Source organism: Mustela putorius, unplaced genomic scaffold (assembly GCF_011764305.1).
Source record: "Mustela putorius furo isolate JIRA1106 unplaced genomic scaffold, ASM1176430v1.1 tig00000759_pilon_pilon_pilon, whole genome shotgun sequence".
Lineage (NCBI taxonomy): Eukaryota > Metazoa > Chordata > Mammalia > Carnivora > Mustelidae > Mustela > Mustela putorius.
In genome coordinates, this window is record NW_025421467.1 from 12,110,621 (window position 1) to 12,182,709 (window position 72,089).

Sequence of the window (72,089 nt, forward strand, 5' to 3'; positions counted from 1 at the left end):
ATAGGGGTGCCCGGATAGCACAGTCGGTTAAACATCTGACTTGGTTTTGGCCCAGGTCATGATCTCAAGGTCTTGAAATGGGGCCCTGCCTTGGGCTCTGAGCTCATTGTAATCTGCTCAAGATTCTCTCTTCCTCTCCCTCTGCCCCTTCCACTTTGCTCTCTCCCTCTCCTTCTCTCTCAAATAAATAAATCTTTAAAAAAAAGAAAGAAATTTTATAAATTTTCTACAATCTCTTCCAGAAACCAGAAGTAGAGAAAATATTTCCTGACCTTTTCTATGAGGCCAGTATTACCTGACTACCAACACCAAACAAAGACATCATAAGAAAGGAGAACCCAAACCCAGTATCTCTCAAGACTATAGATGGAAAACTCCTCACCAAAATATTAGCAAATTGATTCCAGGAATGAATAAAAAGAATTATATACAATGGCTAAGTAGCAGAAATATGCAGGCTGGATCGACACTTGAAAATCAAGTAATGTGCTCCATCAAATCAATAGAGAAAGGAATAAAAATCATATGATTATACCAATAGATGACCCTGAACAGATTACTTAAGTGAAAGAAGCTAGTCACAAAAGACTGCATATTGTAAGATTCTATTTATATTAAATGTCTGAAAGAGGCAAATCTGCAGAGATAGAAAGTTTTTTAGGTCCAGGAGATAGGGCAGAATAAGAGGTGACCAATAGTATATATGAAGTTTATTTTAAATAAAATAAAATGTTCTAAACTGGACTTTGGTGATGGTTGTATGCAGAGCCTCATGAACATATTAAAAATGAATTTTAAACTTTACTTTTTAAATTTTAAGTAAATTCTACATCCAACGTGAAGTTATTTTAAGTAAATTCTCGAATGTAAAGTCTCACTATCCCAAGATCAAGAGTCACATGCTCTACTGACTGCACCAGGCAGGTGCCTGGGATTTTGTATTTTAAATAAAAGAACTGTGGAGTATATGAGTTGTATCTTAATCAGAATCTTAAAAAAGAATTACCAGAGGATACATTTTATTCATTTTTGGAAGAATCTGTTTTTTATTTTATTTTACATTCTATTTTTCCTGTTTTTCAGTTAATTACCACAAAATTGTTGACATGTTTTATTTTACTATTTTACAATCCTCTTCTGCTTACTTAAATTTAATGCTTAAGATTATTCAAACTATTTATTGAAGTATGCTCATCCATTATATTCTGTCATTTGTCCTTTAAAAAAAACTATACATTTTCCTGTGAATTGTTTCATCTATATATCATAATATTTCATCTAAATCTTTTCAGAATCTCTGAATAATTTTAACTGTGTGCTTTATTTTGCTTTGGTTCCATAATTGTTTAGAAAGCTATATTTTTAAAAGTTTTAGAGTGGATAATTTTTTTAAAATTATGGTCATTATCAATTTTCAACTGGATACTGAAAATGTTGTGATCTAGCCTGTGCATTTTTCCCATTGAACAAATTATCCTGTGTAGTCAAGTACATGAACAATTTTTATAAATAACCCATGTGAATCACATTATATAATTAAATCACATGAAACTTTTTTTTAAAAAGCACTCTGAGCCACTCTTTAGGAAAAACTCTTTGGAGGTTAATTCTGTTATGAAAAGAACTCCATAATAATAAAAGTGTAGATATGAGAATATAATCTGTGTTTAATTTACAACGAGGCTACCATAGCTTGATTTGGGAAGATAGGAAAATCTTCCTTTTCTGTAAATGACAGATTGTACCTTACTCCTAATATGCAGAAACTTCGGAGAGAAAGTGCCATCTATGCCCTAAGGTGTTTGCCCCAGGAGCAAAGCCATCAACTCAGATCTAAAACTTCAGGGTAGAGTGTCAGGTTCGTCAATCATTAGACTTCCAGATATCTAACAATAATTCCTCTCCCAGAGTCCAGCTGGACACTCTCTACAGCAGATTCAGATTCATCATGAGCATAAAATAGAGCAGATTTTAATGTAAGCACATAGAAAAATGGCTAACACTTGCAGTGTTATTTTTATACCAATTTTAATTAGAAAATCAAAATAAGCAGATTTTACCAAGCTCTGTGTCCCTCAAGGAGACCCTGTTTGTCATGTCTTTCAAAGTTTTAGGTGACAAAGTTTTGTATAATTAGTCAACCAAGAAAAGTGAATGATTTTTTACTGTTTCTATCTTAACTTTTATATATTTAGCATCTATTTTTTCAATTCATAGCATTCTTTGGTATAAAGTTGTAGGACAAGTTCTTATTCAATATTCAGTAAGAATATGCCTTACCAGAAAAAGAGAGTAACTTACATGTGAATATTGAATATAATGATTCTTATTATGAAAATTCATAAATTTTGTATGCGCATTTGTAGTGTATCACAATGTTGTCTCAACTAGATCAGGGTTAGCAGTGTTTACAGAAAGGAACATATCCAAACAATGAAGGCAGTGGATAGTTATTTCTTGTTTGACAAAAACAGAGTGACAGAGAAATATTAGCGTCTGCTTAATATTTTACTGACTGGATGAAACACTCAGATGTCAAAATAGGGAACACTGAAATCCACATGTCTATAGGAAATCTTTGCAAGAGTGAAGAACTAAGAAGACAAATTCAAATTATAAAAGTATATGATATCCCCAATCTAAGAGCTTAGAGGACTATTTACTCTAACGTTTTTCCTTATTCAATGTTGTGTGTAATATCTTGGCCCATGTCATTTTTCAGCCTATGTGTATCTTATAATAATGCAAGATAACTTAGAGTCAAGAGGGTAGCTCATTATTGAGTGAATAGAGCCAACTCTAAAACTTGAACTTAAAAACAGAATTTTTTAGAGATGTCCAGTGGCTAAAATCAAATATATGAGATAAATGAAATAAATTTCAGAAGGAACTGAATGGGCTAATTATCTTAGGAAAAAAATACGGCATGTCTCAATGGCAGAGGGCAGAAAGCATAAAGAGTGCAAGTAATAGGAAGTTAAAATTAATTTAAAAATCCAAAGAAACTTCTGGGCTAAGTCTTACTATTTGAAATTATTTAATATAATTGAAATTGTTTACAGCAAGAAGATTTCTGCAATATCTTAACACCTTAATTTTAAAGATGAGAACTCTGAAATTCAGTTACATTGAGTGGATAAAGAGCAGCATGTAAAGAGGAGTGACAGAGTCAGCTTTAGAAACATGGGGCCTCGCCTGGGTGGCTCAGTGGGTTAAGCCGCTGCCTTCGGCTCAGGTCATGATCTCAGGATCCTGGGATCGAGTCCCACATCGGGATCTCTGCTCAGCAGGGATCCTGTTTCCCTCTCTCTCTCTCTGCCTGCCTCTCTGTCTACTGTGAACTCTCTCTGTCAAATAAATAAATAAAATCTTTAAAAAAAAAAAAGAAACATGGGGCCTATTTCTAGGTATGGCAACCTTCAAACATCCACTCATCATGCTCTGTATTAAGGAAGTTTGTTATAGGTATTATATTAAAGTACTGTTTAGCTAAGGGAGTTTTCTTAGTTTTCTTAATGTAGAGACTTCCAAGGTATGCTGAGACTTTTCTCATCCAATAACTAGAAAATCTTCACATATACAAAAATATTTTGAAAATCTCTAGTATTTTGAATAAAAAATACTCTCAGATGTATTCTACTCGAATGAAAGGGGATTGAAATTATGAAAATATTTATGGTGAGCTTTCACATACACAATCCTATGTTATGTGCATCTAGTCATTCATTATAATAATGCGATAGAAAATGTGTAACCATATTGCTTTTCATGTCATATAAAAATGCCTTTCAGACTTGGGGTATCTCTCATAAACTAACCTTCAAGTACTTACCAGTTTTGTTTGTTTTGTTTTGTTTTAGAGAGAGGGATAAAGAAAGGGAGGGAAGAGGGGCAGAAGGAAAGGGAGAGAGAGAGAACCTCAAGAGGGTTTCATGGTCCAGGGCTTGATCTCATAGCCATGTGATCATGACCAGAGCTGAAATCAAGATGGACACTTAACCAACTATGCCACCAGGTGCCCTATCAGTTATTTACTTAGAGGAAAAAATTGAGGTATCTATGAATAGGCAGAAGAAAAAAAGGAAATAAATAAAAACAAGAAAGAAGAGATACAGGAAATTGAAAACTCCCAGGGATTCATTAAATTATAATAAAAGTGACACATGACCAGATACCTTTATCAAACGTCAGGAAATCAGAAAACAAAAAGAAAAATATACATAAGGCACACAAAACACAAGAGGCAAACACATATGAAATGTTATACACAAGTACAAAAATCATGCAAGACTTTAGGCTCCTATCTACGAATAATGAAACACAATGATTATTACTGATAAACATTTTAGGTTTTAATTTTTTAACACCAATGTATTTTTTTTAAGATTTTATTTATTTATTTGACAGACAGAGATCACAGGCAGGCAGAGAGGCAGGCAGAGAGAGAGGAGGAAGCAGGTTCCTTGCGGAGCAGAGAGCCTGATGCTGGGCTTGATCCCAGGGTCCTGGGATCATGACCTGAGCCGAAGGCAGAAGCTTTAACCCACTGAGCCACCCAGGTGCCCCTACTCCAATGTATTTTTATGTGCAAATACAACTTTGTTTAACTATACAGATAATCAAAATAAATATAATATACAGGAGTTTAAAAAAAAGTCTTATTTGCTCTTCTATAAAAACTTACTTGGAAAAACTTTAAGTTGATTATTGCTGTGAAAACTGGACTATTTTAAGAATTGAATGAAAATAAGTAAGTTGAGAAAAACACAGCATAGGGGATATACTCAATATTTTGATAATGTTGTACATTGACAGATGGTGACTACACTTACTCTGGTGAGCATTGAGTGACGTATATAAGTGTTGAATCACTATATTGTATACCTGAAACTAATATAACATTGCATGCTAACTGGAAATAAATAAAAACTTTAAGAAAAGAAACAATAGGTCAGGTGTATGAGTATTAATAATTCAACATACAATTACTAAACTCTTTTCCTTACGGTAATAAATCTGAACATAAAATACAATTTTCAGAAAATGTGATTTGCAAAATAAAAATAACATAAGAAAAGGCTAATTATGTGCATATTATGATAACTTATGATCATTACATAGACTACACTATTCAATTAAAATAAAGGTTTCTAAGAAAAACAATATAATATAAATGAGGTGAACAGGAAAATTGTTTCTTTATATGGTGATATATTTTACACAGTCATCATATAACAAGTATTAGAAGTATGAGTTATGGTATCTCTTCACAGTAGAGTTATAAGTCAAGGTTATTTTCTTTTTTGTATTTTTGTGTTTTCAAACTTCTTTAACATGTATTTTGTTTACAATAAAATATCCAGTAAATGTAACTGTAAAAAAAAAAAAAAGGAACAATGGAAGTTGGGCTGGAATTAGGCTCTCAAATAGCTTAAATAAAAGGTTGAGAACTGTGCATTTTATTTGACATTATGCAGAGAGTAATTCTATGTTTTGAAAAGGAGTATTACTTGATCAAAGATGTAATTTAAGAAGAAAAACCTGTGTGCAGCATAAGAAAGTATAGTTTTGAACCATGAAAAATATTTAAGACAATGTGAACAATCCAGGTAAAGTTTTTGAAAGCTTAGAGTATGGCAATAGCGATAGAAATAAGTTGAAATAGAAAGAGGGCAAAGAAGTAGAATCATCAGCACTTGGCACTTGATTATATAAAGGTTAGAAGGTGAGTGAGAGGTCAAACCTGACTTGACGGTTTTTATTCCAATGACAGAAAGGATGGCAATGTTATTAACAAAGATCAGGATTAGGAGAAAAGAAGACGTGAAGATGAAAGAAGAGATAAAATACTTAAAATGTAACAATATAATCTGTCTACGGTACTATTGAATAAAATGAAATCTGAAGCCTGTTAATACAGAGTAAATGAATTTTTTTAAAAATTGTTTTGACAGCTTTGGAGGAAAGTAGAAATAATTACTGAGGTCTGTGACAAGTTCTAGAAATATGAAATTCTAAGAGTATGTTTCATAACCAAGTGAACTATCTATCGTGTTTCCTATTGTGTCACATTTAAAAACAAAAATGAATTCCACTTTTATTTTTTTTTTCCTCTCCCCAGGAGCAGACATTAGAACCAACACTGTGACCTGTGTTTGTAGGAAGAGATGTCATAAAAATACTGCTTCCACTGGAGAGGAAACAGTTTAGGAATTCAGTGCCAGCTGGGTTATTACACACCTTAGTTATAAACTCACCATTTTAAAACTTAAAAAAAAAAAAAAAACAACCTTACCATTTGTATAAAATACCTCAGAATATAGATTATGAAATGATTACATTTTATGTATATTTGGGCACACAAAAGGCATCATCATTATCATCATCATCAAAAAGTTTTCAGTAAGTACACATATATGTTTCATTGTCCTGAGTATTTGGGGGAAAAAAAAAAAGTTGACCTGTACCTCTATGATTTATACCTTCATAGTCTAACACAAATAATATTGCAAGCCTTACTCTTTTCTTTTCTTTTTAAGCTTTTATTTATTTATTTGACAGAGAGAGAGAGAGATCACAAATAGGCAGAGAGAGAAGGGAAGCAGGCTCCCTGCTTAGCAGAGAGCCCAATGCTGGGCTCAATTCCAAGACCCTGGGATCATGATCTGAACCTAAGGCAGAGGCTTAATCCACTGAGCCACACAAGTGCCCCAGCAAGCCTTACTCTTTCCAAAAAAAAAAAAAAAATAATAACAATTCAAAAATCTGGGTATTTGGTGAGTGTTAAGTGTAAGTTTGGAATGAATCTGAAAAAACTGGAGAAACTGGAGAAAACTGGACAGGCTCAGTAGGGAAAAACTGGAGAAACTGGAGAAAAATGGACAGGCTCAGTAAAGAAAGAGGAATTGTTAAATTCTATAGTAAACCTGGGAGCAAATCTAAGAAGAGGAAGAATTTGAGACAATTACCTTATGTCATGTTTAGCAGCCCTGCTAGGAACTGACCTCCAGTTAGTGTTTAGAGTGAGAGTTAGTACACAACCTATCTCTTTTTACTAACTTAAAAGTCTATTCAGAAAGGAAAGGGCATTGAAATACTATATTTTAATATGTAGATGAACTGGAAAATTCAGAAAAATAATAAAAAATTTAATAAGAGTTTTATTTGTGATACATGATGAAATTATAGCAAATACCCAATAAAAAATATAGCGCTTTACTTTAATAAGCACTTACTTTAAAATAAAAAAAGGCTCAAATTTCCTCATAGGATTAGAGCACATTCACTTGTTGAGATGAGCACTGGGTATTATATGGAAGTGATGAATCACTAAATCACTAAGTTCTACTCTGAAACCAGTTTTATACATATGTTAATTAACTACAATGTAAATAAAAAACGATACAAAAAAAGAACACATCCACATATATATGTATATATATTATATTATATTATATTATATACATATTATATTATATATAATCAGTTGACTTTGTATTATAATACAAAGGCAATTGATGGTCATAAAAAATAACCTGAGTGTCTAAATGAATGTAAAAAATGAGTAATTCATGTTCCACTTAATCTTGTATTTTAGTGCATATACTTTGTCCTAAAGCTTTGAAAATATGATTTTAATATTGCATACATGAACACATTCTTTGAATTCTGAATTCCTTCAGCATTAGAGTTAGATGGCTGAATGGAGATTTCATCCTTATTAACTTTCTTCTCTTAATAAGACATTTAACATATATAAAATCTGGCCAAATAGTTAAACCTCCTTTTTTGCCAGTAAGAGAAGTGAAGTTAGATTTACACATCTAAAGTTTTAGTTATTTCCTCACTCATAAACTATGGTCAGTGAGAAGGATACCATAATGTTTTACTCTTATTATTCCAGTAACTAGTGCAAAGTTCATACTCATAAGGGTTTACATGGAATATATATATATATGCTATAAAATATTTCATTTATAGTTTTATATTTCTTGTCTTGAGAACATTTACTACACAAATCCACCTTATTTAATTTGCTCTCTTTTCTGGTTTTATAAAGGGGCACAATTTTAAGAAATGATCATTGCTTCATTGGTAGCTGTCTTCCAGCTTCCTTCCTTCATCCCTACTTTGTGAAGAACAACACTACCTATGTAAATGAATACACCCCATTACATTTATTTAAAAATTAATGTTTATGGCACAGTTCTACTCACAGTCCCACACACACATTTATGAACTAATCAATTTTCCAATGTTTATATATGTTGTAATTACATAATCATAGTTACTTTCTAAAATTTCTCTGAAACTAAAATTTTTCTTGGAAGTACTTGAAAAATTGAGGAAACAAAAGAAAAACAAGCTAACACCCAAAACCAAAGTGAAAGAAAAAACATGCAAGAAGAAAAACACACACATAAATTTTAGGATTGGTCGTTCCAGCTCTTTGAAAAATGCCAGTGGAATTTTGATCAGGATGGCATTGAAAGTATAGATGGCTCTAGGCAGAGCAGACATTTTAACAATGTTATACTTCCTATGCATGAGCAGGGAATGCTCTTCCATCTTTTTGTGTCTTCTTCAATTTCTTTCATGAGCGTTCTATAGTTTGTCGAGTACAGATATTTTACCTCTTTGCTTGGGTTTATTCCTATCTAATGGTTCTTGGTACTATAGTAAATGGAATCAATTCTCTAATTTCCCTTTCCATATTTTCATTGTTAGTGTATAAGAAAGCAACTGATTTTTGTACATTGATTTTGTATCCTGCCACATTACTGAATTGCTATATGAGTTCTAGTAGTTTGGGGTGGAGCCTTTTGTGTTTTCCATATAGAGTATCCTATCATCTGCGAAGAGACAGAATTTGACTTCTTCTTTGCCAATTTGAATACATTTTATTTCTTTTTGTTGTCTGATTGCTGTTGCTAGAACTTCCAGTACTATGTTGAACAATAGTGGTGAGAGTGGGCATCTTGTTGTGCTCCTGCTCTTAAGGGAAAGACTCTCAGCTTTTCCCCATTGAGAATGATATTGTCTGTAGGTTTTTCATACATAGTTTTTATGAAATGAGGAATGTTCCTTCTATCCCTACACTTGAAGAGCTTTAATCAGGAAAGGATGCTGTATCTTATCAACCGCTTTTTCTTCATCAGTTCAGAGGATCATGTGGTTTTTGCCTCTTCTCTTATTTATGTGTTCTATCACGTTGATTGATTTGTGAATGTTGAACTACCCTTGGACGCCAGGGATAAATTCCACCTGGTCGTGATGGATAATCCTTTTTATATACTGCTTGATCCTATTAGCTAGGGTCTTGTTGAGAATTTTGGCATCCATGTTCACCAGGGATATTGGTCTAAAATTCTCCTTTTTTTGTGGGGTATTTGCCTGGTTTGTATGGAGCCAGAAGAGACACCAAATTGCTAAGGAAATGTTAAAAAAGAAAAGCAAAACTGGGGGCATCACATTGTCCAATTTCAAGCTTTACTACAAAGCTGTGATCATCAACACAGCATGGCACTGGCACAAAAACAGACACATAGACCATGGGAACAGAGTAGAGAGCCCAGATATGGGCCTTCAACTCTATGGTCAACTAATCTTTGACAAAGCAGGAAAAGTATATACATTAGAAAAAAAAAAACAGTATCTTCAATAAATGGTGCTTGGAAAATTGGACAGCTATGTGTAGAATGAAACTCGACCATACTCTTACACCATACACTAAGATAAACTCAAGTTGGATAAAAGACCTCAACACAAGGCAGGAATCCTAGAGGAGAACATAGGCAGTAACCCCTTAGACATCAGTCACAGCAACTTCTTTCAAGATATGTCCCCAAAACAAAGAGAAAACAAAAGTGAAATGAACTTTTGGGACTTCATCAAGATCAAAAGCTTCTGGAAAGCAAAGGAAACAGTCAACAAAACCAAGAGGCAACTCATGGAATGGAAGAAGATATTCGCAAATGACACTATAGACAAAGGTCTGATATCCAAGATCTATAAATAACTCCTCAAACTGGACACACAGAGATAATCACATCAAAAAAATGGGCAAAAATCATGTACAGACACTTCTCCAAAGAAGACATACAAATGGCTAACAGACACATGAAAAATATTCATCATTGTTAGCCATCAGGGAGATTACAATCAAAACCACACTGAGATACCACCTTCCACCAGTTAGAATGGCCAAAATCAACAAGATAGTAAAAACAAGTGTTGGAGAGGATGTGGAGAAAGGTGAACCCTCTTATACTGCTGGTGGGAACGCAAGCTGGTGCAGCCACTTTGGAAAACATTGTGGAGATTCCTCAAGATTAAAAATAAAGCTACTCTATGACCCTGCAATTGCACTACTGGATTTTTACCCCAAAGATATAGATGCAGTGAAAAGCAGGGCCACCTGTACCCCAAAGTTCATAGCAGCAATGACCACAGTCTCCAAACTGTGGAAAGAACCAAGATCTCCTTCAACAGACAAATTGATAAAGAAGATATGGCCCATATACACTATGGAGTATTATGCCTCTATCAGAAAGGATGAATACCCAACTTTTGTATCAACATGGACAGGACTGGAAGAGATTATGCTGAGTGAAAAGAGTCAAGCAGAGAATCATTTATCTTATGCTTTCACTTACTTGTGGAGCATAAGGAATAACACGGAGGACACAGGGAGATGGAGAGGAGAAGGGACTTGGGGCAAATCAGAGGGGGAGGCAAACCATGTGAGACTGTGGACTTTGAGAAACAAACTGAGGGTTTTGGAAGGGATGGGGTAGGGGTTTGTGTGAGCCTGATGGCGGTTATTAAGGAGGGCACATATTGCATGGAGAACTGGGTGTGCTGCAAAAACAATGAATTTTGGATTACTGAAAAGAAATTAAATTAAATTAAAAAGAATTCACAGAAACAAAAGAAAAGAAAACCAGACACAAAGCCAAGAGAAACTGCAAAGAGCAAAACCAACATGATGCTTTACATGTGAAGAGTGGGGACATCTACCAGCTCCACAACAAGAGCACTTAAAGTATGTGGGCAACAGGCCCTCCAAAGGCCTCGTTGGCCTCCCAGTATATTTGGAAAGCTAGGTTGCTCAGGTCTCGGACTTACAATGTGTAGAAGTGAGCTGGCACAGAAAGAACAAAGCCATCCGAATTCAAGGTCTCACCTTAAAGCCCTTTGTGGTAACCTGTGTGCATCTGAAAGACCTCTCCTTGCAGTACCCAAGACAGTTTTTGCATGATCTGGGAATTGAAAAAAAAAAAAACAAACAAACAAAAAAAAAAACACTGGTAACTGGGAGGAATTTTTACATTATTGATACTTAAGTTGGTATTTTGAATCAGGTGTAATTTTGTTTTTGGCAACACTCGGTAGCATGTCTTGCACATACAAGAATGTGACATTACAATTCTCTTGCCATTTAAGAATTAGAATGGTACCATGGCTAAATGTCTATGAACAATCAGCATTATGAATAAACAAATTTTAATTGTAATGAATCCCCCAAGTAACTTTAACCAATAATAAGCCAACTGACTTTACTAGAATTAGTAGCACATTTCCAAATAGCTGCACACCAGATTGTTTGTTCAGTAAATAGTTTTTGTTTTTGTTCCCGTGATACTTGGGCAGTAAACACAGCCCAGCTTGTCTCAAAAAGTGAAGAGCCACATGTATAAACCTGAACGGGGTCTGCAACCCCTGGAGAACCACAGTGCCCTTCTCTGAGGCAGGAACTGCTAGACAAGGCTGTCCCCCTTAGAAACCGCAACTCTTGTCAGTATCTCCTACAATCCAGGATCTTGATTATTTATGACTACTCTAGTGGCCTGATGTGTCTGATTTAGAAGAAAAATTAAAAGAGGAGGAAAAGAAAGAAGCAACCCATCGACAGATAATATCATGGATTCTTTTACTCCTGCAAAATGATAAAATAAATAAATGACAGACAGACCCAAGGTGCATTAAATCTATAAATGTCATTTTTTAAAAATATTTTATTTATTTATTTGACAGAGAGAGAGATCACAAGTAGCCAGAAAGAGAGGGGGAAGCAGGCTCCCTGCCGAGCAGAGAGCCCAAAGCAGGGCTCGATCCTAGGACGCTGAGATCATGAACTGAGCTGAAGGCAGAGGCTTAAACCACTGAGCCACCCAGGCACCCCTAAATGTCACTTCATTTCCCTATCCAATAATAGCATTAAATATGTTGAAAGAATCGTTTTGTCTTTGGCCCCTCCCTGTACAGGGAGGTAAAGGTTCTAAAACAACCCCATGGAAGGTTAGCTGTTTGATTTATGTTGACAGTTAAATACCTACACAGTAATGATTCCTTATGAAATCAAGAATTTGGGTGAGGAGAGATGCTTTTACTCCCCTTATTTCAAAGCTTGAACTCCAGAGCTTCTTCAGGAGGCAGTTTTGAGAAGAGAGCCAAGTTTAGTCTGTGGCTGTCCCTGGGAATCCCAACACCAAAGAGCTTTATTGGTTCATTGATGCCAGAGGAAAGGGATCCTGCCTGCCATATGTAAGGATTCATTGCCAAATCTTTAGCCAAAAGGCTCTTTTTCAAAATTTAGGAGGAAAAAAAATGCATGTTGCTCTGGAAGAGTTTTTAATTGAAATTTATGCTGCACACAATTTTTTAAAAAAGGATGATATTTTCCTGAGAAATATTTATATATTAATGCAAATATTTAATTCCATATTCATTTTAAATTTGAATTTCAAGTAATTGGTGGGTTAACAATTATATTTCATCTTTTTTTAACTTTTGGAGTGCTATAGGCAGACCTTAATTTTTTATGCAGTCATTTCTTCTCAAACACATTCTGAGCACTGCTGTCTCCTAGGCAATTTTCAGGCAGCAGAGATAACTGAATGATCCCCAAATTCCACATAAACTACTTGAAAGGAAAAGGAGAAACTGGAAACAAAATATATATTTTTTTATTAACTAAGTACTAATAAATTAAGAGGACTTGGGCTAAGTTTTAAATACGTCACAATTATTGGATTCTATGATTATATGAGATATGTGTTTAAAAATATTAATTTATTATTCACACCAACCATGTGAAGAAGTTATTATAACAGATTAAAAATGGAGGGTCATTAATATTGCACATGGTCATAAAAATAGTACATGGCAGAACTATGGCCACTTACATAAAAATAGTAAGTGGCAGAAATATATGCATATTATGAGTGGGATTCTGTGAAAGCTGAAGGGAAGGATGATAAGGGACAGCTTGCTGCTCTGGGAGGTCATTGAAGGCCTCAATGTAAACATATCTTTGGGTCTTGAAAAAGATTTGAGAGATCTAAATCAAACAGATCTGAATTGAATAAATCTTGGCTCAGCCATTCACATACCTGTGTAGCCAGCCCCTTACAATTCACACTCACAGCTTTCATTACCTATAAAGTTGAGATATGAATATTAACAATTTCAGAGGGCTTTTTGTGAAGATCAAACAGCATGATATAAAATCCTTAGTATGGTTCGAGGCCCAATAAATTTTAAAAATATAAAATTACTAAACATGATGAGAAAGAGACAGAGAAAGAGTGAAATGGAAAATGTTCCAAAAAGATATTGATTACCTGCAAGGAGTGGGTGGAAAAGAGTGAAAAGAGGAAAAGAATGGGAATAGTTAGTAGGGATGAGGAGGCGATGACATTTCAGTGAATAGTTCCTTTATATATCTCTGACTCTTAACCCAGAATTAAAAACTACCACTAAGTGGTGAGAAACCCAAAGCAGAATACAAGGGTAAAAAGTTAACCTAACTGAACTACAAATCAATAATGTAACTATATGGAAGGGAATGGGGAAAGCAACTTATAACCTAAGAAACTTTTTAAAGGTAAAGAAACTATAAATAAATACTGTAATCCATATAATAATATTATTAAAATAGACACCCAGGGAATGAATAAATATTTTTGAAATATTTATACAATAGCATTAAATGAACATATAGATACAATACTGATAAAAAGAGCTGATTACATAACTGTCAAGAGAGTTGTAAATAAGAAAAGGAGGGTTGCCTGTGCTGCCCAGTTGGTTAAGCATCTGCCTTCGGCTCAGGTCATGATTCCAGAGTCCTGGGATCAAGTCCTCCTGCTACCCATCGCCTTGGCTCATGCGTGCTCACTCACTCTCTCTCTCACAAAAATATTTTTTTTTTTAAGGAGAAAGCCCAAATGATGGAATTAGAAATATCAGTAGAAACACGTGGCAAGAGATTAGATAGTGGTTGATTGACAGATTAAATATAAATACAGATATTAGGGCTACCTGGGTGGTTCAGTCAGTTAAGTGGCCATCTCTTGATTTTAGCTAAGGTAATGACCTCAGGGTTCTGGGATTGAGATCTACATAGGGCTCAGGGCTCAGCTGGGAGTTAGCTTGAAGGTTGTCTGTCCCTCTTCCTCTGCCCCTTCTTCTGCTCTCTTCCTTTCTCAAATAAATAAATAAATCTTTAAAAATAAACAAATAAATGTAGATACAGATTTTTAACTTCTGTGTTTGCATGGATTAAGTATTCATACATAGATTTCCTAACTCTGTCCCCCAAAAAGGCCTGGTGTTAGTTAACACCCCAGAAGCAATGAGCACAACTAGTGCTAAAACCATTTTTTTCCCTTCTAATTAAAAGACCAAAAAATTGGGGCGCCTGGGTGGCTCAGTGGTTTGGGCTGCTGCCTTCGGCTCGGGTCATGATCTCAGGGTCCTGGGATCGAGCCCCGCATCGGGCTCTCTGCTCCGCAGGAAACCTGCTTCTCTCTCTCTCTCTCTCTCTCTCTCTCTGCCTGCCTCTCTGCCTATTTGTGATCTCTGTCTGTCAAATAAATAAATAAAATCTTTAAAAAAAAAAAAAAAGACCAAAAAATAAAAAGAAAAAAAGAACTAAGGTTCCATGTTGAAATAAATGGTTGAGCCCAGGCTGGGACAAGGGAAATGCCAAGATTGGCTTAAAACATCTTGGATTGCCAGAAAGTAAGAAAGCTTTTTTAGAAGGATGGAAACCTGACAAAAGGATACTCCACCTAAAGTAGAACCTACTGGCCAAATGATTTGAATAGTAAAATAATGATAGTGTTGAAGTAAAATCCATAGAATTCAGTATACAGGAGTTCATACTGATAAAGAAATGTTTACCTAATAAATATATAGGAGCGAAGGAAGAACACTTTCTCCCAGAAAAATTCCAACTTAAGAATGTAAAAGGTTAAGAGGGAAAGAGGAAGTCAAACATTAGGGAAACAGCATTAGGCAAGAGTTGTTCCAGACAAGAGCTGCAGAGGATTGTTAAAATTAACAGGTGGAGGTTTGAGGAGAAACAGGATATTTGCTTAGTCTCAAAGTATCTACCCCAAGATTTGTATTGATTACAAAGAGAAGTAGAGTGACCTTAAAAAGGATAAACCTAGCCAATACCAACATAACCAAGTGATCAAGGTTAACATAACCGGTGTTAAGATATTTTGACATCATGAAGTATCTGACCTAAGCCTAATATAATTTTTGTAGTATTCTTCTCCAAAATGCACAACCTTATTTTAAAAATGGGAAAAAAGACATCAATCAAAATCAGATTAGGAAGAGTTCTCTAAATAACTGACCAGTACTTTTCAAAAGTGTCAAGGTCATAAAAAGAGCAAAGATCTGGCAACTATAAAAATACTTAAATAAAACCAAGGAGAAATAATAAGTATATGCTATATGGGGTTCTATAACAGATTAAAAGAGCATTAGTGGTTGACTTATTTCGCTAAGCGAACTATCATATGATCTCCCTGATATGAGGAAGTGGTGATGCAACATGGAGGCTTAAGTGGGTAGAAGAAGAATAAATGAAACAAGATGGGATTGGGAGGGAGACAAACCATAAGTGACTCTTAATCTCACAAAACAAACTGAGGGTTGCCGGGGGGAGGGGGTTTGGGAGAAGGGGGTGGGATTATGGACATTGGGGGGGAGGGTATGTGCTTTGGTGAGTGCTGTGAAGTGTGTAAACCTGGTGATTCACAGACCTGTACCCCTGGGGATAAAAATATATGTTTATAAAAAAAAAATAAACCTTAATTAAAAAAAAAAAAAAGAGCATTAGTGGAAAGGGGGATAAAATCTTAATAAAATTTTTGCTTAGTGAGTGGTATTGTGACAACGTTAATTCCTGGTATTGACAACTATAGTATGATTACATAAAATGTTAACATTAGGGAAAGTCTGGTGAAAGGATGATGGGAAATCTCTATATTTCTTGAAACTTTTCTGTAAGTCTAAAAATATATAAAAATAACAAATTACATAAAAATCTACTCAGGAGATTTTGTTATGAGTGTGGCTTAGGTTTCTTTGCTCTATGTGTCAGAGTGTAACAGTGTAAGATTGAAGGAGTAGGCCAGAATATAATCACGAGGACGCCTATAAGTTATGCCAAGCCATATAAAGTAGATTTCAGGTGAAGGAAATGACAGTATCATTTTTACATTTGAGAAAGAGATTTCTCACAAACTGCACAGAGGAGACTGCCAGACTCCAAGAGTTGAGGAGATGGAGCTGGAAGTTCCTGGAGACTTAAGCCGTTAAAGTTCTAGCCCAAACACTGCAGGGAAGAAAGCTGCACACAGAGAAAATGCTAGAGAGCTGTGGAATGCCCCACAAATGGCCAGCAGAATGCTGATCAGTGTACACACATGAGAAAATGTCCTGGGGCTGGTTAAAGAGCTCTCCGAAAGGATGAGAGAGTAAAGTGTCTGGTGCTTGCGAGGCCAGGAATAATAGTGTGTCTTCCCACCAGTAAGATGGAAAAATCATAATTCATGAGGCAATATGTGGAAAACTCAGGAAAGTCATATTTCATTGATGGGAGATAATTAGCTTCCTGGGAACTGCTCTGCAGTTACCTAACCAATCATAAAATCAAGACCCGAGAGGAACAATGTCTAAGTAACTCAACTGTATCCCAGAACAAAAATCCAGAACATTTATAGAAATATGAAAATGTCCAATGTATGATGGTGTAAAATTTATAATGTCTGGTACAAATTTTAAAAATTAAGATGCGTGCAAATAAACAAGGAAACATGGCTCATAATAAGGAAATAAATCTATAAAATAAAAGCACCTCAGAAGTGACACCATGACTAGAATTAAAGGAAAGATACTTTAGAAGAGTTACTATAATTTTTCTTATGTTCTAAAAGTAGAGAACGAAAATATGTAAAAAGTCCTCAAATTTGTAAGGACCTATTTAGCCAGAGTGACTCCATCTCAGTTAAATTAGAAGCAAGTCTGGGAAACCAGTAAATTATGGTTGGCCAGTTCCTAATAACAGAGCCCAGAATACAAGGACAAGTCAGGTCAGGTGGAGACATCCACTCAGTAAAAACCACACAAACTATCTATCTAACCATCAAAGAATGTAAACTCCGCCTTTTGGGTGCCAAACTTGAGCGCCAATTCTGACCAGAGTAATAGGTTAGTTCAAACAGCTACTAAAGGGTAAATTGTAATTCAATTGTCCACCTGCGTGTGGCCTAACATGCCTATGCAATGTTACAATCTCATTGGCCACCTATGTGTGGCCAGGCTTTTGCTGTATAAAAGTTAGTCTGTGAGATTAAGAGTCACTTATGGTTTGTCTCCCTCCCAATCCCATCTTGTTTCATTGATTCTTCTCCTACCCACATAAGCCCCCATGTTGCATCACCACTTCCTCATATCAGGGAGGTTTGGGAGAAGGGGGTGGGATTATGGACATTGGGGAGGGTATGTGCTTTGGTGAGTGCTGTGAAGTGTGTAAACCTGGTGATTCACAGACCTGTACTCCTGGGGATAAAAATATATGTTTATAAAAAATAAAAAATTATATATAAAAAAAAAAAAAAGTTAGTCTGTGAGGCTGGGAGGGGTCACTCTCTTTAGAAGCAGCCCTGACAGGTCAGTCAATTCTTGAGCCTGTAAGCTGGGGGTGGTCACTCTCTTCCAAGACAGCCTTGGCGGGTCGGTCTGACTTCTAATGCTTGGCATAGAATAAAGCTTTGCATAACTTTCACTTTGTTTCAGTCTTGTTCCCCTGGCCGATCAGTCTGACTTCTAATACTTGGCATAAAATAAAGCTTTAAATAATTTTCACCTTGTCGCAGTCTCGTTCCTTTGATCATGGACCCAACAAAATTAAACTTCAATAATAAATAAATGTATCAAAATAATACACAAAAATAAGTGGAGGGTAATCCCGGGTTAATATGTAGGAAAATTCCATATATTTAAGATGTCAATCCTTCCCACATTGATCTGTGGATTGAATACAATTCCAGTAAGAATTCTACTAGGGTTTTTTTTTTTGTAGAAATTCACAAGTTGATTCTAAAATTTATATGAAAATTTTAAAATTTAAAATTTATATGAAAATTTCAAAAAAAAACTTGAAAATAAGAGCAAAGTTGCAGGATTAATGTTTTAAAAGCTATTCTAAAGCTACCATAATTAAGACCACATGGTATTTTCATAAAGATAAACAGATCAATGGGATAGAGTAGATAGTCAAGAAATAAACTAACATGTATAAGGGCAACTCATTTTTATTTACTTGTTTTTATTTTTATGTATTTATTTTTCTCAGTTTGTGTACTATTGATGCTGATGCTCAGGCCTTGACCCCATACTTGCTGCAGCTTCTTGGCCTTCAGATTTTCCTCATGCATATTAAGCTGGCAGCGCATAACATGTGTGTCCTTGGGCTGCAAATCTAGGAGTTTGTATACCTTATTCTTGTAGAATTTCCTGAGGTTCTCTTTCTGCATCTGGTTGATGACTCTGAGAACATGGGTACGGATTTGCCAACTCAGATCTTGGAGAGCTTGGAAGCCCTGCTGCTTATCACTTCAGAAACACACAGTTGAGACAGCTCCACCTTCAGCTGGAGGAGCTGCTTAACCAGCTGGAAGAGAAGCCCAGAAGGTCTGGAGCCTTAATCTTGGCCATGTCTGCACAATCCACCGCTGCTAATGGAAAGCAGTGGAGGGAAAAGGCCAACTTATTTTTCACAAAGTTTCAAAAACATGATTCTGAAGAAACAATAGTCTTTTCAACGAAATTTCCTAAAACAATTAGATATCTATATGCCCCCCCCCCAAAAAAAGATACATGCCTTGGATGGTAAACAAATGTTGACTCAAAAGATGATAACCCTGTGCAAAAAACTAGGAAAGAAATAAACTAAAATCTTGTTACCTTGGGCTTAGCAACACAAATTTCTCAGATACATCACTGAAAGCATGATCCATTTTAAAAATTGACAAACTGAGACTATGGACTCTGAGAAACAATCTGAGGGTTTTGAAGGGGCGGGGGGTGGGAGGTCGGGGTACCAAGTGGTGGGTATTATAGAGGGCACGGATTGCATGGAGCACTGGGTGTGGTGCAAAAATAATGAATACTGTTATGCTGAAAATGAAAAATAAATTTAAAAAAATTAAAAAAAAAAACCTGAACATTTTCAAAATTAAGAAAAAAAGGTCCAGCTCTGAGAAAGAAGAACAAGTCACTGACTAGAATACAATACTTGCCAATCTTGTATCATATAAACTACATCCAGAATGTCTAAGGGCCTCTCAAATTAGATAAGAAGAAAAAAAAACAACTGACATAAAAAAATAGGGGGGAAATTTGGACAGAAACTTCATGAGAGATGATACCCAGAAGGCAAACACATGCAAATATGTTCAATGTCATTCATAATTAGGGAAATGCAAATTAAAAACAGTATGAATATGGAAGAACTGAAACTCTCATACACTGTTGACTGCATTGTGAAGTAGTACAACCACTTTGGAAAATAGAACAACAGTTTCTAAGGTTTCTACTCAAGACAAATGAAAGCAGATGCCCATGCAAAAATGGGTACATAAAAGTTCATGAAAGATTTATTGCTAATAGACAAAAGTAGAAACGGCCCAATGTCGATGTCAACCAACAGGTGAATGGGTAAACATAAGGTATTATGTCCGAACATGGAGGCTTAAGTGGGTAGAAGAAGAATAAATGAAACAAGATGGGATTGGGAGGGAGACAAACCATAAGTGACTCTTAATCTCACAAAACAAACTGAGGGTTGCCGGGGGGAGGGGTTTTGGGAGAAGGGGGTGGGATTATGGACATTGGGGAGGGTATGTGATTTGGTGAGTGCTGTGAAGTGGTGATTCACAGACCTGTACCCCTGGGGATAAAAATATATGTTTATAAAAAATAAAAAATTTAAAAGAAAAAAAAAAAAAAAAAAAATTACTATTGAGACATCCGACAAAATGGATGGATATCAAAATATGAAGAATGAAAGAAGCTAGACCAAACAATGCATTCCATATGATTTTATTTATATTAGCATATATATTATGAAAACTAATTTGTCACTGTAGGCAGATTCTAATATATTTATTTTTATTTTATTATTATTTTTTAAAGATTTTATTTATTTTATTATTTATTTATTTATTTATTTATTTTTAAAGATTTTATTTATTTGTCAGAGAGAGTGAGCAGAGGCAGACAGAGTGGCAGGCAGAGGAAGAGGGAGAAGCAGGCTCCCTGCTGAGCAAGGAGCCTGATGTGGGACTCGATCCCAGGACGCTGGGATCATGACCTGAGCCGAAGGCAGCTGCTTAACCAACTAAGCCACCCAGGCGTCCCTGTAGACAGATTTTAAAAAGAGCAGAAAGATAAATGGTACTCTGGCTCTTAGAGATTTAACCCAAAAGTGACACACATCACCTGTGCTTGCATTTCATTACCAAAGCAAGTTATATGGCCAAATTTTAGGATTAAGGGACTAGAGAATGTAACCATTGTGCCCAGAAGTGAAGAGAAAAAAAGTACTTGTCAATATTATCAACTGTAACACTTTATTGAGTCAGAGGAAGGAAGGAAACAGGAAGGAATCTTAAACAATTGATTGTATTAATGTACACAGGATAAGAGACATTCTTGTGGTGTAGAAAAGAGGACGGTACACTTCTGTGTATTGTCCCTTTGGAACCTTTCACCAAATTTGGTTTACTGAAACGTATTTGAGTTTTTCAACTTTGTCTCTAAGTATGGAGTATATTATTAGAATAAGAGTGTGTGTTTGTTTTAGCAGTAGGCAAACAGGAACTTAGAATTAATTTTAACCATGTTATAACAATTATAAGTTGGTGCCAATAGGGAAGTTGAACAACAAAGTTCGTGTTGGTGAATATTGGTTTAAATATCTATTTAGAAACTGCCTTGAGATAATATTCGGATCACTATGCAAACTAAGTTGAGAGTTTCATCAGCAGTCTCTTACAGTCAGAGATGACTAAATTTAGAGTCACGCCAGGAGCTGCCTTAGCACAAACTTAACAAACTTCTGTCATGTCATTGTCAGTATGCTGAAATCCACATGTGTATATTTTCTGATTTTAGGCAGAAGAGAATATTACATTCAGAGAGAAGAACTTTTTACTGCTTTATTATTGCATAATGTCCTGGATATATTTGATAGCGCTTACAGCTCCAATACACCTGTCACTGCACCTCACTGCTAAATCAATGACAGCTCACTAGTCACATGTTACCAGCCAATATAATCCAACGTTATCTTTTTCTAGTCATTCTGAGTTAGTCAGTGTTAAAAGCCAGTTTCAGACTTTTTCTGGATCAGCTGTCTTCAGAGATGCACACCACTAACAAGTTTGATTTTAAGAAGGTGTAATGAGTTTTTCACTGAAGTAGATCTATGTTTGGCATTTTCATTATATAAGATTATAATCTGGCCTGTGGGGTCTTGAATATGATCTAGCCTCCAACAGAGGAGTTTAAAGCTTCTAAAATGGTGTGATTTGATAATGTTCAGTTTACTCATGCTTACCTTAGTGCTAGAATGATTTAATTAAATTGTTAATTATTGGAACTAGAAAGTACCTTCAAAGAAACAAACAAACAAACAAACAAACAAAAAACCATACGGAGAATATACAGAGATTAGGCATATGTGTTTATGTGCTTTTATAATCCAGTTGAATAAGTCTAATAATCCTCTTTTTACAGTTAGAAAAACGGGGTTAAAGTAAGAAGCAAAGATGGGACTAGAATACAGGCTTTCAGCTTTCTGGGTTTTGTATAACCCCATTTTAGAAAGATATTCTCTTACAGAGTAAACACAATAATGCACTTAAATCCTCCTGTTAAATATGAAAAAGGGCAGAGAAATTAAATAATTTTTAAAACCTGCACAAATTGATAATAATAAAGCAAAGCTGTCTCTTTGCATTCCAGGTAAATATGTCCCAGAATCAAATCAATATTTCAGCTAGTGTATTTTTTAAAAGTAATCCCTCAATTAATTCAATATTTGACCCACACCTAATATTAATTAAGCATCTACCACCTGTGAGGCTCTTATTTTTTATTGAAATACATTTGACATATAACACTGTAAATTGAAGGTGTACAACATGTTAATTTGCTCCATTTATATGTTGTAATATGATTGCCATTGTAGCAATAATTAGCACTTCTATCATGTCATGTAATTATCATTTATTTTTAGTGGTTGGAATAATTATGATCTAGTCTCTTAACAAGCTTGATGATTATAATTCAGTATTATTGTCCATAGTCACCAAACTGTGCATTAGATCTCTAAGACTCAGTTACTACTCATTGTAATTTTGTTGATACTACGTCTTTTAAAATGACAGTCTCTGTGTACCTTGAGCTTGCAATTTAATTGAGGAGGGTACTAAGTAAAAGCAAATTAAATATCATTTCAGGTAGTTTGTAAATGGTTTAAAGTGAAACAAAGCTGGGTAAATGAATAGACACATTATTTTAAATGGAGAAGTACTCTCTGAAGAGGGAACATTTTTTTTCTCTAGCAAATAATGTGTAGGAGACATAATATTTATCTTTATATCTAGCACCAGTATATTTTATATTTCTATTGTGTTTTAGAATTTTTTGGAATATTTTTTATAATCTAATAGAGTAACCCCTAAGTTGTCAAATAGAACACAGAATATATTTAGTAAATAGGAAATATCTACATGTTTTCTGAAAATCAACAATAATGGTAACTATATCTAAATATGATATCATCCTCACCTTTGAGCATTTATAATATGCTAAGCACATTTTCTTTACAGCTTTTCTAATAAATTTTCTAATAACATGTGTAAATGTATTTATTTTCACAATAATGATAGGGGTCTTCCTCACTTATAACAAGGTTACATTCTGAGAAGTCCATCAAAATTAGTATATGCAAAGTAAAGTAAAAAGTAAAGTAAAAAGTACACCTTATCTGTGCAACATCAGTAGCTTAGCCTGGATCTCCTTAAACTTGCTCCGAACACTTATGTTAGCCTATAAATTAGGCAAAATCATCTAACACAAAGCCTATTTTATAATAAAGTGTTGAATATCTCATGTAATGTATTGAATACTATACTGAGACTGAAAATCTGAATAGCTGTATGGGTACAGAATGGTTGTACATGTATTGATTTTTTAGCCTCATGGCTGCGTGGCAGACTGGCCAAGGCTCACTGCCATCGACCAGCACCATCATGAGAGAGGATCAGACTTCAAACTACTGGCCCAGGAAAAGATCAAAATTCAAAATTCCAAGTACGATTTTACAGTTAAAACAATAAAATTTTCAGAAATTCAAGTACATGATTTTTAGCCTCCTTCCACAAGACAGGATTATCTGTCCCCTCCCCGCCCAAAAAAGTTTCTAACTTCATTCTTAGTACTCCAAGACTAAGCCCCAATCTCCTCCAGGCAGGACATCAACAATAAACCCAAATTATGTTTGATTGGGATGATCGTTTCTCATTCCTTTACATTATGGATACTTTGTAAGTGTGTGTGTGTGTGTGTGTGTGTGTGTGTGTGTGTGTGTGAGATTCATAATAAAAAACAGCAAAATTATTTTTTGTTTGTTTGATTTTTTGTTTTGTGAGGCTACCTTTATAGCTGCATCACTAAACAACATGGACAGGATTCATCTCAATGCTTTGGGAAGTACAAAAAAAGAAAACAAAAAGTTCTTATTTAAGACACACTTTCATCTCCCAAAAATAATGTAAACCATTGGAATAGACTAGAAAAGAAGTCCACCTGAAGGTAATTGAAATTTTCTAACATAGTTTATGTTCATCAAGCCCTATTAATTTAGAGAACTGAACTTATAATTGACTATTGAAACAAAGGAGGGCTCAGAATACTAGGAGAGCTATCAAATATAGGGGAAGCTTCTTTAACCTAAGCAGTGAGGACTAAAATAATGACAAATTTACATTCTAAGTTCTCTTTCTTTATTATTAAAACAACTGTGCAAAATACTCAATTTCAAGTACAAGGTACTAGATTGTAAGTATCACAAATGGTGCCAAATTTCATTATGCCTTTTACTTTGTTTGGTTGTATCTAACATTGTTTCCTAACTCTCAGCAGGAATGATTTTTGACTAGAAAGAAAGAAAGGTAACCCAGAAAGGACAAAACACTGTATGAGTTATTAGGATATGTTTTTAAAATATTCAAGAGCAACAAAAAAAGCACCTAGGCTGCAGAAGTTTACACATCCATCCGTCCTGAGGCAAGGAGTTTGAACAGAAGATTTCTCAAAACCCATCTGAGCTATTTGATTCCATTCACCAAGTAATGGCATGAAACAGCACCATCACCATTCACTTCTATAATACAATTTAATGGATATAATGCTCAAACCATCTTCAAGCCAAGCTTTCCAAATATCTTCCTTGTTTTTTTTTTTTTATCTTTTTTCCTGGACACTTTTACCACATCTCTAAATGTACTGTTGTTTTTCTGAGTTCTCTATTTTTAGCCTATTATGTCTACATTAAATTCTATGTCAAGCTATTTGCTAATGGGCAAACACTGAACTCAATTTTCTTAACCTTTGCATTGTTCTCGTAATCTGCCCTTCTTTAAATATCTGATTGAATATTAGATCACATACATGCTAATGACTGACATCATTAAATATGGTGGTAATGGGTCTGCTTTACTTACCTTCCTTCCAATAAAACACACTGCTACTTTTTTTTAAAATCTGAGATAGAGAAGTTCTAAGTAATTTTTAACTCATATCAATCTTTTTCTTGACATATCTAAGTGACTGCTAAATATCAGAACTTCTGCTTAATTTCTCTTGTCTTCCCTTCCTTTCAAGAGCTAGCACATGGGCTAGTTATAAAACTCTTCTTATATAGTTAAAATCATGTAAATCTTTCACAAAAGATTCTTTGATCCTAGTACATGGTATCATTCTGTGTGTGTTTTCTTTTTGCTAAGATCATATCTGTTCTCCTTAACATGGTCTAGTTGGTATAGAATATAAAGTCCACATTATATCCCAGAATCTTACTCTCATGTTCTAAGTTTTTCTAACACTGAACAATGTCTTATTTCCATTACTCAACATTCTATTCAGTTCTACAGTCATCACATGTACCTATTTATATTCTTTTTAAAGACTATTTTTTTTTAAAGATTTTATTTATTTATTTGTCAGAGAGAGAGAGTGAGAGCAAACACAGGCAGACAGAGTGGCAGGCAGAGTCAGAGGGAGAAGCGGGCTCCTTGTCGGACTTGATCCCAGGACGCTGGGATCATGACCTGAGCCGAAAGCAGCTGCTCAACCAACTGAGCCACCCAGGAGTCCCGATATAAGTCTTTTTCATAGGAATAATCATTTCCTTTTTTTTTTTTTGTATGAGATTCTTCCATATTAGCACATAGTACCTTTCCCACCCTATTAATTTACCTTTTATTGCTTTCACTTTATCAATTCAATTTTACCACTCTGAAATATATAGTACCTCAAACTTAACAGTTGAAAAAGGCAAGATGACTAACAATTCAGCTTCCTTTCAAGTCAAAATTGTTGATACTTTCAAATTATTATGCCTTTTGAATATAGTTATTTTATGCATATTTACCTAATTATTATGTAGACATAACTACTTATGTATAGGGCAGACATCTATACAGAAACTGTATTCTATGTATTGAAAGGCCATTACCAGGCTTTGCTCTACTGAAACGTGACATAATTTAGTAAATCTCGTCCTATAAATGCTGAATATTTGCTTCCAGATACACAATAAGGAAAATCATTTTTTATTTAAATTTTCTTATTTATTTGTCACCTTTAGTCATCTATTGTCAGCCAGTTTAAAAGTGTCATTCAATTGAATTAATATAATAAACATTCATTAGAATACCTATTGACCGACTCCTAATTCAATGCCAGAATTGTATTTTTTTCATCTTTGATAATTTCTACTATTTATTAAACTAAGAACTTATTGATACTCAAATTTACAATATTTTATACAATCCATGTAACTTAAAGTTTGCTGGATGGCTCGAAATAAATGTGAGCCATGAGTTCACATGAAATGGCTTTATTAAACAACATATGACATATGTCAATTCAATGTATTTCACATTCAAGAAGATTAAAATGTGTGGGGTTTTCTTAGGTAGTTGACATTTCGAATAAATCTTAAAAAACATAGAAAGTTTAAAAAGTTATTTTCTATGCCGAATTTTTAGGACAAAGATATTGTCTCCTTCTGGTTTAACTACTGCAGTAGAATCCAAATCTCACAATCTAGCCTGAGCCAGCCTTAACAACTTGAGCTATTGTCACTTTTCCATATTCTACGCTATACTTTATCTACATTAAACTGAAGGTCATTTAAAATATGCTCTATTTAATGTCTCTCTCTTACATATGTTATCATTAGTTTCTAAAACTTTTGTTTTCTCCTCTTCTTTATCACCTGTCAAACTTGACAGGTGATAAAGGTCAAACTCTACCGTTTTAAGTCCTGGGTCAAGTGTTTCTTTCTATATGCACCTCACCCATCCTAACAGAGTAAATGATCTCATTTATTACTTGGTAATTTGTATACATCCCTCTCATACCCATTCTCACAAGTTTAGTCTTTGTTGTATGTAAAACTATTCCCAAGTAGACTGTAAACTCCATAAGGATGGTAACTATCATTTAAGCATATTTATAACTTAATCCTTGGCAAAGTGCCAGACAGATTATTATCTTTATCTGTCACCAATATCTTTCAGTCCAGGTAACCCATAAATACCCATTATAAGATCTCTGCATTAGGTAGGGCAAGGGATATGGTGAGCACTGGGTGTTATAGGCAACTGATGAATCACTGAACATTATGTCAAAAACTAATGATGTACTATATGTTGGCTATTGAATTTAAATTTTAAAAATAAAAGTAATGAAAAATAAAACTGAAAATAAATAAATAAGACCTCTGAAACCCCAATCCTCATTTATTAAGAGAGGGAATCTTTTCCTCTGTCATTTTAGCTTCAATGTCCGGGGCTTGAAAATTAAAGATACAAAGGCCAAATTAACAGGTGAACAAAACGTTTATTTGTAAGCAGATGAAAGCTAATAACAGAAATAACTAGCTCATTAAATGGTTGGAGACTTACTATACCTAAAAGGAAAAAGGGAGATAGAAAGGCTTCTATGACAAAAATAACAGGTCTCTTTAGGAAAGACAAAGGGATTTTTGGAAGAACAAACAGGAGATAAGAGTTTGTGATGTCCTGATATGAGGAAGTTGTGATGCAACATGGGGGCTTAAGTGGGTACGAGAAGAATAAATGAAACAAGATGGGATTGGGAGGGAGACAAACCATAAGTGACTCTTAATCTCACAAAACAAACTGAGGGTTGCTGGGGGGAGGGGGTTTGGGAGAAGGGGGTGGGATTATGGACATTGGGGAGGGTATGTGCTTTGGTGAGTGCTGTGAAGTGTGTAAACCTGGTGATTCACAGACCTGTACCCCTGGGGATAAAAATATATGTTTATAAAAAATAAAAAATTAAACATGCAAAAAAATAAATAAATAAATAAAAGGAAAAAAAAAGAGTTTGTGATGTCTGTTTATGTAGGTGGGAGTGGTCTTTCCTTCTTCATAGCCAAGAAAGTCCCCTAAGAAACAACTTATGTTTGGTTTACTTGAGGACTTCTTCCTGGGAGAAGACCTGCTCCAAAGATGGAATTTATAACAGCCTCATTTCCTAGAAGTTGCTGCTTTTAATCAGATTAGGAAAGATCTAAGAAGGCTTCTTTCTTATATCTGTTGAATCTTCAAATGTCTTCAGCTTCAAGTAATTTTCATATTAACCTGGGGCTCCAAATAAGTCCCCCAAAAGATGGAATCTCATGCTAAAGTGAAATAAAATGAGACTATGCACTGTTTACCAATAATTCCCAGGCCAAAATAAGAGGAGTTAGAGATAAAACATTGCTGCAAGGTTTGTGTTCAACATCTACAAGTTCCTAACAAAATCTCCACAAGAGTATCAAGACCTCTGAAATCATTTTAAAACAGAGCTTATGTCATCTAAATCCAATATACCTCTCATTTGTCTCCTTAATTATTGTCACAGTGTCTTTCCCAAGCCACTTATCCTCAAGAAATTATTCTCCCAATATGCTCTACATCTCTTGGGACCACAATACAAGTCAATTCAATTCTCCAAGTCCTTCCAGTGCACTGATTTCCTGAAAGAAATTATTTATGCCTGAATCTGTGATTGGATTGCCTTTTAGTATGTCTTCAAACTTCATAAGAGCATATAGCTTCTCTGGTTTACCTACTTTATTTATTTATTCATTCATTCATTCATTCATTCATTTACTTTATTTTCTAAGTATGTTCCACACCATGTGGAGCCCAACATGGGGCTTGAACTCACTCATCCTAAGATCAAGGGTCTGACACTCAACCTACTGAGCAACCAAGTGCCCCACCTACTATTTCAAATCAGGTCATGTAAAAGTATTCTTTGCTCTAACCAAGTATTAAATGTGTAAATATTTAAAAAGTAGGACAGTAATTGTGATCATCAGAGCAAGCAAATCAGAACACAAAAACCCAAATAGGCTTTGTCCCATTTGAGTACTGACTTTTTATATTTATAAGACCTTGGGAAATAATTTAGTCTTTTCTTGTGTCAGTGTCTTTATCTATAAAGAATAAAATAGTACTATTATTCAGTGTTATTGTGAAGATTAAATGTGTCAATGAATGTAAAGAAAATGTGATAGTGTCAGCACATAATGCTCAATAAATGTTTATTATTATCAGATAAAGTGACTTTTTTAGGCATCTGTGTTGAAGTTTCATTAATAATTTTCTGACTTTCATCATGAAATTCTGAACACTATACTGAAATAATCTATATAAACTCAACATCCAAAAAACCAATAATCCAGTTAAAAAATGGGCAGAAGACATGAATAGACATTTTCCCAAAGACATACAGATGATGAGCTGACACATAAAAAGATGCTCAACACCACTCATCATTAGGGAAATACAAATCAAAACTGCAATGAGGTATCACCTTATACCTGTTACAATGTCTAAGGTCAACATCACAGGAAACAACAGATGTTGGTGAGGATGTGGAGAAAGGGGAACTCTCCTACACTGTTGATGGGAATGCAAACTCTGGAGTTTCCAGAGTGCAGCCACTCTGGAAAACAGTATGGAATTTCCCCCAAAGTTTTTAAAATAGGATTACCCTATGACCCATCAATTGCACTACTAGGTATTTACCCAAAGGATACAAAAGTACAGATTTGAAGGGGCACATGCACCCTGTTGTTTATAGCAGCATCATCATATATTTATATCTATACCTTATCTATCTATATGGATGGACTATTACTCAGCCATGAAAAGAATGAAATCTTGCTACTTGCAATGGCATGGATGGGGCTACAGTGTATTATGCTAAGTGAAATAAGTCAGTCAAAGACAAACACCATATTATTTCATTCACATGTGGAAATTTAAGATAAAAGCAGATGAATATGGGAGAAAAAATGGGAGGCAAACCATAAAACCGACTCTTAACTATAGAGGACAAACTGAAGGTAGCTAGAGGGAAGGTGGACAGGGGGATAGGTTGAATGAGCAATTAAGGAGGACATTTGTGCTGAGCACTGGGTGTTATATGCAGTGATGAGTCACTAAATTCTATTCCTGAAACTAGCATTATACTATACGTTAACTAAATGGAATTTAAATAAAAAATTAAAACAAAATAAATAAAAAAACATTCTTTAGTCAAAGCTAGTAAAATATTTTCTATACTTAAAATTAAGCTATGGTATATACTTTAATTCAGAACTACATAATAATATATTAATTATTTAATAATATATTGGTTAATTATTTAATTTATTTATAAAATATATAAAATGTAATTATATATATTAATATATATTTGTTTTAAATATAAATAATACATTTAATATGTTTGCTATATTAATTAAAATATCGGGCATATGCAGGATGCCAGGGTGGTTCCATTGGTTAAGCATCTGATTCTACATTTCGGTTCAGGTCATGGGCTGAGCATGGAGCCTGTCTAAGATTTTTCTCTCCCTCTCCCTCTTCCATGCTCACTGCTCTCTCTCTCTCTCAAAAAAGAAAAAGAAAAAAAAGAAATCATGCCCAGAAGAAGCTTCTTCTATTTATCCCAGGCCACTATTCTGACTTGAAATTCTCAGTGAAATTAGTCAATAAAAGCTCAGAAATTCTGTATAATTCCTTACTTTAATCAATTTCCCAAAATGAAACAGCAGAAGTAAATGAAATTTAGAAAATCAGAATTATTTTACTAAAATATAAAAGTCAGGTTCTAGGCTATTTTCACAAGAGTCTGGAATAAAAATATCTATTCATATTGTCACAAAATATGGCTTTCCGGTTTAAAACCAATAAACACTACATAAATAATGGTTTCAGATTTTCCAGAATGCAATCCACTATAGCACATACTCTTCAGAAAGCTAAGGATATTCTCTAGTTAGAAAACCATTGGTTTACATGTCCTGAATCAAACCACCATCCTACCTCTCCACCCACATTGTCATTTTCGTCTTTGATCCTTGATGATAATAGGTTAGTAGAATACGGAAATAGTTTGTCTTTCTTCAAAAGGACTTGGTAGCTCTTATTGTATGGATATACTGCAGGTGGTAATTTAAAATAAGACAGAGTAATCTATTATTAAGAGTCATTAAACAAAATAATAATTGCTCGTAGGATCTTCCAAATTTATACCGTAATGAGAAATTGTAGGGCTTCCTTGCGTTTCATTTACACAATTCTTAACTAGGGAGAGATTAAATCCCTTTCTACAGGCAGACTACTTCCCCAGAACAATTACAGAGCTGAACCTGTCACTGAATCCTGCATTCCTCAGCAATTCAAAATAAAGGTTCATAAAGCACTTGGTATCTCTCAACCCATTATTTAATATGAGATTTAAAGCTGTCACTGGTGTCACATTGTTAGGGTAGATAGCTTGATGTCATGTTGACACTAAACTCCATCTAAAAGCTTCCAAAAATGTGCAGGGTGTCTTGTTCTGACTTTTACAACCTTTGATACAACCATCTGAAGTGGTCTTTTAACAAGCAGAAACCAATAACTTTAATAAGCTCCATAATGTGAGAGAATCAGGGAAGAAACATTTGTATTCTGATGTTTCGTACCAGAAATTGCACAAGGTAATAGTAATGAGATGAGTGGGGCATATAACAAAGCTCTAAGTGAGAGTCTGGGCCCAAATTGGAGAAAAAGGACTGAGAAAAGAAAAACAAAAAGTTAAAAAGTGGATTGGACCAGGAGAACTTCTGGTAACTGAGAATGGGAAGGAGAAATAGAAGGCAATTACAAAACCTCTTGTTTTTAGGCTTCATAGATGGACATGGTATTAATCCTCATACATTGATGGGCTAGGGTTTTAAAAAGAAAATTGTAGAATTACTGCATCAGTTCAAGGTCTAGGGCAGTTGTCTCGATCTGGCTCCACCTTACACATCATAAGCAAATGTGGTTCCTCTCAACCTCAGTTTGCTTTGCCTTCTTTCCCTTCGTCTCTGGGGCATATAATTTGAACCAACTTATTCTCTAATCAGAGTGGTGAGACCAGAAATTTTATTGGCACATTTGGTTCAAGGCTCTCAAGTCCAGGAAAAAGTGTGATCTGACTTAGCTTACTGATATACTTCATTGTAGTGTTGACATGCAAGCTTCTCCTTTATTGTGAAGTAAAAACAGAACAAAATACAATAAATAAGACATCCAGTGTCATAATTTGAGTCACTGAACTGGAGATGAATCAAAACAATTTCCAAACTATCTATGGTGAGGGACCAGTTATTTATTTTGAACAAATATCTTATATGATGTAAACTCTCACTTATAAAAAAATACAATAAACTATGAATTCTTAAAATAGAAGGAAAATACCCAATTTTATATCACTATTACATTTAATTGACACTTTAGTCTGACAAATTAGTCTGCCAAGTTTCTAAATACCTTTGACTGCTGCCCTGTTCTTACAATGCATGGTGGCAAAGAGTTCATAGACATTTTCTGTCCTGTCAAACACAGTTTGGGTAGCCCTGGATTGCAGAACCTGAATCCAAAAGGAAACATGCAGTTAGGCAGTGCTGAGGACAGAAAGAGCTATTACTGGGAAAGGACATGAAATGTTGTAATAGCCCTGAACCACAGGCGAGATAAGAAAAATAAAACTGTGGGACGCCTGGGTGGCTCAGTTGGTTAAGCAGCTACCTTCGGCTCAGCTCGGTCCTGGGATCGAGTCCCACATCGGGCTCCTTGCTCCCCTGGGAGCCTGCTTCTCCCTCTGACTCTGCCTTCCACTCTGTCTGCCTGTGCTCGCTCTCGCTCGCTCTCTCTGACAAATAAATAAAATCTTAAAAAAAAAAAAAAAAGGAAACCGTTTCTCAGAGTCCATGGTCTCTCATAGTCTGAGAAACAAACTGAGGGTCTTGGAGGGAAGGGGAGTGGGGGGTTGAGTGAGCCTGGTGGTGGGTATTATGGAGGAAACGTGTTGCATGGAGCACTAGGTGTGTTGCATAAACAATGAATTTTGGAACCCTGAAAAAAATAAAATTAAATTATATTTTAAAAAAAAGAATTTACTTGGTGATGTAATAAATATTAATTATATTAAATCTCAAAAAAAAGAAAACTTTAATGTCATTATTTTTAAAAACAATTTTTTAAGGATTTTATTTATTTATTTGAGATAGAGAGATACAGAAAGAGTGAGAGAGCATGAGGGGGGGAGAGGCAGAGGGAGAGGGAGATCCAGAACCAACGCTAAGCCAGGAGCCTGATTTGGGGCTCAGTCCCATGACCTGGGCCAAAGGCAGATGCTTAACCATCTGAGCCACCCAGGGTGCCCCTGTCATTATTTTTAAAAACTTTTTACTAGCTAGACCTCACAAAATGGAGAGGGGGGAGTTCATACGCTGGAGCTGAGAGTTTGTCTATTTTGGACTATGGAGGTAAAAAAGGTATTTTGGAGAAAAGGGATAGGAGAAGTTGAAAGACAGGGGTAGGACTTCTCAATCTAAGATTAGAAGTTTGAATTTCCTGTCATACTTTTAGATCTTCATTACAGAAAATTTTTAGAATGATGCTATGCAGAGTTTCCCAAAATACCAGCTTGCATTCTTACATAAATGATCACCTGCTCCTCTTTTCAGCTTACATTCAGCTTACATCTTTTTTTTTCCATTGCTGCTAGAAAGTTGTCCAACAGCACATACAATTCCTGGTCCTCCACTCAAAGAGTAGACCCTTTCTCAGATGCAAATATTTACAAAAATAATGACACAGGATAGCAGGATATTTTTATTTCTAAACCCACTTCATGGAGGAAAGGTGACCTGATATGAGATTATTGATTGGCACTCATTAATCTAGTATTAAAAACGCTAGAGCTGAGAAGTTTTTGACATTTCCACCCCCATTTAGGGAAAACTGTCTTCAGTATTTTTTTTAAATGACAAGTGAAATTTAATATTGAATTGCAAAGAATTTCAATTCTTGGCAGATTTAATAATTTTGACAGCACCTAATTCAAATGGAGTTTCACAGATCTCTAAGGACCACAAAATAAAAAGCTTAAATTATTCAAATGGAAGAAGATCTGAAAATAGAATAAGTGACATTTTTCTGACTTGCCAACCTTTGAAGCCTACCCATGATCACTAAAGGACCTTTCAGAGAAGTTTCTTTTTTCAAACCATTACGACACATAGGTGTCCCCTGCAAGAAAGTGTCATCTATCAAAGTGACAGATCAAACAAAGGGCAGCACATATAATAGAGATATATTAAAATAATGATTCCAAGAACTTCACAGGAAACTGTGGAGAAACTGATCAATTCATTTTGGTGTTTAAAAGAAAAAAAGAAATCTGACAACAAATTTAACCCTAAAGTCTTGGTGTGGACTTATTTTATGTAACTATATGTACATAATCATATATACCCATAGTGAAGAGAATGTATACATAAAAAGAAATGACATTTTCTAGATTTAGGTGAAAAATAAAGTACTAGTGCTATGAAGAGGGTGATTACTCCAGAAAATTATGTAAGTCAAGCTAAAAACAGTAATAGTGCTAATAGTTGGAGTAATGGTAGTAAATGCTCCTGGTATATTTACCAAGTGAAAGGCACTGTACTGAAAGCTCTACATGTATTATCAGGTAGGTACTATTACCATCTTTTAATTGAGATACAATTGACCTATAATATTGTGTAAGTTTAAGATGTACAACATGTTGGTTTGATACACATACACTGCCATAGGATAGTCACATTAGTATTAGTTAACGCTTCCATCACATTATATAATTAGTATTTATTTTGGAAGTGAGAACATTTTAGAATCAGTCTCTTAGCAACTTTTTAAAGTATGTAATACAGTATTGTTATCCCAATAATCCCAATGCTGTATATTAGATCCCCAAAACTTATTCATCTTCTGACTGGAAATTTGTACCCTTTTACCCCAATCTCCCCATTTTCCCCACCTCCCAGCCCCTCTGGCACTATTGGTGGGGATGCAAACTGATGAAGTCACTGAGGAAAACAGTATGGGTGTTTCTCAAAAAGTTAAAAATAGAACTACTCTAAGATCCAGTAATTGAGCTACTGGGTATTTACGCAAAAATACAAAAACACTGATTCAAAGAGATACATGTACCCCAATGTTTATAGCAGAATTATGTACAGTATACAAGTTATGGAAGCAGTCTAAATGTCCATTGATACATGAATGCATAAAGAAGGAGTGGGATATACATATATATATATATGTGTGTGTGTGTACACACATATATATGTGTATGCATGTGTGTGTACATATATATACGTATATGCCACTCCTTTATGCATTCATGTATAATATACAGTGAATATATATATATGTGTGTATATATGTATATATTATTATGTATACACATATATGTATATATGTGTATATATATTATATATGTATATATATGTATGTATATTAGAATACACATATATATGTATATACATATACTGTATACATAATAATATATACATATGCATATTAGAATATATATACATATGTGTATACATATATATATATATATGTATTAGAATATTACTTGGCCATAAAAAGAATGAAGTCTTGCCATTTGCAAGGACCTGGATGGAGCTACAGAATATAATGCTAAGTGAAACAAGTGAGTCAGAGAAAGACAGATACTATATTATTTTACTCATATGTGGAATTTGAGAAACAAAACAAATGAGCAAACTAAAGAGAGAGAGAGAGAAGTATAGAAACAGACTATTAACTACTGAGAACAAACTGATGGTTACCAGAGGGGGGGTGGGGGGGGATGGGTGAAAGGTGATGGGGATTAAGGAGAGCACTTATTATCATGAGCACTTGGTGATGTATGGAACAATCGAATCTCTACATTGTACACCTGAAACTAATAAAATGCTGTATGTTAATGATACTGGAATTTAAATTTTTAAAAAAACTTCAAAAAGGAGCTTTGATAACATTTTCATAAACAAATGTTACATATTCTAAATGTTTTATCTGAATGTGTGTCTCAGAATTACTTAAGCCTTTCCTTGAGACTTTTGAGAATATCAATAATTTCATGATTTTCTGAATAATTGGTTCTTAAGTACTGAATGAGCCTGAAGTCAAATATGAGTGTTTATCTATTTCATACATAAATAAAATGGAAAAGAAAGAGTACCCATTCTGCCACACAAAAATCTAAAATTTTTGGAAAGTTTGAGGGAGAAGGGAAAGGAAAGAATGGGTTTTATTTTAACAAATATTATTCTGGCAGTTTCAGAAGTATGTATTGGGGAACTCCATGAAGATTTTGTCCTAAATTCCACTATTATTAATTATTATAATTGTACATGATTCTCAGTTAAATGGCGACAACCATAAGCTTGTGAATTATGTATTTTGCTAAGTAAGTATTCTAAAAAGCAAACATATAAATGCACATGCACAAACACTCACATCCACACATTCTTCCTTGTCATTAACTGGAGCACATTTTTAAGACCAAACATATAGGAAGGATATAATTTCAAATCAAAGCATGTATCACTCAGTGTACAAATTTGTTTGACTCCTAAGTTAGGACAGTGACATCAGAATGACAGAGAGAGGGCTTCCTTAAAATAATTCCATAACAATTTATTTATATGATCTCATCTCAAGAGATTGGATCCAGAGTGTCTAGGTAGCGAAGGACATCTGGCATTTGGCTTTATGAAAAAGTTTCGGCAGTGACCTTATTCTTTTCATTATGACAAGAGTTTGGTTAAGCATTCTCATTATTAGCAAACAGTTTCTGATCACTAAAATAATAGATTCCAAGACAAATATGATTTATAAATTGTTGACTTAAATAAATCACTTGATCCTAAGATGCAGATTTAGAATAATGTAAAATAAAATAAAATAAATCTTTAGAAATAAAAGGGCTGGAAGTATATCACAGTGAATTTTGGGGTGGGGGGTAATTTAAGGGAGTTCTGCTTCCATATTTTAGTTTTTAAAATATACTAGATAGTCTTTTAGGTCTATTACAATTACTCCTGCACTGTAAAATACGTCAGTATCATCTGGGAAAATTCTAGTTCCTTTAATGATAGGAGGTTTTCCTTCCCTCAAAATATAATTTTTACATAATGATGCACAATACTTCACAAATAAAGAACTTTCCTTGCATGGTCTCTATGTTACCCACAATTTGTCCTGTCACATTAAAAAAAAAAAGACTATTCATAATATTAATAAACCATTAGTTCGTCACTAATGGAATGAGAAAACCACATCTAAAAGATGTCTCAAAATAACAGTGTCCCTTCTCAATTTTTCACTTTCTTGTAATGTTAGAAAATAAGAATTTGGGATTTAATCATATGCTGGACACCAAGTAACATTTTCTCATATAATGTCCTAATGGGAAAAGATTTTGAATAAGGAACATTAAATAGGAAGGAAAAGAATCCATGCTGAAAATTTAGAAAGAGGAAACTAAGATTTTACTATACTTTCAAATAGAAGAAAAAATAAATGCAATTTTAATTTTTTATTTGGTATTATTTGAGTTTTTGCCATTTAAAATTTTCATTTTAACGTCTTAAGAATATACCTACCATTTGTCACAATGTGCTTCTTTAATTTACCATTTACATATTTTAATACATACTTAAGAAGTACTGTGTTCAATGTTGATATCAACACATATAAGGATTCAATCCAGGAGTTTCTTCCGTGAGTTTTTTACTAAAGACTGCAATTTAATTCTGAAAGATAATGGATTCTGCACTCTTGAAAATCATATGATTTTATAGGTTAATGTAGATGTCTCATTAAATGAAAAATGTTGCCCTCTACTTTAACTCGTTCCTCCTATACCTCTGATCAGATCCAGTTTTCCCCCTGGAATCTTAATGAAGATAATACATCTACTCACTTTCTTAATTCCTTCCTTACAAAAGTTTTTTGAGGGTGAATAAAATGGAGAGTTCACCTTTTGACAATACACTAAAATGAAAGTATTGTATGTATGATGGACAGGAAACTTGAATTAATTTACAATATTAGTTAAGTCTTCAGTTTCACCTGGCACAACCTAAAATTAATTATTGATAGCAAATGTTAGAAATTGCTCCATTTTCCAAATAGGTTTTTATTTCAGAACACTGTGGAACTGTTCATAAAAGTATCAAGTATTCTACCTCATGTTATTTTTGCTAGTTTCCACAAAAACTCACTGATTTGGTTTGACTCTTTGTTGTTTTTCATAAATATTTATGTATAATATCATTTTCCTTGTAAACAGGATGTTTCCTGCCCAAAGGGAGGAAAAACAATTTGTGTGTTAATTTTATCTCACTGGTTTTGTTCAGCTTCAGTAGTTGTGTATATAAAAGCAGAGATTAGATAAAGGGGAATACAAGCAACCCCTGTTGCGAACGTAAAGAATTTTAATTAGCATTATGATAATTTTGAAGCAATTCAGGTATATTCCACCCCCTTGCTCATAGTACAAACCAGCTGCTAAACGGTTCCTGTCAGTAGTCCTTCAATATTTATTTAGTTTAGATTTTGCTGCCCCCTACAGAATAACCAAAAGCATTCATGAGTTTGGAGTGTACCTTGAATTTGAGGACAAACGCCTTCGCTCTCTTCTTGGGATTCTGATATAAAATAAATTTTACATGGTAATTCTCACTACCATGGGCATATTTTGTTGTACTTGGGACAATCCTTAATTTTAAGAGGAGCTTAAAATTAAAATAAAATAGTGAAAAAGCATTCCTTTCAATAATTCCTCCTGTCTTTTCTACATTAAAAAAAAAAGTGCAATCTTTTAAGGGAAAGATGACATTTATAATTTTTAAATAGTAACTTCAATGTATAATTATAAAGCATTTTGTCTTAGTTTTCCTATTTGATGACATTTCACTGTCCTTAGTGTCTAACAGACACAAATAGGCCATGAGACTTCAAAAATTCCAATCTATATGAAGAAACATTAAAGATTTACTACTAATAAATATAAAATGCTTCTTTCATTGAAAATTGTATTATTGATTTATAAAACTTTTTTCCCTAGGTCTTCAAATAAAAAAAATTAAATAATGTCTCTTTGTTTTTAAAGTTTACCCAAAGTAGAAAAATTTAAAATTAACCTCTAATCGATAATTCAGTGTGTTCTCTTTCCCCAAATAATCGTTACCTAAAAATGTGTAACACACATGGTAATAACTAATTTATTTTATGTATTCTCATTGGTTTATTTTCTTTTCTGGAATAACACCGTTATGAATACATAAAAGAGGTTAATCATCAAAGGTGTTATTAAGTATTCAAAAAGGAAATAAAAAGCACCTCCAAATAGTGACTATGGATGGTGAGATGCTAGGCCAACACTCCTCCTTCAGTGCAAGCATATTGTTAGCATTATTATCTCATCTTCAACTAAAATAAATCCTTCAAGTGCTACAGAAAAAAAATCTTTATGTTAAAAACCAATGGAATGTTTTATTAATGGTAAACATATAATATTTCCTTTTTATAGAATTAAGATTTTGAAACAAAATTATAAAGTGCTCTTGAAATATTTGATATAATTTCTATTTTCTAATTATAGAAGTTTGCATGTTTTCTATTTAAATATAAAGCCAGAGTCTAATATGTGAAAGCGCTTTAAAAAAAAAAAAAAGTAGACATATAAAAAGGATGTGGAGCCTAATGTGAATGATTTCACTCTACTTTTTTTTTCATCTCCCATCTAAGAAATAGATTTGCTTATTTAAAGATAAACACATCCAATGTTCACCTAAATGGCCTTTTTTATCTCCAATGTACATCAAGACTTTGCATGTTTACTGCCTTACAAAATATCCTTTTAGCTCCTAATATAGGATTATCACCGCTAAAAGCCTGTGAAGCAAATTACCACTCTCTGTCTTAATTTTAAATGACATTTCTTTTTTAAAAAAGAGGGAAAAAGAGCATAGGAAATAAAGACTATATAAATCACACTAAAAAAAGGGAGTACATGATTTTTAAACTGAAATACTTTAGTTCTTTGTTCTTTGCATTTCCAAATAAATTTTATAATCACCTTATTAACTTCTATAGCAAAAAACAGGCAAATGTCTTGTTAAAATTTTACATGATTATTATTAAATGTTTCTGTACTTCATAAAAGCATGAGCTGTACTTTCTTTATAAACTTACATATTTCTTTCCAAGAATTATATAACAAAACTATAAATTCAATTTCTTGAAAAACACTATCCACAAGAATATCATTCTAATGGAATTAAAAAGATAATCTTTTACTGTAATTGCACTCTCAAGAGAGACAATAAAATGAAATTCATTTTAATTCTTTAAAAATCAAATAAAATATCATATGCACCTGAAAACAGGCATGTCTGAAATTATATTACTCTAACCACATATTGCAGCCAGGAACAAGAAAATTTTAGTACTGAAAAACAAAATTTTAATAGGTAGCTTTTGTCTTATTCCCATAGTTCATAATATGGAGGATTTTTATTCAGGAATTTTGTAAAACCTTTCTAAAAGAGAAAGATTTTCTGTAGGCTTTGACAATGTCCATATTCTTTTTCACTAAGATAGTCTGTTTTCCAACTTCTCATTAACAACCAAAATTTGTTTGTTAAAGGACGTATTCTTCAAAAACAAATGATATAGGGGTACTTGGGTGGCTTGGTGGATTGAGCATGGGACTCTTGGTTTCAGCTTAGGTCATGATCCAGGGTCAGGAGAGCGAGCCCTAGATCAGGTTGCATGCTCAGCGTGGAGTCTGCTCAGGATTCTCTGCCTCCTTCTGCTTCTTCCCTCCCCCTGTTCATGCTCTATCTCCTACTCTCTAAAATAAATAAATCTTTAAAAAAAAAAAAAAAGAAATGCTATAAATGTGGGCATTTCATATATACATAATTAGGAAATAATTAGAAATGATTTTAATAAGTTCAGGCAAAGTTTTTATTTTTTGGTCCAATTTTAAATCACAGGTTGAAGTACTTTCATAATACCTTTAAAAAGTAATGAAAGTAAAATTTACACACACTGAAATGCACACTTAAAATGTGCAGTTCAAGGAGTTTTTACAAATGTATATATGTACATTTAACACTTCTATCAAAGTATAGTATATTTCTACTAGCTAAACTTTACCCTGTGGCCCTCTTATGGTTATTTTAATCTTCTGTAGGTCACAATTCTTCCATATTTTCATCTCTGTACATTAATTTTGATTATTTCTGAATGTCATATAAGTCGTATCATGTGTTACATACTCTTTTATACTGGGTTCTTTTATCAACATAGTGTTTTTGACATTTAAAAATGTATCTATCTGTTGTGTATTCTCCAATTTTTATAGACAAATCATCATCTATTCTATGAATATGTCATAATGTTTATTCATTCTTCTTCTAATGGATATTTCGACCATTTTAATTCATTTTATCATAAATAAGATAGATATAAATATTAATAAAAGTTGGAGCTCAACTGACTGAACCACACAGGCACCACCTCACTCTTCCTTTAATTTTTGATAAAATTTCCCATCAAACCATCTGGGTATCAATGTTTATTTTGAGTAAGAGTATTTATTATTAATCCAAACATTAATAGAAAAGAACTATTCACAATTTTATTTCTTCTCGTGTCCTTTTTATTATACTGTGGTTTTCTTTTCTTAATAATTTTTAAATTATTAAAATTTAATTATTTTAATTAAATTAAATATTTTAAATATAAAAATTATATTATAAAAAATAAAATATATAAATATATAATAAACTATATATAAATAGTATATATAATATAAATAAAATAAAATATTTAATAAATAATTTTTAAATTTAATTAAAAATTTTTAAATTATTAAAATGTAAAATTTTAAAAATTACATTATTAGTCACCATCAGTATATCATTAGTTTTTGATGGAGTGTTCCATGATTCTTTGTGTATAACACCCAGTGCTCCGTGTGATTTGTGCCCTCCTTAATACCCATCACTGGGCTCACTCATCCCCTAAACCCCCTCTCCTCTAAAAGCCTCAGCTTGATTCCCAGAGTCCATAGTCTCTAATGGTTTGTATCCCCCTCTCACTCCCCCCACTTCATTTTTCCTTTCCTTCTCCTAATGTCCTCCATGTTACTCCTTATGCTCCCCAAATAGGTGAAATTATATGATAATTTTCTCTGTTTGACTTATTTCACTTAGCATAATCTCTTCCAGTTCCATTCATGTTGATGCAAAGTTGGGTATTCATCCTTTCTGATGGCTGAGTAATATTCCATTGTATAAACAGAACACATCTTCTTTATCCATCCATCTGTTGAAGGGCATCTTGGCTCCTTCAACAGTTTGGCTATTGCGGACACGGCTGCTATGAACACTGGAGTGCATATGGCCCTTCTATTCACTACATCTGTATCTTTGGGGTAAATACTAGTAGTGCAGTTGCTGGGTCATATGGTGCTCTATTGTTAACTTTTTGAGGCACCTCCACACTGTTTTCCAAAGTGCCTGTATCAACTTGTACTCCCACCAACAGTGTAAAGGGGGTTCCCCTTTCCCTACAACCTTTCCAACATTTATGGTTTCTTGTCATCAATTTCTGCCATCCTAACAGGTGTAAGGTGGTATCTCAATGTGGTTTTGATTTGAATTTCCCTGATGGCTAATGATGTTGAACATTTTTTCATGTGTTTGTTACCCATTTGTGTGTGTTCTTTGGAGAATTTTCTGCTTATGTCTTCTGCCCATTTCTTAACTTGATTATTTGTTTTTTGGATATTAAGTTTGAGAAGCTCTTTATAGATCTTGGATACCAGCCCTTAAATGTGGTGTCATTTGCAAATATCTTCTCCCATTCCATGGGTTGTCTCTTTGTTTTGTTGACTGTTTACTTTGTTATGCAAAAGCTTTTTATCTTAATGAAGTCCCAAAAGTTCATTTTCACTTATGTTTCCCTTGCCTTTGGAGATGTGTTTTGAAAGAAATTTCTGTGGCTGATGTCAAAAAGGTTATTACCTATGTTCTCCTCTAGGATTACCTATGTTCTCCTCTAGGACCATCTCATCTCGCATGATGATCTTTTATCCATTTCAAGTTTATCTTTGTGTATGGTATAAGAGAATGGTTGAGTTTCATTCTTCTTTACATAGCTGCCCAATTTTCTCAGCACCATTTTTTTTTTTTGAAAGATTTTATTTATTTGACACAGAGAGAGAGAGATCACAAGTAGTCAGAGAGGCCGGCAGAGAGAAAGGGGGAAGCAGATTCCCCACTGAGCGGAGAGCTCGATGTGGGGCTCAATCCCAGGACCCTGAGACCATGACCTGAGCCAAAGGCAGAGGCTTAACCCACTGAGCCACCCAGGCGCCCATCCCAGCAATATTTATTGAAGAGACTGTCATTGGATATTTTTTCCTGCTTTGTCAAAGATTAGTTGACCATAGAGTTGAGGGTCCATTGCTGGGCTCTCTATTCTGTTCCATTGATCTCTGTGTCTGTTTTTGTGCCAGTACTATGCTGTCTTGGTGATCACAGTTTTGTAACAGCTTGAAATCAGGCAATGCGATGCCCCCAGGTTTGTTTTTCTTTTTCAACATTTCCTTGGTTATTCAGGGTCTTTTCTGGTTCCATGCAAATTTTAGAATTGCTTGTTCCATCACTTTGAAAAATTCCATTGGTTTTTGACTGAGATGGCCTTCAAAGTACAAATTACTCTGGACAGCACAGGCATTTTAACAATGTTTATTCTTCTGATCCATAGCATGGAAAGTATTTTTATCTTTTTGTGCATTCTTCAATTTCTCTGATAAGTGTTCTGTGGTTCCTAGAGTATAGATCCTTTACCTCTTTGCTTATCATGTCAACTCTGAAGACAGAGAGTTTGACTTCTTTGTTTGAATACCTTTTATTTCTTGTTGTTGACTGATTGCTGTTGCCAGGACTTCCAGTACTATGTTGAACAATAGTGGTGAGAGTAAGCATCCTTGTCGTGTTCCTGATCTTAAGGAAAAGGCTCTCAGCTTTTCCCCATTGAGAATGATATTGTCTGTGGGTTTTTCATAGATAGTTTTTATGAAATAGGAATGTTCCCTCTATCCCTATACTTGAAGAGTTTTAATCAGGAGAGGATGCTGTATTTTGTCAAATGCTTTTTCTCCATCAACTCAGAGGATCATATGGTTCTTGTCTCTTCTCTTATTAATATGTTCTATTACATTGATTGATTTGAGAATGCTGAACCACCCTTGCATCCCAGGGATAAATTCCACCTGGTCATAATGGATAATTCTTTCAATGTATTGCTGGAACCTATTAGCTAGGATCTTGTTGAGAATTTTGGCATCCACATTCATCAGGGATATTAGTCTGTAATTCTCCTTTTTGATGGGGTCTTTGTCTGGATTGGGAATCAAGGTAATTCTGGCCTCATAGAATGAGTTTGGAAGTCTTCCTTCTGTTTCTATTTTTTGGAACAGCTTCAGGAGAATAGGTATTTTTTTATTATAATTTTTTATTTTTTATAAACATATATTTTTATCCCCAGGGGTACAGGTCTGTGAATCACCAGGTTTACACACTTCACAGCACTCACGAAAGCACATACCCTCCCCAATGTCCATAATCCCACCCCCTTCTCCCAAACCCCCTCCCCCCAGCAACCCTCAGTTTGTTTTGTGAGATTAAGAGTCACTTATGGTTTGTCTCCCTCCCAATCCCATCTTCTTTCATTTATTCTTCTCGTACCCACTTAAGCCCCCATGTTGCATCACCACTTCCTCATATCAGGGAGAGAATAGGTATTATTGATTTTTGAATGTTTGGTAGAATTCCCGAAGGAATCCATCAGGCTGTGGGTTCTTGTTTTTTTCAGAAGTTTCTGATTACTGCTTCAATCTCATTACCGGTTATTGGTATACTCAGGTTATAAATTTCTTCCTGTTTCAATCTTGGTAGTTTATAGGTTTCCAGGAGGGCATCCATCTCTTTCAGGTTGCTTAACCTATTGGCATATAGCTGTTGATAATAATTTCTAATAACTGTTTCTATTTTCTAGGTATTAGTTTTGATCTCACCCCTTTCATTCATAACTTTATTAATTTGGGTCTCTTTTAATTTGTTTTCTTTTCTTTTGGATTAGTTTGGCCAGTGGTTTACTGATCTTATTCTTTGAAAGAACCAGCATCTAGTTTCGTTGACCCACTCTACTATATTTCTGGTCTCGAATTCATTGATCTCTGCCCTAATCTTAATTATTTCTCTTCTCGTGTATGCCTTAGGCTTTATTTTTTGTTCTTTTTCTAGTTCTTTAAGGTGTAAAGTTAATTTGTGTTTTCAGGATTTTTCTTTTTTCTTTCTTTCTTGTTTTTTGTTTTGTTTTGTTTTTGAGTGAGTCTTGGATGGCTATGTATTTCCCCTTTAGAACAGTCTTTCTGTACCCCATAGGATTTGGACTGATATATTTTCATTCTCATTGGTTTCCATGAATTTTTTAAGTTCTTCTTTGATTTCCTGGTTGACTCATTCTTTTTTTTTTTTAATATAATTTTTTATAAACATATATTTTTATCCCCAGGGGTACAGGTCTGTGAATCACCAGGTTTACACACTTCACAGCACTCACCAAAACACATACCCTCCCCAATGTCCATAATACCACCCCCTTCTCCCAAACCCCCTCCCCCCAACAACCCTCAGTTTGTTTTGTGAGATTAAGAGATGACTCAAACATTCTTAAGCAAGATAATCTTTAACTTTCAAGTGTTTGAATTTCTTCCAATTTTTTTCTGGTGATTGAGTTCCAGTTTCAAACCATTATGGTATGAGACTATGCAGGGAATAATCTCAATCTTTTGGTATCAGTTGAGACCTGACTTGTGACCCAATATGTGGTTTATTCTGGAGAAAGTTCCATGTGCGTTCAGGAAGAATGACTTTTCTGTTGTTTTAGGGTGGAATATTATATATATATATATATATATATATATATATATATATATATATATGAGGTCCCTCTGGTCCCATGTGACATTCAAAGCTCTTGTTTCTTTGTTGATTCCCTGCTCAGATGATCTGTTTATTGCTGAGAATGGAGTGTTGAGGTCGTACTATTAGAGTATGATTATCAATATGTCTTTTTATTTTGGTTAACAGTTGGCTTATGTAGTTGGCTACTCCCATGTTGGGGGATCATAGATATTTCAATTATTAGATCCTCTTGTTGAATAGACCCTTTAAGAATGATATAGTGCTCTTCTGTATCTCTAATCACAGTCTTTAGCTTAAAATCTAATTTGTCTGATATGAGAATTGTTATCCCAGCTTTCTTTTGAGGTCCATTGGCATGAAAAGTGGTTCTACATCCCTTCACTTTCAGTCTGGATGTATCTTTAGGTTCAAAATGAATCTCTTATAGACAATATATGGATGGGTCCTGTCTTTTATCCAGTCTGCAACCCTGTGCCATTTCATGGGAGCATTTAGGTCATTCACATTGAGAGTGATTATTGAAAGGTATGTTTTTATTGTTATCATGTTGCCTGTGAAGTCCTTGTTCCTATAAATTGTCTCTGTAAATGTCTGCTCTATATCACTCTTGGATTCTTTCTCTTTTTATAGAACCTCCCTTTAATATTTTTTGGAGGGCCAGCTTGGTGGTCACATATTCTTTCAGTTTCTGCCAGTCTTGGCAGTTCTTTGTCTCTTCATCCATTCTGAAGGACAACCTTGCTGGATAAATTATCCTTGGCTGCATATTCTCATTTAGTACCCTGAATATGTCTTGCCAGTCCTTTCTGGCTTGCTAGAACTCTGTGGACAAATCTGACTTTACTCTGATATTACTCTCTCTGTATGTAAGTATTCTCTTCTTTCTCACTGCTTTCAAGATTGTTTCCTTGAAGCTAAGAATTGCAAATTGTACTATTATATGTCATGGTGTGAGTTTGTTCTCATTGATCTTGGGAGGGATCCTCTCTGCGTCTTGGACATGAATCCTTGTTTCCTTCCCCAAATTAGGGAATTCCTCAGCTACAATTTGCTCAAATGTGTCTTCTCTCTTCACCCCCCTCAGTGATCCCAAATAGTTCTGATATTGGAATGTTTCATTGAGTCATTAATCTCTTTCAGCTTGATTCCTTGGGTTTTAATATATTTTTCCCATGCCCCTTGATTTCCTTCTTTTCTATTATCCTATCCTCTGTCTCACTAGTTCCTTCTTCTGCCTCATTTACCCTGTCAGTCAGAGTATCCAGTTTAGACAACATTTCATTCATAGTATTTTTTTTTAAGATTTTGTTTATTTATTTGACAGAAAGAGACACAGTGAGAGAGGGAACACCAGCAAGGGGAGTGGGAGAGGGAGAAGCAGGCTTCCCACTGAGCAGGCAACCTGATGTGGGGCTCGAACCCAGGACCCTGGGGTCTTGACCTGAGCTGAAGGCAGATGCTTAAGGACTGAGCAACCCAGGCACCCCAGAGGGAGAAGCACCCTCTCCACTGAGCAGGAAGCCTGAGCTGAAGGCATATATTTAACCAATGGAGCCACCCAGGCACCTCATAACATTTTTAAGTTTGGCCTGATTATATCTCATTTCTGACCATAGAAATTCTATATTGTTGTTAATATTTTTCTTAAACCTAGATATTACCTTGATAACTGTTACTCTGAAATCATTTTCTGACATCTTGGTTACATCCATATCCATTAGCTCTGTGGCAGAGGTCACAGTCTCTGAATCTTTCCTTTTTAGGAGTTTCTCCTCTTAGTCATTTTTTTTAAGATTTTATTTATTTATTTGACAGACAGAGATCACAAGTAGGCAGAGAGGCAGGCAGAGAGAGAGAGAGAGAGGGGGGAGGAAGCAGGCCTCCTGCTGAGCAGAGAGCCTGGTGCTGGGCTTGATCCCAGGACCTGAGATCACAACCTGAGCCTAAGGCAAAGGTTTTAACCCACAGAGCCACCCAGGTGCCCCTCTCCTCTCAGTCACTCTACTGAGGGGTGGTTAACAAAATGCACAGAGTCCAAAACCCAAGCAAGATGTACCTGTTTTATAGGCACCTTAGGATTGCCAGTCTCTTCTTCTAGCCTGTATTCTGTGGAAGGGTCCAACCACCCTGTTATTCAGGCAACCCTTTTTGGGGGACGGACTCAGTGAAAAACATTTTTTTGTGTGTGTCTTTTGACAGCTTTCCACATCTCTTCTGAGAGTCAGAGAAAAAGTGACCATATCCAAATCTTTGTCTCAGAACAGAGAGTTAGCAGTCTGATCTTCACTGAGCTCTCCACACCACACTGTCTCCATTTCTGTCTATGCTGCTAAAATCCTGGGTTGTGTGCTCCACAGTAGCACTCCCATCCCTCGTTTCCAGGACTGGCCCTGCTACCTTTGCTCTTTGTGCTTCTAAATCTGCAAGCCGCCCCTGGTTTGTCCAGGTGCCCCTAAAGCTCCTGGTTTCAGTCTGGGGGCCTGCCCTAAAGTCTTTTTCACACTGCTACCCGGTCTTTGAGTCTGTGCCCCATCCCCAGTGTGGGAGGCTTTTGCACTCTTGTGTTATTTTACCTTCCCAGCTTCAGTACTTATAGCAGTTAATTTCTCCTTCCATTTATCTTCTGGGATCTGCCCACAGAATCATAGCTCCCTGCATCATACCTTGAGGCCAACCACTGGAGATATTTCTGTTTGTGGGGATCCAGATATATCTTCTTACATCTCAGGCTGATTTCACGGTTGTCCAGAATGGTCTGGTAGATATCCAGCTCAATTCAGGGAACTGGATGAAATAGGGTCCCCTACTCCTCCACCACCTTTTCTCTTCCTTGTAAACTGTGGTTTTCAAAGAATTTTTGCATTCTATATAAGTTGTCAAATATACTGCCATGAAAGGTCTTCATAATATTTCATTATTATTCTTGTAATTAAACAGTCTTTGTAGTGATTTTCCTTTTTTCTTTCTTGATAGTGATCATTTGACTTTATTAATTTTCTTTATTGTGTCTTTTTTACTATTACATCAATTTATGTTTTTTAATTAAATTTATTTATGTTCAGCATAATGGTATTCATTATTTTTCACCACACCCAGTGCTCCATGCAATCTGTGTCCTCTATAATACCCACCACCTGGTACCCCAACCTCCCACCCCCCAACTACTTCAAACCCCTCAGATTGTTTTCCAGAGTCCATAGTCTCTCATGATTCACCTCCCCTTCCAATTTCCCTCAACTCCCTTCTCCTCTCTAACTCCCCATGTCTTCCCACCTATTTGTTATGCTCCACAAATAAGTGCAACCATATGATAATTGACTCTCTCTGCTTGACTTATTTCACTCACCATAATTTCTTCCAGTCCCGTCAATGTTGCTACAAAAGTTGGGTATTCATCCTTTCTGATGGAGGCATAATACTCCATAGTGTATATGGACCACATTTTCCTTATCCATTCGTCTGTTGAAGGGCATCTTGGTTCTTTCCATAGTTTGGCAACCGTGGCCATTGCTGCTATAAACATTGGGGTACAGATGGCCTTTCTTTTCACTACATCTGTATCTTTGGGGTAAATACCCAGGAATGCAATTGCAGGATCATAGGGAAGTTCTGTTTTTAATTTCTTGAGGAATCTTCACACTGTTTCCCAAAGAGGCTGCACCAACCTGCATTCCCACCAACAGTGTAAAAGGGTTCCCCTTTCTCCACATCCCCTCCAACACATGTTTCCTGTATTGCTAATTTTGGCCATTCTAACTGGTGTAAGGTGATATCTCAATGTGGTTTTAATTTTAATCTCCCTGAGAGCTAGTGATGATGAACATTTTTTTCATGTGTCTGATAGCCATTTGTAAGTCTTCATTGGAGAAGTGTCTGTTCATATCTTCTGCCCAGAAGATCAAAGAAGAACTGAAACAATTCATGGAAACCAATGAGAATGAAGACACTTCAGTCCAAAACCTATGTGATACAGCAAAGGCAGTCCTAAGGGGGAAATACATAGCCATCCAAGCCTCCCTCAAAAAAATTGAAAAATCCAGAACACAGAATCTATCTCTACACCTTGAAGAACAGGAAAATCAACAACAAATCAAACCAACTCCACACATAAGAAGGGAAATCATCAAGATTAGAGCTGAGATCAATGAGGTAGAAACCAAAGATACAGTAGAGAACGTATCAATGAAACTAGAAGTTGGTTTTTTGAAAGAATCAATAAGATTGATAAACCATTGGCCACACTAATCCAAAAGAAAAGAGAAAGCCCAAATTCATAAAATTATGAATGAAAAGGGAGAGATCACAACTAACACCAAGGAAGTAGAAACAATCATCAGAAGTTATTATCAACAGTTATATGCCAATAAGCTTAGCAACCTTGATGAAATGGATGCATTCCTGGAAAACTATAAACTCCCAAAATTGAACCAGGAAGAAATCGACAACCTGAATAGACTGATATCTAGTAACAAGATTGAAGCAGTGATCAAAAACCTCCCAAAAAACAAGAGCCCCAGACCTGACGAATTCCCTGGGTAATTCTACCAAACTTTCAAAGAAGAAATAACACCTATTCTCCTGAAGCTGTTTCAAAAAAACTGAAGCAGAAGGAAACCTTCCAGACTCTTTCTATGAAGTCAATTTATGTTTTTGTCATTATTATTCTTCCCTTTTTTGAGGCATTAGTTTGTTCTTTTTTCTATATTCTTAAGAAAGCAACTCAGATCATTGATTTTATAATTTTATTCTTTCTAATACACACATTTAAAAATACAAATTTCCCTTTAAGTAACTCAAATATTCCATAAATTTTACCAAGTTGCAAATTATTATATTATTTGAAATATCTTCTTTTCATGTGTAGTAGTTTTTAGTAGTTTTTAAATTATATGATCGAGTCTGTGTGGGAGTTTTTGTTATTGTCAGACTTAGCTGTCTATTATTTGGTAGGGAAGATCCCTCTTGGTTTTGAACTTCATCTTCTAGTATGACCTGTAGTCTAGTAAGGCCACTCTAAGGTATGGCCTTCTGTGGGCTGCCTTGAATGCTCAAGATCTTGGGGTCTTGTCACTTGTTTGATCTAGAACTCTGACTTCCAGCTTTGCTCCACCTCTGGTATCTCCATTCAGTTCTTACCTCTGCAGGAGGAGATATCTGCTGGGCCTTACCAAGTCTCTCCATATGCAGGTATAGCCCAAACTCTACAACAACTCTCAGGGATTCCCCAGGCAGGTATCTGGTATGTGCCTTCAGCACGGCTCCCTGCTCCCAGTACCCTGCTCTGAAAATCCCGGTTCTTCTGCCACTTGGAATTCATTCTCTTGAGTTCAGACAGACTTTTGATCTTCTTTGGCCAGCACTTTTCCTCTGTGCTGTAAGAATATGCCCCCTCAGCAGAAAGTTGGGGCATGTGTAGGCTTCATCTTTTATCTTTCCCTTCTCTCAAGATCATGGTAGTAAGTGGTCTTGCAGTCAATGCATAGAAACACTCATCTCCTATATTTTGTTCCATTGTATACTTGTTTATGACAGCCTGCCAAGTATAGCACCATTTCCTCTTTCATAGTCCAAAGAAGAAATCTTGTCTTTTCCTTATAAGTAACAAAATTATAACATATGATAACTAATACCATGTCAAAAATAATAGTTGATAGATATAAATTGGTAATGTTATAGTTCAACCTAAAGATGTATGTGAAATGGATTTATGACAATAATTTATTCAATAAATCTTTCCTTATCTCTATTGGCACTGATTTGGAATCTCACTTTTTCTCTTATAAATAAGCTGGTCTCAGGAATATTACTTAGCTTCAATTTCCTCATCAGGAGAATAGTGATGAGAGTGGGCATTTATAGTGCGCATTTATAGCATAAAACTATGTTAAGAATTAAAATAGTACAAATAAAAATTTTAAAAGAGGGCCTAAAATTTAACTATCCATAAAATTTAGTTATATTTATCACACAAAAAAGCAAAGTCTCTTTTGTTTTCATTTTTGTAAAATAAAGAGAATGAATTAAATTTTGTCTAGAGTTTCTTTTTAAAAATAATTCTGTGATATTCACAGCCTAGAGTTATCAAACAACGTATTTCCATTATTTAGCTCTTGAAAGTTGGAAAATGTCCCTTTGAACACATATAGTTCTGTATAAGGCTGTTACTGGTAATATTATTTTTTTCCCAAAGGAAAATGATTTTTAGTGAGCGAAAAAGTGAAAAATAGTGAGAAAGAAGGTGAAAACTATAGTGATAATAAAAATGCATGTGGCACTAGTGGAGCCTAAGTAATGGTTTAAGTTTAGGAGTAAACAGTGATGCTGAACCAACATGGATGGACTCAAAGATCACTGTGCCATAAAGAAAACAAACAAACCTCAGTCAGTTACACCAATGGCTTTTTAAATTTGATTGCACAGACATCTCTTAAATATCTATTACAGATTGTCATGAGTGTTTCTTCCATCAAGGACAGCCTAGACAAATGGAGAGAAAGAAATAATTATTCATTTATTTCACTCACTCAGTGAATATATACTGAGTGACTACTGTATTTTATATGCAGTCTGAGGGCTAAATAACAAGTGTAACAAAAAACAGAGAAAGCCCTGGCTTTATGGAATCTACATTGTAAGGAGGATACACAGGAAAAAAAAAAAAAAGAGAGAGACTATGCAACACAATGCCAGATGGTGATAACTACTCTGAGGTATCATCATAAGGGCAAATCAGGTATTAAATATTACTTTTCTGTTAGTAAGTTCTTAAATAATATTTATGGTACTGCTATCTTCCCTTGTTCTAGACTTACATTGGCTACTTGACCCTTAAAAAATAGGCCAAATCCAACATCTCCAAAACAGAACTTTGACTCCTCCTCCTCCAAATCAACTGTGGCTCCTGTCATGCCCATTGCAGCAAATAAGTCTGTGAGCCATCAGCATTTGCTCAGATCTAACTACGAAGTACATTCCAAATCTGTTTACTTGGCTCCATTTTCTCACTGGTGCCCTAGCTCAAGAAACTGGCACTTTTGACCTGAGCTCCTGGACTGGTCTCCCTGACTCCACAGGAAACCCCTCCTGGTTGTTCTCCTCAGAGCAGCAACATGGTTTCCTTAAATCAAATCAGCTCACATCACTTCTCTACTTAAACTCTCCAATTCTTTCTCATTGCAGTTAACATAAAAATTCAAACAATAACCAGCTTATAGATTCCCACATGCTCAGGATTCTAACATTCTGAACTCATTCTGTAACATGTTATTCCCAGGTCACTAACTTTCAGTCATACAGACTTCCATTCAGCTACCTCCATTCAGAAAATGTGTTCATGTGTCAAAGCTGTTGCTGTTCTCTTTGCCTCTGCAGCTCTGTTCCTACATTATTGGCTCGTTGATTTTTTTCATTCAGCTTCATTCACTCATGACCACACTGTCATAAGAACCATTCTTACGTGCACTCTGTCAAATTGCCCTCCTTATTTTTAAGTGAAATTGTCATATTTATGTTTTATTTACTTGTTTATTTTTTGGCACCACTATCTATTACCCAACAGAGTGTAAGTTCTTTGAAAGAAGGACCCAGGTTTATCTTATTCTCTGATGTTCTAAATAATGGGTGCTAAATAAATGCTTGTTTACTAACATATATTCTGAAACATATATTCTGAAACACATGTCAGCATAGGTTGTAGAGAATTAGCCTGCCTTTTAAACTGGGGAATTTTATGATCAAATCTGTTTTTAGAAATACCAATATGGAAGAGGTATTAAGAATCTACTGTAGAGACATAGAGAAGATTATAAGCTTTCTACAATAGTATATGTTAAAAGTAATGAATATTTGAACTATGTCAGTAATGTTGAGGATGGAGAGGAAAGAGTAGTGTCAAGAAATATTTCTTAAAATGGTAAGTGAAAGAAGCCTCATGAGGCATATATTTTAAAATACTATAGAAACAGAGACAGGACAACAGAGAGAGTGTATTAATTGTACAGCAAATCTCAGCTGCCTCACTTCTTTTCCCCCACACACTTCCACAGTTCCTTTATTGAATAGATAGTAATGTGTGGTGGAACTTCATGATAAAAATGTTGAGGGGACGCCTGGGTGGCTCAGTTGGTTAAAAATGTTGAGACTATCTACAATAAAAGGAAAAGGAAATACAGCACAAATTCCTTGAAATCACAGGAGCATAGGCCAGATTTCCTGCTAGGATATATTCAGTTGAGAGGCTACCTCAGGAATTCAGATTGCAAAGCATGCAAGTGAGGCAAGTTGTGGAATCCACTTCTTCAGTTAGTATTTTTGAGAGTTATTTGGTCTGGGTCTTTTCTATTGGATCCTGCCACAGTGACTTTTTCAACTATTAGGAGATATTTTTTTTTAATTTTTTATTTTTTAAAATAAATATATAATGTATTTTTAGCCCCAGGGGTACAGGTCTGTGAAAGGATATATTCTTGTTAAAAGATCTTAGTAACACTTTCCACTTCAAGCTGTTAAGGAGATTAGGAGGTGGGCAAAATAGCTGTGAGGTGTCAGAGTTACTATCTACAAAGGAAGGAGTGAGACATGCTCACAGAAGCAATAAACAGTCCTTCTTCTAGGGGCTTCTGTAATAATGAGGCAGGTGAGAAGTATGAGAGCTGGAGCTAAAAAACAGTGAGAGTAGTCATACAGAGAAGAGAAAAGGAATGAGAAATGGCTCCAAGGAAGAAGAAACTGAACTGGGACATAGTTTATCAGAGAGAGTAGGTAGTATAAAAGGAACAAATCTACATTACAAACACAAACTTATACAAAATTAAAACAAGATATTTACTCCAATACTCATGTTTAAAACTTTACAATACACACTTGTAGACTAACTCCCAACCCATTAAAAACCTCAAAATAGAACTATGGTATTAAACACACACACACACACACACACACACACACACAGACAACTCTAGGAACACCTAGGTAGTCCAGTCAGTTAAGCATCCAACTCTCGAAATCATCTCAGGACATGATCTCAGGGTCTTGAATTCAAGACCCGTGCTGGGCTCCATGTTGGCGTGGGACTGACCTAAAACAAACAAACAAAAAACAACCCCCCATACAAAACTCTAGAATACCATACCCATATACATCCAGTTATCCCTTGCAACTGCACTCCCCCTACCAATACACACACACAATACTCAGACAAATGCATTTGCCAGTGTGTTGTGTCTCTTTTCATAGACATACAACAATTACAGAACAGATAGGTTCTGATATTTTCTGCATAGGTGCAGAAATATAATTGAAAACACTCGGTTTCCTATTACACCTTTAGATTCCAGTAAAACAACTGCAACATTAATAACAAAATAAATATGCTTTCCTGACATTTTGAGGAAAACCTTAGAAGTACCAGAAAATGATCGTAAAGTTTGAGAAGTAATACTATACTTTCTTCTGACATCGATCCTGAATCTCAGATCATATTACTGCTCATCTTTTGAAAATTTTCCCCAATAAAAATCATTAAAATTGTTATATTTTACATACAGTTTTTAAAAGTAACAGTTTAATTTAAAGTAAACAAAAAATAATACGTAGAAAACTAAAATGCATTGGTAAATGAGATACAATGGATTTGAAATACTAAATAGGGTGAACTGAATGGTAAACAATAATAAATGGTAACAAATAAGTAAGTAGATTAGTGACATAAGGTTGAGTAGGGTAAGAATGAGAAGCATTGAATAGCCAGGTGATTTAAAAGATCAGATGAGAGGGGCGCCTGGGTGGCTCAGTAGGTTAAGCCTCTGCCTTCGGCTCGGGTCATGATCTCAGGGTCCTGGGATCGAGCCCCGAATCAGGCTCTTTGCTCAGCAGGGAGCCTGCTTCCTCCTCTCTCTCTGCCTGCCTCTCTGCCTACTTGTGATCTCTCTCTCTGTCAAATAAATAAAATATTAAAAAAAAAAAAGATCAGATGAGAGATGAAAAGGGAACGATAACTGAGATGTATTTATCCAGAATTTTTTTTAAAGATTTTGTTTATTTATTTGACAGAGATCACAAGTAGTCAGAGAGGCAGCAGAGAGAGAGGAAGGGAAGCAGGCTCCCTGCTGGGCAGAGAACCTGATGTAAGGCTCAATCCCAGGACCCTGGAATCATGACCTGAGCTGAAGGCAGAGGCTTTAACCCACTGAGCCACCCAGGCGCTCCATCCAGAATTTTTTAAAAGGTTATTAATGAAGAAGTATGACCTTAAAGTGATTGTTGTCATGAAAAAAAAAATGCACTTGAGTAGTAGGTTTATTTCTCTATTATTATAGCATTAATCTTGGTGCTTAATTTCAACATTTAAAAATACATTATGTATTTGAAAGGGTAAATGATCATGCAGAATAGACTTAATTTGTCCATTTGTTCTATAGCTCAATACCATTCTGAAACATTTTTAATTAAGAACATGAAATGACTCATTAACATTCAGCTCTAAAAATAAGTGACTAATTACAGTATGTTGACAAAAGCAAGTTACTTTATGCATTGCTACAAAATCTCTTCAAGAGAAGGAAAAAAATGGATTTAAGAAAGTTTGCTCAAAAGAATTCAAGGAGGTAGAATGTTCATATTTTTAAAAAGTGGAACTCAAAACGATGTCATAACCAGGGTTTTCTCCTATACACAAGTGTTAGAAGTACATATTATTCCCATCCCCAAAACACACATTGGTTAATGGTTATAAAGAGCTTACTTTTCAACATGGGGCAGAAACTCTAGTTTTTATGTGGGCAAAATTTGCAAACTTTCCAATCACCCTTATTTATTCATATGATAAACCATGAGTCAAGTTATTCAGTTCTAATTTTAAAATTAAAACAACTGTTATGAAAGAACTAATAGGCTCTCTCAGAACTACATAGGAAATTAATAATAGCTCCAGAAAATAATTGAAAATGCTATCTATTTATTTATGGTTTATCCATATGGGAAAAATGATTAAATATATGGCTTCCAGAAAACTTTTGGTGTTTTAGAATTAACAGAAAATTTTATTACATGTGAAAAACAATTTGTTGACATTTTTATTACATCTTTTATCATTTTCCCCTCAAATTGCCTACCTCTATCCAAATTTTCATTCACATCCCCGTTAGAAATTCATCTATTAGACCTTGTTAAACCTTCTTTGTCCCAGGAGAATCATGATAACCAATGAAAAACTTAAAAATAAGAGAGTAAGAGACAGAAACATGCAAGACACTACCACAACAAAACAAAACAAAACAACAACAAAAGAATGTCCCTCTAAGTGTGGATATATATGAAGGCAACAAAATCTGGGACTAAATTACTTGGTCAGGCTGATTTTCTGTGACTCACAGAGATAGTCTTGCAGGGATGGTACTTTTGGTTTCACATCATTCTTGGAGGCAGAGCACACTTTCTGACTCGCCAAGTCTTTCTAAAAATATTCTTAGAAACCCATCATAGACATGACTAACATAAATTTCTACATTAACTAAGCAAGATCAGTTTTTACATGTGTGTGTGCACGTGCACATGTGTCTGTTACATCAATTAAAAAGAAATGCAAAAACCCAACAGTTGCATTTATGGTCTGTCATATTGACAAATATTAGCAATATTACGCCAATCTGTCTGTACAGTGCAAGATGATAATTTTCATTCTCTTCTGATAGAAATTTCATTTCCAGAGCTGCCACGTTGGATCATCGAAAATGTATGGAAATTTTGGAAATAAATTAAGCAAGCTATGTAGATACTTATATCCAATGATATCCTTCTAGAAAACTATTCTAAACACAGAGTAATGTTGGCTGGACTTCTACAGTGAGGAGCACCATAAATCTACTTCTCCAGAAAAATAACAGAAATGCTGGCAAAAATTGTTCAAAATCAGTATTTTCGGGACTCTAGAAATTAAACAAAGGCTTTCGACAATCTGAGGAATGTTTCCCTTAGAAAAGTGCTGTACTCGGAGCAGCAGGGTCTGCGGCACGGCAACGACGTCCACTCCCATCTCCATGTGTGTATCTCTCCGCACCCTTGAAAACCAGCAGCCTTTCACTGCACGCTTTGGAAGAGGCGGACTCATTTTGAAATCCTTCAAAAACTCCCACCCCAGAGTATCATCACTTCTTGAATCTGTCTCGGGGCCTCTGGAAAAACCCGCTCCCCAAATGTTTCCATTTTTTAATTTGTCTGGAATTCCACTGGAAAAGTCTTATCTTCAGAGTATTTGTCAAAAAATAATCAGGGGCAGGTGCCTGGCTGGCTCCGTGGGTGGAGTGTGAAACTCTTGATCTCGGGGTTGTGAGTGGGAGCCACTTTTTTAAGAGAGTACTTAAAAATAAGATCTTAAAAAAAAAAAAAAAATCAGTGGCAAGTATTTCCATCATGAAGCTGTGATGTGATACCAGTTGGTGAAAACAAGATCCTGGCCAAAAACAGCTGGAGAATTACATGTGCATCAGGGATTCTGAAAAGCTCTAACACATGAGAATTTAAAAGGCTGAGCAAAAGGAACACATATGCAGAGCTGTGCACATGATCAAGAAAGACTTGAGAGAGTACCAAGGTCCCACACCTGGTTGTCTTAAAGTCCTGCGCAAGCAGGATGTGAAGGTTTAAGGAAGATTTGCAAACACCCCGAATGCTGCAGGCGTGCCCCAACACACACAGAGGGCTCGGCAAAGGGCAGGATACATATTGTTTCAGGCATTTAAGGAAAATTATGACCAATCATCTGACCAGTAAGCTAACTGAACCCTGACTTAAGTGGATGCACACTTTAGGAAATGCAGAAACTCCAGGAAAGTCAATAAACAACAAAAAACAAAAAGCCGCAGCAACACCACCAACAAACTCTAAGTAAGGAAAATTTCATTTCCAGAGCTGCCACGTTGGATTATGGAAAATGTATGGTTTTGGCACAAAGTTATGATGCATCCAAAGAACAAAATGCATATATGCAGAGAAAAACAAAGGGCATAGAAAATACCTCTGAGAGGGGTGCAGATGTTGGACTTGCTAGACAAAGACATTAATATAGTGATTTTAAATATGCTCCAAGAAATAAGGAAAACTGAGCCTAAAGAACTAAAGGACTATATCACAATGATGTCCCACCAGAAACAGAATTTCAAAAGAAGAGAAATTATGGTGGAAAATAAATAGAATGAAGCAGTGTTACACTTAAAAATTTAAATAGAAAAATGTTTGTTACAGCAGCATTGCTTATAATTAAGAGAAAATAATGGAGATGACATTAAGAAAACCAAGCAGTTTACTTTCCTTGCCTGGGTGACAAGAATGGAGTCAAATAATTTGAAGTTTAATCATTCAGTGAACTTATGCTTGACATTCAGAGCTGAGATAAGGGCTGTGTGCACACATCTCTGTGCGGAGTTAAACAATGTGAATGTGAATTTTGAAAGCATATAATTTGTTGATCAAGAGGTTATAAGGGCCATTCACACACATTACCTGAATTTCATTAGTCACCTCTGCATAAAAAGCTTTCTTTGTTAAGGATAAGAAAACAATAACTACAGTTACTGCAAAATTATTTAAATACCCTCGAGTCAAAGTTAAAATAAAAGAACATGTGAAATGTGTATGTTTTCTCTACCCTGAAAACTCCACGTTTCCATCTTAATCTCATCTCTCCTTGCATTCTTAATCAAAGGGAGCTAAAAGAAACTATTTGCTACTTTCACAATCTGCCTGGAAATCTGATTAGCCAGGTCCTCAAATTTATTAAATATCCTGGTGTCCATGTTACCCTAGAAGATAATATCATTAATTTAGTGCCAGTATAGAACTCCATCCTCTTTCCTCTCGCCTTTTATAGCAACTCATCACTGCTTTTTTCGCCTTCACCAACAGTCTCATCTTAAGTGCCCTCTATTTAAATGCCTGATCCCAAAGTCAAGGCCATGTGTTTTGTTGCAACAGTGGTTCATTTTTGTTAGTTCGTTCTTTCTTTCTTTCTTTCTTTCTTCCTTTTTTTAAGATTTTATTTATTCATTTGACAGACAGAGATCACAAGTAGGCAGAGAGGGAGGCAGAGAGAGAGGGGGAAGCAGGCTCCCCACCAAGCAGAAAGCCTGAGGCGGAGCTGGATCCCAGGACCCTGAGATCATGACCTGAGCCGAAGGCAGAGTCTCTAACCCACTGAGCCACACCGCCGCCCCTTGTTAGCTATTTCTATTTCAGTTAATGATTCCTCTATAACAAACCAACATCAAAATTAGTGGCTTAACGAAACAATGATCTTACTTCTCAGAAATCATCCATCTATGCTAGGCTCAGTAGGTGGTTCTTTTCTACTTCTTGCTGGTGGTTATGAGAGTAGCTATGTTTAGCTGGCAAGTCTTCTGCAACCACCGTTCATCTGGGACAGTGAGACAGCTGGATTTCCCTCTTATTCCAAGTAGTCTGAAGCATCTCTTTCTCAATATGGTCTCTCCACCTGGTCTTTCTATTTGGAAGCTCCAACAGAATAGCTAACTTTGTACTAGAGGATCAAAGAAGCTGCTTAGCCTTCCTAAGGCTTCAGCCCAGAACTGACACACTGTAGAATCTGGCACATTCAGTTGGCTAAACCAAGTCACCAGCCCATCACAGATTCTAGGGAAAAGGTTATGCAGGGGTTTGAATGCTGAGTATCTGTGGTTCATTGAGGGTAAGCAAATGAACTAAAACAAATGTATAATCAGTATAACCAAAGGTGTATCATAAGTCCCCCCAAAATTGTTACAAAACTCAAAAATACTCAAAAATGCATTTTTTATTTTGGTTATTATGGGACTTGGGAGAAAATTAGGAACAAGAATGGGATAAAAGATTATCTACTACAATTAATCTCCCACTGAAATGTTACTGCTTTATAATACAAAAATCTTTACTAAATAATAAATAGACATTTTTAAATAATATAAATAAGAATAATAAGTAATAGAAATTTCCAAATCAGTCTCTATAATAAACACCTTTAGCTTGCTGTTACTCCCACAGTATAATTGATTTTAGTTAGTGATAATTTTAATGGTTTTTATTTCTGTTGTTTTACTGGTCTGATGTGAACAGTTGTTAACTAAAATAAAGAGAAGAAAATGAATTAGATTTTTATTGGGTAAGTAGGAATGAAACCTTTATGTATAAGTCAACAAAGGAATAATCAAGTCATGTATTTTACCTCCAAAATGTTAGTTGAAACAAATAAAATCAAAACAACTGTGGGTCCTATAAACAAATACATTAATGGCTTGCCTCTGAGTCAACAGGAACATTAAAGATGAATGGAAACACCTGATTATGCATTTCTGAAATAGAAAGAGCCATCTCATGTCCTGTTGGGTAAAACAGTGCATTACTCCAATTTTCACAAATATTTTCTTTAGAGGATTCATACTGTGTTTACAATGATTTCATAATTTTCTAGCTCAATTGCATGCTGTGACTTAAATATAAGTGTGGGCTAATGGAAAAAAAGAATGAAGGGGAAAAATCCCACGACATTACAACTAAAACCAGGAATATATAGATGAAAGATTCCACATTAAATTTCCAGTTATCCACTTTTGTTTTATTTTATGTAACAAAATATTTATTCTGACTGTAAATGGATGGTCAGAGCTAAATATATTGAAGATACCTATTAATACTGTTTCAGACAATAATAATTCCCAAGAATATGGCAATATAAAGAAAACAATTTTACCACCTATCTACGGAATATGTCGTGGAATGTATTTTATTTATGGGAATATTACATAAAGCAATTAATTAATATTCATTTCAATGTATAGGTGGGTTTATCTGAAAAACACAACCAAAACACTTAACAAAAATTTTCAAATGTTTTTGTAAGAGAAAAAAATTCATTTGATAAATTTATGTATTTTTATAGTAAAAGTAAGATTTTGCAGTATGCGCCACATTTAAGAGAGAATAACAAGAATACTAAGTAATAAAATACACATGTCTTTCTTTGGGGAGGGATCAGGAAGTTCCAATTGATAAAATGCAAGGTTGCTTATAATGATGAATTTTAATAACATCTATATATGGAGAAGATTAAAGTAAAAGAGAGAGCAAGGCAGTGATGGTTTAAAGAGATTTGCTATTGATGACTGCATACTGGGCATCTTACAGGTCTTTTGAATAGTGGAAGTATACTTTATTCCATGAAATTTTAAGCTTCTTATAAGAAAACAATAAAATCATTTTTAATCTTTCCTAACTGAAGATACTACATTCCCAGTATGATTTCTATTGTATTTCTATTGATATGCTTGATAAACATATCAGATTATAGCTATAAGACCATACCAATACCACAATGCCAATAATTGGAAGGACTTAATATATAGGATAAATATGTTCTCTCATAGCTTTTTCTCCAATTTTCTAGTGTTGAAAATGAATGGCTTTAGATCCCATTAGTAGTAGATACCTATTCTAAACAAACCATTCTTCATGTTGTCTTTCTGGGAAATAAATGTCCAGAATATAAAGTGATGTAAATTAACACATTTTTTGGTCTGATTCTGGCCTTAGAATTTCATACATTCACCTGGGACATACTACATCCCAGAATAATTATATTTACCAGCTATATTCAGAATAAGAATCAAGCCAAAGAGAAAGTATCTCTCTTGACTTATAGAGTCTCATCCTTAGCAATCGCCTAGGACTTTCTAGAGATTACTGTGGATAAGAAGAAATCTGAGGGATGAAGGAAAGAGTAACAGAATAGTGGTGAACACTTGAGCAAATCTGATTAGGAAGCACAGGAAGGGGTCATAGCCCAATCATAATCAACTCAACTTTCAAAATAATCAAGCCACTTCAGAGATAATGCATAGTAAGAAATCCACCCAATAACACATTGGACCAATCTAATACTCAGAAAGGAATCCCCGAAACTGAGATGTTCTCAGAGAACATGTCAGCCCACCTCATACAAACATCCTTATCTACAATAATTTAATTTCATTAGTTACCTCTTCTAAGCATCCACATAGTTAAATGAGAAAATTCATTCATTTGAAAAAATTATTTATCAATATTCTGGTTTTCAAAATAATATTGACCATTTATCCTATGCAAATTATTGGAATAAATCCTCTGATCTACAAGATAGGGTCCTTTTTAAAACAGGACCATTAGATATGGCTGATGTAAAACAAACTGAACATAATTAAAGTATATACTAAATATTCTGAAAGTTATGATGTATATAGACACCCAGGAAACAATCACAAGTTTGATAATGATGAACATACCCATTATCTCCAGAAATTTCCTCTTGTCCCTTTCTGCCCTCATCCTCCAGTAACCACTGATCTGCTTTGTCACTATCAATTTGTTTCCATCTTGTAGAATTTTATATAAGTGGAATCATATAGTATTATTGTTTTTTACTGGCTTCTTTCACTCACAATAATTATTCTGAGATTCATCCATGTTATAGTATGTATCAATAGTTCATTTCTTATTACCAAGTAGTAGTCCATTGTATGCATATCCTGAAGTTTGTTTTTCTATTCACCTGCCGATGGACTTTTGCATTGTTCCCAGTTTTAGGCTATTACAAATAAAGCTTCTATAAGCATTTGTTTAGACACACACACACACACACACACACACAATAAGGTCCTTGTGTTTTCACACAGTAATGCTTAACAAGGGATAATCATTTGTTTATTATGTGTAATATGCATACAAATAAGGCAAAGGATGGTCCATTTATTGATCACCTACTGTGTGCCTCAAAATTATTTAAATATTTTATTTTTGTCATTTGATTGAGTTGCCAGGAAACTGGAGGAAGGGAGAGAAAACTCATGTTTCACATTAAACTCATCTTCCTTCTTTTCTTTAACCACCATTTGTAAATAGATAACAATATTGCATGAGTATATATTTCAGGAATAATCTTCTCTAGGAAATAAAACTTATATCCCCAAAGGCTGGGAAGTCTCATTGGAGGTCATGTCTAAATGGTACATGGTAAAATCATTTCATTCCCAACCTATGAGTGTTCAGCATGCAGTAAAAATATCTACCTTGAAACATATAGTCCACCAAGAAGATTACTATATGCTGCTTTTATTATGTAATAATTTCTGTACAGAGCTGTAGTACCTACAATATTTATTATATATATATTAGAGTTATAATGATAATGATAATGTTACCTAATTTGTTGTGTTATTAATATATCCATCCCTTAAGTTAAATGATTTTATATGTGTTATTTCATCTTCACAGCAAACCTAAGATATTAGTACCATTATTTTCAAAAATTTCCCAGATAGGAAGCTGAGGTTTATAGGTAAGTAATATATCCAAATCACATAAGTGATCAAAACTGAATCTGTGGGATAACAGATTTCAAGATTATATCTATTACATAAGCTAATTCCTTATGCTTCCGGGGGGAAAAATAAGTTTTCAATAAAAACTCCCTTAAATAATCTAACTCAGACAAATAAAAATACATCAGGGATTACCAACATTTATTTGTGATAGGTAAAGTACACACTTCTGTAATTAGTACTCAGAGAAAGGCAGGGGGGCTGAGCTACCCATTGTAGGTCACAGGCATATATAATCCACTAAAGAATGAGAGCAAGAAGGAGAACTGAACGTAAATTCACAGGCAATTGGACCATACACTGAAACCAGGCAGCAAGTATCTGCTATCATTGAAGACACAGGAGAGTTGAAAGAGAAGCTTTGTTAGTTAGACTCAGATGAAGTGTCAGCAGGGAAGATAACTAAAGGGAACCTCAAAGGCACTAAGACTTCGCAGCAAGTCCCTGGCATCAAACCTTTCTACCACTGCAGAAATAAACGAGACCTGAGAGCGACATCTCTGAGGTCTGTTGATGGCTAATGAGGAAACTAGTCAAATCCTCTAGTCACTCAGGTCTCAAGTGCTGCTAAAGAAAAGGTGTAACTCTGCGTCAAATAATGTGAATATTGCTGTGAACTGAATGTAAATGAAACAAAATAATACCGAAACCAGTCCACTACAGACTTGTTTGACTCAGGTGTTCCAACCAAACACCTGGCAAAAAAGTCATTCCCTTCTCCATACTTAAATATTATTTACAGTAGAATTGTGTGCATATTGCTTAATATTCAATAAAAAATCATAGACATGTTAAAAAGAGACAAGAATGTATGATTTATCATCAAGAGAGGAAATAATCAATAGACTCAGACAAAGAGAGTACTCCAATGCTGTAATTTTCAGAAAGGGACCATAAAATATGATAAATGTGTCATTTAATTTATTTTTGTCTAAAATAAACATGTTAAAGGACTGAGAGGAAATGGTGAACGAGAAATATGAACAACAAGAACCAGCTGGGAATTTGTGCAAAGGTATGAAACCAAATGTAAATTCTAGAAATGAAATCTATGATATTGGAGATGAATAATTCAACTTAACAGACTGTATACAGCATGGGAAAACTCATTTACCTTGAAACCAGACCAAGAAAACTATAAAAACAGAAACCAAAAAGGATAGTGTGAAGAAGAAAATGGAACAGAGCATTCTGAAGTTGGTGGGATAATATCAAATGGTATAACATATGTGAGATGGGAGTTTAAGGAGGAGAGGACAGATGTAATAGTGCAGAAATAACATTTGAAGAGAGAAGGGCCAAGATTTTCCATATAAATGAAAAACATAAACCCACAAATCCAAGCAACGCAGCATATTCCAAAAAGAGTAAACAGAAAGAAAAACTTAGGAATATCAAAGTAAAGCCAAAAAAACAAAAACAAAAACAAAAACAAAGAAAGAAAAGAAACACATCTTGAGAGCATTCAGATAAAGATGTGTAGCATTCAGGTAACAATAATGCAATAGATGGTTGACTTCTCATAAGACACAATGAAGGCCAGAAGGCAAAGAAGTGACACCTTTAGGGTGCTGAAAGAAGAAAATTACCAACTTAAAAATCTACTCAAGGAAAAACAAAAAAAGTGTAAGAATGTTTCAGAAAGACAAATAGTGTAAAAATTTATTCCCAGGAGTTCAGTATTAAAAAAGTTATTAAAAAAAAAATACTGTTGCAACAATTACATTTTTCATGAAGCTCTCCACACACACACATACACACACACACACACACACACACACACACACACACAGTTTATGAGGCTTATAGTAGACTAAAAAGTTAGCAAGATGGAAAAAAAAATTGCAAGTAAGTAGATGATAAATAAAAAGACATTAAAGGAAAAAAAAAGCAATTTAAGCAAAAAATAAAGCCATGAAAGGATCAAGAGCCACAATGAGAAGCCGAACATAAAAATGGAAATCTTAAATCTAAACATATAAATAATTGCATTAAACTTAAAATTAAATATAAAATGGCTAAACATATGACTAAATATGAGATGGTCAGACTGGGTTAAAAATATAAAGACTTAACTGTGTTTAAAATGAATATAATTGGAGCGCCTGGGTGGCTCAGTGGGTTAAAGCCTCTGCCTTCAGCTCAGGTCATGATCCCAGGGTCCTGGGATAGAGTCCCGCATGGGGCTCTCTGCACAGCGGGAAGCCTGCTTCCTCCTCTCTCTCTGCCTGCCTCTCTGCCTACTTGTGATCTCTGTCTATCAAATAAATAAACAAAATCTTTTAAAAAAATGAATATAATTTAAGAATAAAGACACAGGCTTCTATTTCTGACCAAGATGGAGTAATAGGGACTACCAGATTTACGTCCCTTGCCAAAGGCAATAGCACCAACAACAAAATTGGCAAAAATACAAAACAATGGCTATCAAGACCCTAAATATCAGTCAACCAAGGACAGTGCTTCCTGAAACAAAGGAAACAGATGTGATGAACCCTACCATTGCCTTACGCTATCGCCTTTAAATAGTTCCCAGGCCTAAGGAAGGAGGACCTAGAAGTGCTTAGCATACTCTCTTAATCAAGGAGACAGAGATTTGAAGCCAGGGAGACCAAGTCAGCTACAACGTGTAGGCCGGACTAACAGAGCAAAGTGCCCAAGAAAAGAATCCTGAACATCTGTAGAGGATCCTCATTAACTATGTAGCAGCAGCAACTGGTCACATATGACAGGAAACTATCCAAAAACTAGGGGGAAAGAATCAACCAAATAAATAGAAGCAAAAATGCTCTACACTCGGAGGCTCTAATAACCTCATAATTCAGGGGGCATAAGGTGGAGTATTCAAGAAGGTCTTGCCTCAAAAGTGGAGGCTTAAGTGGGTAGAAGAATAAATGAAACAAGATGGGATTGGGAGGGAGACAAACCATAAGTGACTCTTAATCTCACAAAACAAACTGAGGGTTGCCGGGGGGAGGGGGTTTGGGAGAAGGGGGTGGGATTATGGACATTGGGGAGGGTATGTGATTTGGTGAGTGCTGTGAAGTGTGTAAACCTGGTGATTCACAGACCTGTACCCCTGGGGATAAAAATATATGTTTATAAAAAATAAAAAATTAAAAAAAAAAAAAAAAAAAAAAAAAAAGTGGAGGATATTTAAACCTAGACTAAAAAGGGTTCCCACCATTTTTAATAATCTCAAAAGCAAAACATAAAGGGATCAAATTGTCTCCACCTAATTTAGCATCATTCCAGAGTAGTGGGGGGAAAGCTCACAAATATTTATTGAAGTACAAAATTACCGATCCCTCTATGGGATACAATTCATAGTGTATGGCTTCCAATGAAAAAAAGCAGAGTACAACCAACCACGAGAAAACACACACACACACTAACTGAAATAGGATGTTAGGATTAACAGATATAAAAACAGCTATTGAACTGGATTCTAGGTGTTTGAAAAGTTAAGTGGAGTCATAGAAACTATTAAAATATTAAGACTAAACTTTTAGAAATGGAAACTAAAATGTCTGAGATGAAAATTTAAGTGGATAATATGATGGCAGATCAGTCATCATAAGAAAAGATGAGTGAATCTGAAGATGTGGCAATAAAATTTATTCAAATAAAATGAACAAAGTAAAAATTTTAAAAGTCAGGCAATTCTAAGGGCAACTGAAATCCTGAAAGGAAGGGAACAAAAATATTTGCAGAAATAAATGCCAAAAAATATTTCAAATCTGATAAAAAAAACTACAAATACATAGATTCAATGAGCTCAAAATTCTCCATACACTTATGACTCCATAATCAAAGGAATAGACCTATCTAACATATCCCAAAGATGCCTTGGGTCCCTTTGTTGTCATTGTTGATATTTGTGTGTCATAAAAACATCTACCTTGAGATCATGTCTAAACTCATCAAACTGTACACATTAAATACGTGCATTACTTTATCAATTACACCTCTGTAAAGATGTTAAAACACACACACACACACACACACAGGCACGAAAATATGTAGAACACTACACCAAAGTATGTAATGTCCATATTGCTCAAAACCAGGGACAGAGAGAAGATCTTAAAAGCAGCCAGAGGTAAAAGTCATAGTATACAGACAGGAAAAAAGTAAGGGCAACAGCACATTTCTGGTCTAAAGAATGCAAGCAATGACAGTAGACAAAAGATATTTATAAATATCTGAAAGAATCACAACAAACTGTCGACCTAATATTCTAAATATAGAAAAAAAAGTTTAAAAAATGGATATGAGCAGGGCCTGCATAGTTCAGTTGGTTAAGCATCTGCCTTCGGCTCAGGTCATGATCTCCAGATCCAACCCAGGTCCATGTCAGGCTCCCTGCTCATTGGGAAACCTGCTTCTCCCTCTCCCTCTCCCTCTGCTCCTCCCCTCACTGGTACCTGCCCTCTCTCTCTCTAATAAATGAAATCTTTTAGAAAATGAATATGAAATTTTCAAACATACATAAAAAGAAAAAAATGCATTACTAGCATAGCCACAGCACAAGAAAGTTTAAAGTAGGTTTTGCCTATTGAAGGAAAGTAACATCTTTTGGAAATATGGATCTGTACCTAAGAATGAAGAACATCAGAAATGGTAGTTACGTGAGGAAATGCGGCAGAGGTTATTACTTAAAATTATACTAAAGGTAATTGAATTTTTATTTATTTATTTTAAAAGATTTTCTCTATTTATTTATTTGTACTGGGGGCAGAGGGAAAGGGAAAAGCAGGCTCCCCACCAAGCAGGGAGTACAGAACCCTGAGATCTCTCCCACCTCACTCATGTACTACCATTTTCTCTCTGTCTCAAATAAACAAATAAAATCTCAAAAAAAAAAAAAATTAAGAAACTACATCAGTTTATTTCAGCAGAGAGAATTTAATATAAAGAATTATTAAGGGGCACCTGGGTGGCTCAGTGGCTTAAAACCTCTGCCTTCAGCTCAGGTCATGATCCCAGGGTCCTGGAATCGAGCCCCGCATCCGGCTCTCTGCTCAGCGGGGAGCCTGCTTCCTCCTCTCTCTCTGCCTGCCTCTCTGCCTACTTGTGATCTCTCTCTGTCAAATAAATAAATGAAATCTTTAAGGAAAAAAAAAGAATTATTAACTAAAAAAGGCAAAAAAGAGAACAGTAACGTATTTCAGTGGGCACCTGAATAAGCAGATTTCTAGTGTAAGCACAAGGGAGCCGAAGTGGGAGGGGTCCCATGGAGCAGAAACTCATAATTCAGAAAAACTGCAAATGTTTCAGATATTTGTGATGCCTTCTTCTGAGCAGGAAAAATAAGTCCCACAGACAAGAACCAAGACAAATGAAGAAGTGATACCTGGTTTAGTGTTCATTAATTCTGAGGGAGTACAATAAGGCTGGTTCTGAAAGGACCAGAAAAATGCAAATAAATCAGCTGTTGTTACTAGAACTAACCTCTGCTGCTGGAGAGAAGCAGCACTGCTGGCAAGTTGGTGACAAGAAGAGTTTATTACTTTCCATTGCTGATGTAACACATTATTACAACATTACTGGCTTTGAACATCACAAGGGAATTATCTTGCAGTTCTGGAAGTCAGAAATCTGATATGGGTCTTCCTGTCAACAATCAAGGTGTTAGCACAGCTGCGTTCTTCCTGGAAGATCTATGTGAAAATCTACCTCCTTTCCATTACCAGTTTCTAGAGGCCACCTGCACTCCATGGATTGTGTCACTTTCCTCCATCACCAAAGCCCATCAGCCATGCTCCTCTGGTCACATCTCCCCTCTCCCTTGGCTTGCATTGTGACATCTTTGCTGACTCTGACTTTCCTGTCTCTACATTTGAGGACACCTGTGATGGTATTGAGTTCATGAGGATAATTCAGGTAATTTTCCCATCTCAAAACCCTTAACGAAAACACACCTGCAAAGTCTTTTTTTTTTTTTTTTTTTTTTTTGCAACGTAAGGTAATATGTTCACAGGATTCAAGAATTAGGATATGGGCATCATTTGGGAGAGCAGCTCTTATTCTGTGCCCCAAAGATACAAAGCTGACAAAAGGACTAGCCAATAGAAAGGAATGGGAAGCCCACAAGAAGTAAACAAAACCCTGCAAGTCCTTTCCTTCTCCAGCCTGCCAATCTCACGGTGCAACCCCTACCTGTCAAGCACCAGACACAGGAACTCTTTGACAAAGAAGAAATGGTGTTTAGAGATTCCCAGTCCTACAATCATTGCTAAGCAGACAATAAAAGAATAGGTTTAAAGCTAAGAAACAATGGCTTAATAAATACCATAGCTTGGCATTGCTAGGCAAAAGGATATAAAACACAGAAACACACCCACATACACGTGCACACACAATGCCTTCAAAGATTTCAATTTTATCAAAGTTAGGAAAATACTAAAAACAAATGCATAATTCCAGTAAATTCCAGTAAAAACTAGAATTAGATAAATGATACAATACAGCACATAATAAAATGTAAGCAGAACAGAGAAAAAAGAAAAACTGATGCAAAACAATGGAAAAAGCACATACTGTGGAAGAGGCAGTATTGTTTTTCTCTGGTCTTCTACCAAGAATAGGTGTACTTAGTGAAGTAAGTCAGGTGAATAGGAATATTTTATGATTATTATTGTTTTTCAAGTCCTCCTTAAACACGCATTTATCCAAATGTTTTATATTCTTTTTTTTAAGATTTTTTTTAAATTTATTTATTTGACAGACAGAGATCACAAGTAGGCAGAGAGGCAGGCAGAGAGAGAGGAGGAAGCAGGCTCCCTGCTGAGCAGAGAGCCCGATGTGGGACTCGATCCCAGGACCCCGAGATCATGACCTGAGCCGAAGGCAGCGGCTTAACCCACTGAGCCACCCAGGCGCCCAAAATATTTTATATTCTGATTTATATTGTGAATAATAGGTATATGCTTTCCAAATAAATATTTTTCAGAACAGCTAGCAATGTATAATAAGCTTGATGCTCAATATAAATTTATGTGATGAATTTGAATCTTTAAAATGGTGTTTATTTTTTAAAAAAATTTTAATGATTTTACTTATTTATTTGAGAGAGAGCATGAACAGGGGTCGGGGGGAGGAGAGGAAGAAGGAGAAGGAAAGGGAGTCTGATAGGGAGTCTAGCAAGGAGTCTGACACAGGGCAGAGTCCTAGGACCCCAGGATTATGACCTGAGCAGAAGGAGGAGAGGGGAGAAGAGGAAGAAGGTGAGAGAAAGGGAGTCTGACAGGGAGTCTAGCAGGGAGTCTGACACAGGACAGGGTCCTAGGACCCCAGGATAATGACCTGAGCAGAAGGCAAACGTTTAACCAACTGAGCCACCCAGGCGCCCTTAAAACTGGCATTAATAATTTAAAGACAAAATTCAAGAAGTAGATTCCTAAGGGTGGTAATTCCTTGGGCATATAAGTATGAGAGAACAGATATTTTTATTACACTAATGGAAAAGGAGTAGCTGGGCGATGGGCATTAAGAAGGGCACTTGATGTAATGAGCTGGTTATATGGGTGTTATATTCAACTGATGAATCACTAAACTCTTCTCTGAAACTAATAATACATTATATGTTAATTAATTTTAAATAAATTAAA